Source organism: Magnolia sinica, chromosome 14, assembly GCF_029962835.1.
Source record: "Magnolia sinica isolate HGM2019 chromosome 14, MsV1, whole genome shotgun sequence".
NCBI classification, from domain to species: Eukaryota; Viridiplantae; Streptophyta; class Magnoliopsida; order Magnoliales; family Magnoliaceae; genus Magnolia; species Magnolia sinica.
The window spans coordinates 78,227,886-78,299,974 of record NC_080586.1 but is presented as its reverse complement, the minus strand read 5'-3'; the positions used below and the strand labels follow the sequence as shown (position 1 = coordinate 78,299,974).

General features: G+C 39.1%; 1 protein-coding gene across 1 annotated transcript; it reads left to right on the top strand.

Annotated features, from left to right (window-relative positions):
* Nucleotides 1–41,380: 41,380 nt before the first annotated feature.
* On the top strand, nt 41,381–47,513 carry LOC131226323 (corytuberine synthase-like). The gene is made up of 2 exons (XM_058222140.1): nt 41,381–42,246; nt 46,608–47,513. The coding sequence occupies exons 1-2, from the start codon at nt 41,413–41,415 to the stop codon at nt 47,211–47,213; spliced, it is 1,440 nt and encodes a 479-aa protein (XP_058078123.1). The 5' UTR covers nt 41,381–41,412; the 3' UTR covers nt 47,214–47,513.
* Nucleotides 47,514–72,089: the final 24,576 nt, after the last annotated feature.

Sequence of the window (72,089 nt, the reverse complement as noted above, 5' to 3'; positions counted from 1 at the left end):
TGGTTTGGGAAATGGACGGTCCATATTGAATATACTAGAGAGTTTTAAGAATTAATGCGGACTTTTAATCATGTGAGGCCCCTATCAAATAACTTTGATAGGATGATCCTAAACATTAGATAGGTGGTTTGGGACAAGGATGGTCTCATGTTAAGTATGCTAGAAAGGTCTAAGGATGGATATGGACCGTCCATCATGCTGGGGCCGTTTCTGAACGTCATCAATCTCAAAGAACTTTGTAGGATGATCCTAACCATCAGATTAGTGACTTCAGATGTGGATATGGTACAGATCGGGGTATAATAGGGAGTTAGATCATTGATGTGGACTCTCCGTCATGTGGGCCCACCTTTGATTGTCCATCCCTCTCAAATAAGTTTGATTGGGTGATCCTAACCATCAGATTAATGACTTCAGAAATCGACAATAGATATTGAATAAGAGAAGTCCAACATTGATAATGACCGTCCATTTGAAGCCCACATTAAATTGCGGATCCCTCTCAAATCATTTTGATCAATGATCTTAACCTTGAGAAATGAACTGTCTATATCAAGTAATAATAGAAAGGTATAAGAATTGATGCTGGCATGTATTAGGTTAGGCCTACCTTCAATTAACCGTCCTTTCGAATCACTTGGATAAAACGATCTGACCATCTAATTAGTGATTTAGGAAATGAATGGTTCACACTAATGTTGTAAAACCTCATGGGGCAATTTATATAGGAAAGTAGGGAGATGTGAAAATTCTTTGGTCATTCAAAGCGAAGAAAAGGTCAGGGATAAACTTGATGAGGTCAGTCTTCTTAAGTATTCCTGCTCCGGGTTCATGGAGCTTATTTGGATTCCTTGTAGAGATTTCTCAAAAAAAAAGCAAGGAAAATAGAAAATAAATTCTATAAAATTCGTAATTTAATTGATGAATGAAATATATGAATTCACAACCCTTTAAATATGGATATTAAGCTATGAGAGAAGTTTCAGAATTAAACTACAACTAAAACTCCTAAAAATGGCAACTTACTATAAATAATATACTTATCATTTATAGACGGCCGTACGTATGTCTACGCATAGTTTTTGGCCAAAAATAGTAAGTGTTCTATTTGACCGAACTATGATGTTCTCCTAATTATCGTATGAACTTTTCATGTAGGGCGCAACTCCTAAAGCCCAAGGGATGAAGAGTTGTAGTCAAACTCAAATTTACTATAAATAGTAAAAACAAAAATAAAATGGGATTTTGACCATTGATCTGATGGTATTCCACAAATTTGGCGTGGCAACCCGCTGTAGCAGGGTTGGGGGGCTAAAGTAGCTCATCCTACCCCAAAATCATATATGGTATGTCCGATGGCTCATTCCGGTTTGCAAAATACGCTTGTTTCAAGTTCTGATGGTCTAAATCACTTTCACTTTTGATCGGACCTTTTATGATCCATCTTGGCCAAGAAACTGTCCGCGACCCGCAAGATAAGTCCAAAAACATATACAAATGAGAAATCAACCTAAACAAATATACCCAAATTCAAAAGAAGGTGAGTTGCATTGATAACTATACGGTAAAAACACTGCATTATTTCCTATCTGCCTTTAGAGTTTGAATTTCAAGTACAGAGGAGTGTTCTTTGAAATTTCAAGAGAAAATGTTTTGGAGTAAATATTCATAAACAAAACAGAATTTTAAGAATATTTTAAATTAGGTATATCTGGATGTTATTTCTCCTAAGAATTTGTACTCAGTGTGAGGCTTTGATTAAGTTTGGTAATGCGTATCAAGAATCTATGGAAAACAAATGTGAAAGTGACCATTTTTATTCAATGGTCTCTACTCATGGCTTAGTGGTCGACTCAGAAGAGTTTCAACACTAAGGTCTTAGGTTCGACTACCCATCGTAGTGTGTAAAAAAAAAGGTTCAAAAAAAATAAAAAATAAAAAATCTTGAGAAATGTTTATGTTTGAATATATTGGAATCTAAGGAAATCAACATTAAAATTTTCTCATTTAAATATAATCACATTTTCTAAAGAACCAACAACAAAGTTTTATCTATTGAAAAGTAAGTATTCCACTATATTCTCAAACAAATACTATTATGGAAGAGCAATTGTATTAACAATTATTCTCTAATTACTAATGATCTGTTTAGAAGCTTGCATTTGGAATGCATTGGAATCCAAATCACAAATGAAAGTGATTCCAAATCCCGAGTTGTGTTTGGTAGCTTGTATATAAATGGACTGGAATTCTGTAATACATTTATTGGAAGTTAAATTTAATTACTTGTTAGTGTATATATTGATAGTTTTACAGACCACCGTGGGATTTATATACCTTCTTAAAAAAATCTTTTATCATCTTTTTTATTTTTGTATATATTGGTTTTCATACCATATATGTACAATAATATTCATTTTAAATTAACAGAACAAGGAAATGAATAAGTATTCCCAAGAATTCATTCCAAGTCCAATTACATGGTATTTGGGACTGATTTGTCCTTTGATCTTAGCAATTTGTCACACCTTAAACCCCAAAGGGTGCACAAATTCTTGGTAGTGAATCCAACATTGAGGATGTTTATGGTTATATTTGTAGTGAGACAAATCGAAGAGCATCGATTTTAGCTCCCACCAATGAAAGGCCTGTATTTATTAAAGTCACCTAATATACATTATTATATCATCCTTTAGCAGCTCAAGCTTTTAGAAAAAGTGGTTGTTTGACATAGTATCGGAGCGAATTCTAAGAGCAGCAAATATACCCGGCCTCGCAATATTTTCTTAGTTCATTAACTAATCTGGCATTTACTTTAAGGCTTGAATTTTCTCCGACAGAAGATCACGCTGACATTCATGCTCCTGCTTGAGGGGGAGTGTCAGTGTATATATCGGTACCCTGCACCATAGGTTTATATACATTTTTTTTTTTTTTTGGGTATCTTTTACCATCTTTTATATTTTTTCCTTATATACTGGTTTTCATGCCATATATACACAATATTAGTTATTATAAATTAACAGAATAGGGGAATAAATGAGTATATTGAGGAGCTCATTCCAGGGCCAATTACGTTACTAAATAAACTTTAACATATTAAATTAGTGTACATATATACGTCATATTTTACAAAATGATAGTAGCTCATTGAAATATATACTTTGACAAAAGAAAAAGAAGAAGAAAATAGATGGAATTACTAGTCTTAGGTGGTCCACTAGCATAAGATCACAAATGAGCAACTTACTAATGTTTTTAAACTGCTGATTTACATGACTAATGTTTGGATTGTTTGGATCATTCTATTCATACAATTTTAGGGTCTGTTTGGTTGGATGTATTCAGATGTATTCTCATGTAATTTCTTTACTTTCAAGAATAAATGCATAAACAGGTGATTCTAAGTCAAAACTTGATGGCCCCACGATGATATATATGTGATGTATCCATGCCGTCCGTTAAATATTTCAGGTCATTTTATCATATTAGCTGAAAAAATGAGGCAGATTCAACGTTCAAGTGAACCACACCACAGAAAATAGCTTGAAATGAACGATAACCATCCAAATATTCTTCTTATGGTGTGGTCCACATCAACTTTAAATATACCTCATTTTTGGGATCATGCCCTAAAATGATCTGAAAAAATGAATGGATGGCATGGATAAAACATATACATCATGGCCGGACTCATATTGTCTTGAATTTTGAACTGAAAAAGTTGTTGCAGGCAACATTTTTTTTTTTCTTTTTACACATGCACGCACACCCCACACACTCACGCCGTAGTGGAATTTCACCACCTATGGTACTCGAACCCTCAACCCGGTGTTGAAACTCCCGAGAGTCTACCACTAGAGTAAGAGTAAGGATCCTTGCAGGCAACATCTTATAGCTTCAAATTTTCATGTTCTTCTTATTGGAAAAATCCCACTGAAAATAGAATATTTTCAAAAGCATTTATTATAAAGAGATTTTATAATATATTTTGAAAATATGCTTTGAGATCAGATATTTATCAAAACATTTCTCTTATTGTACAACCAAAAGTCTAGCTTCCCTTTATATGACAATCATGCAACCCAAACTCAGAAAACTGAAAATGATGTGGGCCCATCACGATGTGTTCTGAATTTATCTCCAACCATCTGTTTGGTGATTCAATTCTAATCTATGGGTCAAAAATATCCCCATTCATGATTCAGGTGGACCCTATGATTGAAAAAAATGTGTACAGGGTTACACCCACCCTCCAAACTATCTTTGGGTTGGTCCACCTGAATCATGAATTGTTTTATTTTTGGGCTTCAAGATTAAATTTTTGTATTTTGTCTAACAATCCCAGGAGATTTCACATAATCATTATGGTGGACCCAGTAAAAAATCAAGGTGGATCTCTCAATTATTTCCAATTGTTTCTTTGATTTGACACATTTGAAACGTGGACTACTTTTCCAATTGTTTCCTTTAATATGACATGTTTGAGGTCAGCTTAAATTTTTTGCCATATGTTTACCTTTGGAGTTCCACATCTAATGGTTGGAGTAGATTTAAGATATAAATTAGGGTGGGCCTACCGCAAATTCGATAGGGTATTGTTATTTAGCTCGGATTTCCAAGCACGAGCACCTACGTTGTAGGCCTCACCATGAAATAGATGTTACTGACACTATTCATCCATTTTGTTAGGTCATTTTAGGGTGTGATAAAAAAAAATGAGGCATCTTTAAATCTCAAGTGGACCACAATACAAGAAACATGGGTGATTAAACACCCACCATTAAAAACCTACTAGGGCCCATTGTAATATTTATTTGCCATCCAACCTTTTGAGTAGGTCACACGAACCTGTTTGAAGGTAAAACACAAAGATCAGCTTGATCCAAAACTTTTGTAGCCCCAAGATGTTTTTAAGGGAGGGTGTTTAATTACTACTATTTTCTATGGTGTGGTTCACTTGATATTCTCATCTGCTTCATTTTTGGGCTCATGCCTTAAGATAATTTGGGAAATTATGGACAACATGGATTGAACATACATCATGGTGGACCCACAAAGCTATTTCAGTACCACATGGTATAAACCTAAGTGTAGATGATACTCATGTAGAGGGGGTTGCAGATACTTTCACGGCAAAGATGGACTAGAGAAGGCTCGATGAGAGGTGGAAACGATCCAGACCATTAGAACCTTAAATCAGTCGTATCTCACAGATCAAGATAAGTTTTTTTGACAAATCATATGTAACTTCAGGATAGGAGGAACTACTTAAGCCAACCAAACCTACTACGCCGAGTTTCCCATGCCAGATTTGCTAAATTCTGTTAGATTGACAGTCAAAAGTCTTGTTTAGTTTCATTTTTACTATAAATAGCAAATTTTAGTTCGAGTATAACTTTTAATCCTTTGAGTCGTAGAAGTCATGCCCAGCATGAAAAGGGCTTAGAAAAGTTAGGAGAATCGTGTTTGGGTCAAATTTAGTAAGAATAGATGTTGTTTATAAATAGTAAGTTTACTATTTATAACAAGTCACCGTGTGTTTTAGTTGAAGTTTATGTTTCAAACTCCATCCTAAGTTCAAGTTCCTTATTTAAAGATCTGTAATTGTGTTTTTTATTTTTATTTTTATTTTTATGATCAATTAAATTATTTTGAATTTATTAAAAATTATTCCTACTTTTATCCCTTGAGGATTTGAGGAAGCTCTACGAGGAGTCCAAAAAACTCTATGGTTTCGGAGTAGTTATCCCTCGAAGTAGACAGTGATCAACCTTATCACGTCCCTCCCTATGTCAGATACACTACCAAATCTAAATTCTCAAGGGAGATTTTTGGCAGGGCAACCCTGATGTGGTCGGATATCAGGAATCCTTTGGAAACAAATGGAAAGGCAATCATTTTCCTTGAATTAGACAAGTATTTAAGTTTAAATATGTTGGAATCCATATTAAAATTTTCACGTTGAGGTGTAATCACTATTTCAGAACATCAAACAGCAAAGGTTTATATGTTGAAAAGTAGATATTGCACTTGATTCTCAGACTAGTATTATGAATTTAAGAGTCCAAACCAAATCATGAATAGTAACTATGCTAACAATCATTGGTTAATTACTAAGTATTGCCTTTACTCACCATGAATTCCAAAATTCATATATCCAAACATGGCCTTAGCTTACAAGGCAATGCACGGTCTAATTCCAACATGTGCATGTGGGCCATCTCCTTCACTCCAAATCACGCACGCCGGTCCAAAACTCAAACAGCCGACACTACGGTAGTTGGAAGGAGACGCCCCACTATTAACAATTTTACTGAATGTGTGGCACACCATGCCATCTAATCTACTGAAAAGATGTGGTCCACTAAGATGAATGGACAGAACAAAACGATCATCAGACCCACTTAAAAACTGAAGTTAGCAACATCACATTACATGATTTTGAAGGTCTTGGCATCACTAAAATAGTCAAGTTTCAAAGGTTTTAGCAATAATTCTACAATGGTGTGGCCCACTTAAGCTTTGATCATTTGGCCTCATTAACAGGTGGGGGCACACGTGAAGGAGGAAATTGGAAGACATCACATCATTTTGGACCCCACATTATAAAGCGCCTAGGTGCATTACTTAGCGACAGTTCTGGTCAGTTGTAGCCATTCATACTTTCTGGGTCCTGAAGAATGGTCCACCGACTGTGCTGAAAGCTGCCACACATCATAGTTAAAAATCTCTAGGAAATTGTGAGCCTTTCAGAATTTTACTTTTTTCTTGTGATATTAAAATCCCACTTAAAATGAAATATATATTTTAAAATATTTATTATAAATTAATGATTAATTTTAAAATTTCAAAAATATTGGTACATAGTGTTTTATTTTAGCAGCTAAATGCATTTTTTTTGTTAAAATCACGACAATTTTGCATATAATTGTGAAAATTAAAAACATTATCTCATTTTATTATAATTTCTTGATAATAGTGTGATATTTATGGTACTTCCTACTTGTGCTTTGGCTCAATGATGAAATAAAAGTGGGCCATTCTCCCAATCATGTGGGCGGCGGTAAGAAGGGTGTCGATAGATCACATGCATCTCGCTTGCATAAATTTTTAGTTAGCCCACTAGAAGTGGGCCATTCCCCCAATCACGTGGGCGGTGGTGAGAAGGGTGTCGATAGATCACGTGCATCTCGCTTGCATAAATTTTCAATTTGCCCACGTGAATTTGGGCCACCTAATTTCAGATTGAGAATGATTGTATGATTCCAATTGCATGGTAATTATCATGCATTTGAGATGCATGGGGCCCATTGTGATGTGTGTGTAGGAAATTGGAAGACATCACATCATTTTGGACCTCACATTATAAACTGCCCAGGTATATTACTTAGCGGCCATTCTGGTCAGTCGTAGCCATTCATACTTTCTGAGTCTTGAAGAATGGTCCACTGACTGTGCTGAAAGCTACCACACACCATGGTGAAAAGTCTCTAGGAAATTGTGAGCCTTCTAGAATTTTACTTTTTTCTTGTGATATTACAATCCCACTTAAAATGAAATATATATTTTAAAATATTTATTATAAATTAACGATTAGTTTTAAAATTTCAAAAATATTGGCATATAGTGTTTTATTTTAGCAGTAAAATGTTTTTTTTTTTTTGTTAAAATCATGACAATTTTGCATATAATTGTGAAAATTAAAAACATTATCTCATTTTATTATAATTTCTTGATAATAGTGTGATATTTATGGTACTTACTACTTGTGCTTTGGCTCAAAGATGAAATAGAAGTGGGCCATTCTCCCAATCACGTGGGTGGCGGTGAGAAGGGCGTCGGTAGATCACGTGCATCTCGCCTGCAAAAATTTCTAGTTGGCCCACCAGAAGTGGGCCATTCCCCCAATCACGTGGGCGGTGGTGAGAAGGGTGTTGATAGATCACGTGCATCTCGCCTGCATAAATTTTCAATTTGCCCACGTGAATTTGGGCCACCTAATTTCAAATTGAGAATGATTATATAATTCCAATTGCATGGTAATTATCATACATTTGAGATGCATGGGGCCCATTGTGATGTGTGTGTAGGAAATTGGAAGACATCATATCATTTTGGACCTCACGTTATGAAGTGCCGAGGTGTATTACTTAGCAACAGTTCTGGTCAGTCGTAGCCATTCATACTTTCTGAGTCTTGATACTTTCTGAGTCTTAAAGAATGGTCCACTGACTGTGCTGAAAGCTAGCTACCACACACCATGGTGAAAAGTCTCTAGGAAATTGTGAGCCTTCTAGAATTTTACTTTTTTCTTGTGATATTACAATCCCACTTAAAATGAAATATATATTTTAAAATATTTATTATAAATTAACGATTAATTTTAAAATTTCAAAAATATTGGCATATAGTGTTTTATTTTAGCAGTAAAATGCTTTTTCTTTTTTCTTTTTTGTTAAAATCATGACAATTTTGCATATAATTGTGAAAATTAAAAACATTATCTCATTTTATTATAATTTCTTGATAATAGTGTGATATTTATGGTACTTCCTACTTGTGCTTTGGCTCAATGATGAAATAAAAGTGGGCCATTCGCCCAATCATTTGGGCGGCAGTAAGAAGTGTGTCGATAGATCACATGCATCTCGCCTGCATAAATTTTTAGTTGGCCCACTAGAAGTGGGCCATTCCCCCAATCACGTGGGCGGTGGTGAGAAGGGTGTCGATAGATCACGTGCATCTCGCTTGCATAAATTTTCAATTTGCCCACGTGAATTTGGGCCACCTACTTTCAGATTGAGAATGATTGTATGATTCCAGTTGCATGGTAATTATCATGCATTTGAGATGCATGGGGCCCATTGTGATATGTGTGTAGGAAATTGGAAGACATCACATCATTTTGGACCTCACATTATAAACTGCCCAGGTATATTACTTAGCGACCATTCTGGTCAGTCGTAGCCATTCATACTTTCTGAGTCTCGAAGAATGGCCCACTGACTGTGCTTAAAGCTACCACACACCATGGTGAAAAGTCTCTAGGAAATTGTGAGCCTTCTAGAATTTTACTTTTTTCTTGTGATATTACAATCCCACTTAAAATGAAATATATATTTTAAAATATTTATTATAAATTAACGATTAATTTTAAAATTTCAAAAATATTGGCATATAGTGTTTTATTTTAGCAGTAAAATGCTTTTTTTTTTTTTGGTTAAAATCATGACAATTTTGCATATAATTGTGAAAATTAAAAACATTATCTCATTTTATTATAATTTCTTGATAATAGTGTGATATTTATGGTACTTCCTACTTGTGCTTTGGCTCAATGATGAAATAGAAGTGGGCCATTCTCCCAATCACGTGGGCGGCGGTGAGAAGGGCGTCGATAGATCACGTGCATCTCGCCTGCATAAATTTTCAGCTGGCCCACCAGAAGTGGGCCATTCTCCCATTCACGTGGGCGGCGGTGAGAAGGGTGTCAATAGATCACGTGCATCTCGTCGGCATAAATTTTCAGTTGGCCCACCTGAATTAGGGCCCACCTAATTTCAGATTGAGAATGATTGTATGATTCAAATTGCATGGTAATTATCATACGTTTGAGATGCATGGGGCCCATTGTGATGTGTGAGTGTCATCCAACTCGTCCATTAGATGCAGCACCCAATGTTAAACCCAGATCCTGAAGTTATGATCCATAACTTAGGTGGGCCACACCAAAGGGGCACTGAAGAGTAAAAATTTAGTAATGGAATGTGAGGTTGATTATCATGTCTACGTGTCATCCAACTCAGTGATCATGTGCGACCCTCTAGGATTAACGGACAAATAAATACTTAAAATATTTTCAAATTCATATGGGCCTAAACAAGTGAAGTAAAGTTGAGACATTCAATCAGGAGTTTTAAAGATTCAATGACGGCTAGGATCTTCAATTTAAGATTATTCACCTAGGCAAGGAAACGGATGGGCTGCTCACCCCGCCACAAGCCAATGGGTAGTGGTCGGTGCTCTGTGGGACCCACCATAATGTGTGTGTTTCATCCACGCCGTCAACCCATTCTTTCATATCATTTTATTATATAAGCCCAAAAATGAGGTTGATCCAAATCTCAATTGGACCGCACAGTGTTGATTGAACGCCCACCATTAAAAACTTCTTAGGGCCACAAAAGTTTTGGATCAAGCTGATATATAAAATTTCCCTTCATCCAAGTCTGTATGACCTAATCAACAGGTTAAATGTCAAATAACCATTACAGTGGGCCCTAGGAGATTTTTAATGGTGGGGTTCAATCACAACTGTTTTCCCATGGTGTGGTCCACCTGAGATTTAGATCTACCTCATTTTTAGGATAAAGCCCTAAAATTATCTTTCAGGCATAGATAAAACACATACATCATGGAGTACTGGCCAAAATACCAAAAGTAGGAAATATTCTTTATCCAAGTGCTCTAGACAAACTGATGGAGACCTCCCGTTGATTATCCCGCATCTCACATGCCCTACAGTGGGCCCCACTCTGTTGCCATTCTACATTTCACATACCTCACCTCCCAACCCTAGCGTGGAGATGCACCTACATTGTAGGGTTTGCCGTAATAACGGCTCAGCCGTTCCATGCAGTCCATCTAGGAGGGGCAATGCTTGTGTTTGGACCTAGTCATGGTGCAGGCTAAGAATTCTATCTCAAAAGCTGAACCACAACCCAGTACCCTTTAACTAGACCCTGCCCACTTAAAACTTTGTCAAGCTAGACCCAACCTGACCTAACCCATTTAATTGTAAATGGGTGAGACTCTAGATCCAACATAAGCTGCCGCTACCCAACTTGGGAATATGACACTAGGGCTATGTGCAACCTAGCCTAAACTGTGGAAATGTGCATACATAAGAATGTCATCTATAATTTATTATTATTTATTTTATTTATTTATTTATTTTTGTTGTGTTTTAGGTTGGGTCAAGTTGGGTTGCTTGGCTCAACCAGTTGATAACCTATGTGGGCTGGTTGGGTTCTAGCTAATCCTGACCCATTTCTTAAATGGGTCACATCTCTAGGTAGGCCTGACCCACTACCCATTTAGCTGGTCCATTACCCACCTCAAAAGTGTGTCAGGTCACCCGACCCAATGAAAGAATGAAAGAATCATTGGACTAGAAGACTGAAAATCCTTGATTAATGAAACTTTTAAAGGTCACTGATCATCTCCTTTTCAAGGATGCTCTCTCTCTCTCTCTCTCTCTCTCTCTCTCTCTCTCTCAGATCTTACTAATGTTGAAATGGTCTAAATTTGATTTGAGAGAGATGTATGGTAGGTAATTACATATTTTAGTTGATATGACAAACAAATAAGATCATATGATTTTATCCGGCATGATTTTATCTATTTCTTTGATATAATTGTGAATTTCTTCTTATATATAGGTGTGGATTTTCTTCTTAGGGCCTGTTTGGTCCGTGGAATTGAATGGTATTGAATTATATTAGATAAGATTAAAATCATTTTTGCACGATGATTGCATGTTTGGAAATACCAAAGTATTGTAGCCATTCAATTCCATGTTTGGGATAAAACTTTTGCTATGTGAAAACATCGAATTAAGCAAAATCATGTTTGGTGGACCATGGAATTGTAATCAACAGACCAAATTTACAATGGGGATGCCATTGACCTGTACACATATATAAACAGAATGTCACATGTAAACAGTGTATATTGATGAATAACATGGATAAATGCATGCATCAATGTGGGGCATACATGTAGTGGATTTCAAAATCCACGGAAATCTTGCATAGGACCAAATGCAATTCCATGAGACTAAATGTAATTCCATCTCACTTAATCTCAACCTTTCCCATCTTTCAAAATCTACGGAAATCTTGCATACGACCAAATGCAATTCCATGGGACTAAATGCAATTCCATCCCCCTTAATCTCAACATTTCCCATCTTTCAAAATCCACGGAAATCTTACATAGGACCAATATATCTTTCTGATTTTCACAGGCCTGTAATACCGTGGTCTTTCAAAACAGATGGACCGAGTAGATTTGTCATGGACATCTCTGTGAACCCACGCTATTACAGTACAGGTCTAAAATGAAGAAAAAGTCTGATGGGATGGTGCAAGTGCTTAAAAAATCGTTAGAAATTGCACGTGGGTCATACAAATAGTTAGATCAAACCGTCCAAATTATAGGACCATCGAAGATGTATCATTAGAGTGAAAGGTTGTTTGACATTTAATCAACGGTTGAAAATGAAAAGTATTTGACAATTCTATTTCAACAAACGCGTCTATGAATCAGAGGATAGGATTATACAACCAATATTATCTTGATATTGTGACTTGTCTACGTCGAGTACTTCGCAATCTAGTCGGTTTATTCAAGATAATTATGCCACGTGTATTATTTTTAAGGGGGCAGATCTCTTACTGTGGGGCCCACCTTGATGTATGTTCCTTACATCCACGCCTTCCATCTGTTTTGACATATCATTTTAGGATACCTGATCTAACAAATGAAGCAGATCAAAATTCAGTTGGACCACATTACAAAAAGCAGTAGTTATTGCATATCCACCATTAAAAAAAATTCTTGGGGATAACTGGAATGTTTATTTGCCATCTAACCTGTTGATAAGTAAACCGTTGAAACATTTGTGAAACCATAGATCTAATATTTTTATTTTTTCAGTTCACCCCAGTAGAAATGATTTTATAAATGGTATGGATGCCATGTAAGTATCATGGTCCAAAACTCTAAGCATGGTCTTGCAAAACGGATGGTTGGGAGGATTTCCCACAAACATAACATTATTAGGGGTTGTTTGGCACCGTAGATTTAGGGGATTTGAGGGAATTTTAAATCCCCCGAGGGCCTGTTTGGCCAGGTGAATTGAACGAGATTAGGAGGGACGGGATCAAAATTTAGGTAATCATGGTGATGTCAGTGGATTGTTGTAAAATCCATGGTATTGCCTGATCCCGGGACATGTTCCCCGCACATGTTTGGCACGTCAGGCATATCCCATAGGACGTCTGGCATATCCCAGGATCACGGAAGTTCGTCCCGTTTGGTTGTGGTGTGGAAATGCATGAATCCCTTGCTTCCAATACATCCACCCGTTTGGATGAGTGAAGACATCCAGGATTTTGATTCGGATTGGCTATTCCCCCTGCTTCCAGCCAATGGTTGTTGGTTGATGCTTTGTGGGCCACATCATGAAATGTGTTTCATCCATGCCGTCCCTCTATTTTTCTAGATCCTTTTATGGTATGAGACTAGAACCGAGGTACATTCCAATCTCAAGTGGACCACATTACGGGAATTAGTGTTGAATGAACTTCGATCAATTTTTTTTTTTTTTGGGGGGCGATAAAAGTTTTTGGATCAAGCTGATCTTTGTTTTTTCCCTTCATCTGGGTCTGAATTACCTAACATATTGGATGCCAAATAAATAGTACAATGGGCCGTAGGAGGATTTCAACGGTGGATATCCAATCACTATTGCTTTCCTGTGGTTTCGTCCAACTGAGATTTATATTCGGAGGTTTGGATGAGATTCATTGGTAAAAGGATCTGTAAAAATGGATGAACGGAATGGATGAAGAAAATACATCATGGTGGGCCCACAGAGCACCGATAGCCATCCACGGGGGGTGGGGGCAGGGGGAGTAGCCAATCCGTTCCCCCAGTATTTGTAGTTGTCTTGGAGAGAACTCCAACCAGCGCGCAGTCTATTCTGTACTTGGGTCCACCTACTGAAAATGGGGTCTGTAATGGACCACACCATCTGAAAGAGTATCATCCAAGCCGTCCAATATATTAGATGCAAGGAGAACTTGACGTCTTACAAGTAAATGAATGTGGTCCAAATATCTAGTGGACCACACCATTCTTAATATGGGCCATTCCAATCACATGCAAGTGTAGCATGTCCAACAAAAGAGTCACACACCACGTGAAGATTGCCTAATCTAGACCATCCAATCTAAGTGCCTAGTGCAAATCCAAGGAAGAGTTAGGCAAAAAACATGTGTTGTCCAAATATTTAGTGGGCCACACTAAATGATTCCGCCTCCAATAACAAAAACCCCATCATCTACATATCAGGTCCACATATCCAATGGGCCACAACAATTGACAGTGGTTGGAGACAAAATAATCTACAATGTTAAGCAGTCGATAATATATAGGTGACCAAGGCAATTGTCAGTGGCCGATGGTCCCCGAATCAGCAAAACCATACAATCACTGTTCAAAAAAATAATATTCATTCAGTTACACAACCTCATATTGCTAGAATTTAAAAATAATAAGTTGCGCAAAGAAAAGAACGATGATGGCAATTAGAAGTGCACAAAATCTCTCCCTAAATGATGGGGCAGGATCATTAGTCGCCGTGGCCCTAGAAACCGTGGCCCGGGTTGTCTGTTGGATAGATGAAGTTGACGAATGATGGATGCTAACCTCGTTTGAATATATGGTGACATGAATCACATGAGATTCTGTGGCAGGTCTAGACTATGCACTGGTCCCACCGAAGTGATCGTCCCAGCATGTAACAACTTCCCTCCAATCTAGAAAGCCCAGTGTCTCCCTTCGCTGAATCCCTCGACCTCCAACCTAGCATCGTCCCACGTCAGATAAATACCTGGTCGACGGCCCACAAGTACAACATAGTACGTCTCTTTTGCCATCTGCAGTGATATGTCCATTATTGGCATGAGATTCGTGTATTGGAATAGGATCGCGCTTAAAAAATATGCAAAATTGTCCCACGACAAATAAAAATACAATGAAAGGAACTGAATTTCAAAATTTGTTAGTACGTACCCTTTGTTCAAACCATGTGTGTGGCTCTATCTGTCTTAATGTGTACACAACAAGCATGTGAAACCACAAATATTAAATATATTAAACCACAAAACGTCCAGTATTGCCACGCCATTCAAATTGGTATACACTGTATACCAATTATATCAATCCAAAAAAGAAAAAAACCATCATCGATGAATAAAAAAGTTATTACATGCCCACAAAGAAACAGATCAATAGAACGAGGGACCAGTCCCTGTCAGACTGACCAAACACCTGCATCACCAAAGTTATTGCGGAGTGTTTTCTTCAACCACTCGACGCGTCACTCAGGTCGAAGACTGACAAATAATGATGCTAGCTTCTCGTCCCCACTCAACAGCTGACCAACTTCGATAAACTCTGAGTTGGTCAATCCTTGCATCTCTTCTAGAACATTAAGTACCTTACTAGTATGATTGACCTCTTTGCTTAGGCCAAAATCATGTATAGCCTCTGCAACGGTCTTAAGAGAGATGCCGAGTACATCACAGGGATGAGAAGGCCGCATATGTTTCGTTGATGCGGTCCCACCTCGGCTACCATCAGAATCGAAAGTTCGAGTAGGAATGCCACGAGATGCGCGTTTTTCCATTGAAGGAGTCTCCGAGGAAAAATGATTGGTCCCTTTCGAGTCCGATACGTTGTCTTCTGAGAGGTCAATGGTATCGTCAAGATCATCTTCGAGGTCTCTCCAAGCCTCATTGAGATCTTGCTGAATCCGAGAGGATGATGTGGCCATACTTGTACTTCCTTACACATATCATCTCATGGCCTGATCGGATCCGACGATAATCGAAAGTCGTCCATTCTATCGATTCTTTTCCTGCGAAGTCTTTCAACACGTGGGTGAGAATGTAGCCGTAAAAGATAGTTGTAAGTTAGTAAAAAGTACATGTGATTTAAGGGTTTGTGAATGTGTTTTGTAAACTGTACTTTTATAATCATACTTTAAGGTATTCCTCCTAGACCTCATCAGGGACCGCCCGCTTGTCATCTCCGTGTCGTGTTGGTTGTTTGAACATGTATATGCGACAATATTCCCTAACTGCTGCTATGCAAGCTACCATCGCTTGCATGACAACAGCTCGTTCCATCTCTTCTTCCTCATCATATCCATTCCAAGCCAACCATGTACCTACACGTGTATTTATGATTGCGTTTTAAATATAAATCCTAAATCCACAGCTTAATCTAGTTCCCAATTTGAATATCTTACCGTAGGGAGTATATGATAAATATAATTTAAGCGTGAATTTTACATATACCTACATCATGTTATTTATACAAAGATCAATTCCATGCAGTAGATAAAGAATGGAGCCCCAACTACTTTCGATAAATTGGACATGAGCAGGTATATGTGCGTCATATATCCAGACCCGTCACTTCATCGTATATTGAATTACGGTTATATGAGAAGGTGATAGTTTTGAATAGTAACAGGAGAAGAATTCAAATAATAGTGGAAACAAAAAAAACATGGTACATACCTGAATTTCAGCTGAAAATAGTTGTGTGCGATTAATTCCTGAGAAATAGAGTACTAAATCCCGTAACCTGAACTTGTGGAAATATAATCGTTTATTAGGAAGAAATCGATTACAGATGACTGGTAAACAACAGCTTTTGACAAAGGCAAACATATGTCTAACATCAGAATCGCTATAAAAGAAAGGCCTGATTTGTGAGTAGCTACTGCCAGTAACATGAAACGCAACAACAAGATCAGATGTTGTTGCTGCACAATCTGATGTTGGGTTATACTAATAAAATTGCATACGTTACATGCAATAGATAACACTAAAGCTGAAACATCTATCTGCAGGAATTGGAACTATTGTCTGCAGTGAAGTGAAGATGAGACAGTTCCAGTACAGCTGAAACTACTGTTTGTAGGAACTGGAACAGCAGGTATACCAAATGAGGGCATGAGCAAATTGCATAGCAACAATACCTTCCCCAGGGATGAAAAGTGCACAGCAGTAATACCATTCAATTGGCATGAGCAGAATATATAGCAGCAATACCATTCCTTGGACATGAGGAAAATGTACAGCAACAATACCATTCACAGCATGGATAAAGAATATAACAATTCCATGGGCCATTCTAATCAGGTCCATGAAATTCATAATGTAAGGAAATGTAACAGTGTAGCAGTAACAGTAACAGTAGCAGAGTGCAATCTATGTGCTACATTGTAAGGTATAAACTTGAAATTATTTAGTTTTTTCACCTTTCAGCTTCCTCTATTAATATCCAACAAAAATATTTCCTGTGCTAATATGGGATATCATATGTCATACATCTGCTAATTGGTAGATAAATCCCTTTCAGTTCTTCTCAAGTGAGAAATTTCTCATCCTAAGATATGGATTCATTCGGTAACTTTCAGAAGATTACTGTTTGCTTTTGCTCCATGAACTTGCATTGCCACAGGACTCGTAGGTATTACAGATTCAACTTTTTGAAAGTGCAACATGAATCCCTTCTAGTCCTGGCTCAACTGCAGCCATTGCATTTCAATTGCATGAACTATTTGACATAAGCATGTGGACAGCCTGATAATTCTCACCAGATTATTGGGCCCATAAAATTATGAACTTCACTTTTCAACTTCATATGTTTTTAGTTGTAACGAAAGTATCAAAATGAGAAAGCTAGGTAATTTTAATGCATAATTAAGAAATCACATTGGAACGACAATTAAGCTTTATATAACATCTAATTGAAATCCACCACTTTTATCACTATGAAAATAGAGCTAAAAAATAAAAGAAAATCATATTCTCAACAATAGTGCATAGACAAACATTATAATTTCCAAGACACTATGTCACGCCCCAAACTCGAAAACCGGGCTCATAAAATTCCTGATCGCCGAATCCGGCGCCGACAGCCTCCGTAGTACCCCATTCTCGTCTCCTGGCACCTATATATCAGGTTTCGATCCTAGGATCCTATAAGGAGGATTTTCAATATAAATTTGTTTCAGCATAACCACAAGTATAACCGATGAACAATAACCAGAAATCATATCACATAAATGCGAGATGCATGAAACATACTATCCAGTCATGCATCAATCCTGTGTGTACTACGCGCTCATGTGGGGCAACTCTGCCTATCAGGGAGTCCCATAAATAATCTGTCCAAGGGCATATGCTATGATCAATCACTTCTCATATCAAGCACACATATGATGCGCATGGGTATGAATCATGGAGCTATACTAAGCATACTCATATGATGATGATGTACTCTCCTTATATCAAGGTTGGGCCTAGGTAGCCTATCTATATTTGTAAAGATCCGAAACGGGCTTCATTCTCCATATTATCATATAGCCTGCTAGATTCCCCAAGGGGCCCAAATAAGTCATAGATGGACTCCAAGATTAAAATAATCCTACTAGCAACCAATGGGGGTCCAACATCTTAGGTTAGCCTAATAAGGATAGATGGATCATGTAATATCAATGGGGCCCAATGATTTTGGTTGACCCACTTAGAGAATGATGAGAATATACCTAACAAGGCCTAAGGGAAGGTCACAATGAGGACATTTAACCATCATTGCCCATAAATATAGACATTTAACCAACATTGCTCCCAAGGAGTGGCCCGCATAGAGCCAAACACATAGTGGGCCCATGGCCTCACACAAGAGCCTCATATACTTCACAATGGGCCTTACCAAATGGGCCACAAACACATCGCAATGGGCCTCAACATATGGGCCTCATATACATCACATCGGGCCTCATCATATGGGCCTTATATACATTATGTTGGGTCCCACCAAATGGGCCATAAACACATCATACTGGGCGTCACCAAATGGGCCACAAATACATCATACTGGGCCTCACTAAATGGGCCACAAATATGTCACAATGGGCCTCATATACATCACATTGAGCCTCACACATGGGCCACAAATACATCATAATGGGCCTCACCAAATGGGCCACAAACACATCACATTGGGCCATAAATACTTCACATTAAGGTGGGCCCTGCACATTCTAAATGGGCCCCACCAGGTGGACAACTAGGATAAAATACATAAGGGTGGGTCCCACTTGAAATTTAGATCTATCTCATTCTTTTGCAATGCCATAAAACGATTTCTACAATGATTGGATGGCATGGATACAACACATACATCATGCTGGTCCCACCATCCAGTAGGATGGACGGTGTGGAATAAAATATATAAATCATGGTCGGGTCCACGAACGGACGGTGTAGATAAAACCCATCTATACATCATGGTCAGACCTACAGAACTTGCTGACATCAATACAACAATAATAAACCCATACATCGTGGTGCGTCCCACACAGATGGATGGTTGGGATAAAACCCATACATCAAGGTGCGTCCCACACAGATGGACGATTTGGATAAAACCCACACATTATGTGGGGTCCACATGGATGGACGGCATGGAGAAACACATACATCACGGCTGGGCTCCATACATCACCGTTTAGCGATGGATGGTGTGGATACAAAATACATATGTCAAGGTGGGCCCCACCTGCTCACATGTACAACTCGTGTGGGGTGGGCCCCACCTGCTGCCCGGTGGACGGACGGTTTGGAATATAGCACATACCTCATGATCAGCCACAAAACTTGTTGACGTCCATACACATGGACGGTGTGTATACAACACATACTGCAAGGTGGGTTCCCACGTTTAGGCTACTGGACGGTGTGGATAAAACCTCATGGTGGGTCCCATGTCCAGATTTCTGGATGGTGTGGACACGTCACACACATCAAGGTGGGGTCCACGTACACGTGGACCACCAGCCTACAATCTAGTTGATATTAGTGTTTTCTTCATCACCAACACCTACTGCTGGACAACAGCAGGTCCAGCTAGGTGTGGCTCGCCTGATCCACATCTGGATGATCAGGAGGAGGGGTGGATAGTACAGGTAAAACCCATACATCATAGTGGGGTTATGTGGGGTCCACACGACCAGTGATGAAGCCGATATACGTGTTTTCCCATCATCCAAATGGCCGGCTTGATGGACAGTCCAGCAGGGTGGACAGTAAGGTGGACAGCAATGGTGTCCCATTGTTGGATAGTCTGGATCATCAAATAATAAAACAGGTGGGCCACACACACCATCATCAAATAATAATACAGGTGGGCCACACACACCATCACAAGAGAGAGAGAGAGAGAGAGAGAGAGAGAGAGAGAGAGAGAGACGGTGTGTGTGTGTGAGGGAGGAGCTCCGCCACTATGAGCTCCTCTCGGTTTACAATACATACATCAAAATGGGTCCCACTACAAGTGGGCCCTCACATAGAAATCAAGGGTGAAAATCCTAATATCACCCACCGATTGCACTCCTTCTAGGCTTATTGGAATCCCTAGCTCCTAAGCTTCTCCTTTGATGGAAGATGATGAAAGTTGAAGGGTTGAGATAAGAGATTGGGTGGTAGGGAGTGGACCTTCTCTTTTCTCTCTTTAGGATTTTGTCTCTTGTTGCTTGGGATGGTTGCGAATGGAACGTGATGGAGAGAGAAGGTGATGGGATGAAAGGGATGGGATGGATGGGAGAGAGGGATGGTGTGGTGTAAGAAAGGGATGGGTGGAGAGAGAGAGTCGACTTTGGGGGCGGGTTGTGTAAGAGGGGGATGGACTAGGTATGGGTTGAGTACTTTCTTGTACTTGATTGATTGATGTGATAGATTAGGTAGAGATTCTCTCGGGATTCACAACGTGCTGCATTTTTCTCAAAATAAAAATGGACCCACAACTCCTGGCTTGGGTATCGCATCAGCGCGCGAGATGTGACATTAGAATCACGGTGACGATGTGGTCGCTAAGGTACAAGTCTCGGGTCGATTTGACTCAGATATATGGGATGCGACTTAGGGTCACGCGCAAATGCCAATTACAGGTCGCGGGTCACCGAAATTCGACGGGGAGGATCGCAGAAGTCGAAGGAACGGTACGGACTAGGATACAAGCCTTACACACTACATGTTCCATGTGATCAAGAAGTGCCCCCTAAAATAACTATTTTCAATGTCTCGGATCGATCATACATGGGAGCAGAGAGGTTGAGAAGGATGTCGTCATAGAATTCGAGCCAGGTGGAAGAAGTGGATATGTAAATCAAATGGGGCTGAAACCTATAAACGACATTACTCTGGCATCCAAACATAGAATGTAAGCCATTTACCTGTAAATCATATCCCCATTTATAGGCATCCAAACGATCACAACCTTAAGATTTTTCTCTTCCCATAATTTAAAGAAGAATTTAAGAACTTCTCTACAGTAATTTCATTAGTAGTCAGAATTTACAAATAAAAAATGAAAATTAAATAGCATAGAGAATAAAATAGAGACAGAGATTGAGAGAAAGAGAGTGCTTGCTTGCTTTCCTGCCTGCGGTTATGTGCGAGAAGGCAGGAGAATCTACTTCTGATTTTCAGTTCAGAGTTAAAACTGAAAGTCATTGAAATCTTATAAGGACCACACCATAAGAAACAGTGGTGACTTATTGATTTAACAGAAATATTATGACAAAAAACAATTACAATGTAATCTATGTTCTGCCCACCTCAATCATGGTATAATATGTACTTTACACAGCACTTAGGAAGTGTAGCAGTAATAGAGTCACTCCTAAAAAATAAACAGTTAAGAAAGACTAAAATACAATGAACCATTCCAAGCCAACCATTTCTTGAATAGATGCAGAATGAAAGAAATGGAGTTTAACAAATACTGTATACAAGGGCTAATGTAGATAACTAACTGAACACAAACCACATTTGACTGGGTAACTAATCGCCTTTCTTTTAGTGGTCATGATAGATAAGCTCATTTTGATGCATGTTAATGGTTTAAGTGGTCATTTGCAACCAGACCTGTTTGGTTGTAAGTTATAGATGATTTACAGGTAAAGGATTCTCTAGGTTTGGATGGCCTGTAAATTGTTTTAAGTCTTGTAAATGGAGAACCAATCTTTCCATTTATAGCTGTTAAGTTGTAAATTTCAAGCCTGTAAAATCAAATGGGGCTGAAACCTGTATACGTCATTATTCTAGCATCCAAATGCAGAATGTAAACCGTTTACCTTGAAAAGGGTGTGCTCTCAGTCCTTGGGGGGGGGGGGGGTTGAATAGGACTATTCCAAACAAAAAATAATTGCGGAATAGAAATACGATAGCTGAATCAAATAACAATCTCAAATGCAATAGTATTGAGAAGTTGATTTAAACGTTGTTCAAAGGACAACTTTACACCAAAAACCAAGGTTTATGGTAGGACAACCTGATTTCTTGAATTCGGTAAGAATAAAAAACCTAAACTAAAACAAGAGGCAAATAAAGAAATCTATCTATTACAACATTCATCACATGTACATGAAAGAGATACAATCATTCATCATACATTCATCACATACATCATCATCCACCAAACACTAGAAATTATAGTGGTTTGGTGTATACACCAACTGTTCTTAAATAGCCACACCTACTCCACTCCCAATAATCACAACCCACGTGATATTGGCGTTCACTATGAAATAAGGTTTTCCAAAGTTCACCTTATAACCTATATAGTTGTGTTTTCAATAGGCTATCACAATTAAAAATCCTGCGCTAAGATTTTTTGGCTTTCTCAGTCAAAACTAATACAGAGATTTTTTGGCTATCTCAAAAACCAAAAGTAATTAATCAAAATACTTATCTTGTAGATTCCTGTCGATGTAACATAGTAGAACCGCTTCACTTGAAGATGTATATGTTTAATATCCAACACACATATAGAAGGGTGCTAGGTTCTAAATGAATTTTAAATTAACTTAGACCTGGGCTACTTTGATTGAATTTCTTGGATCTCAAAAGGGTAGAGAAGAACTCCCTCTTATAAAATTAGATTAAAGCAAGGAGATCAAGAAATTACAAAATCAAATAAGCTATAAATGAATCTAAATTTACCGGACAATAGCTTGATAACGACGGGGGCTTTTCTCTTAAAGTGGAGGCTTGATTTGGCTTTTAATGAATGAATAAAGCTGAGAAAAGACCTTTATTTTTAGGCTGAAAAACGGTTCCTTCGATTGGTCTTGGAATCAACCAAATTTTAAAAATTCTGGTGCGATTGGATAAAACCGACTTTCGACTAGTCGAGTGGGTCCCAAAAACCTTGCTGGAGTTCGAGTCAAGATCCACTCGACTAGTCGCGCCTGTCTCCACGACCGGTCGAGTAGGGTGCTCGACCGACTGGTCAAGGACCTACCAGAAAATTCTAAAAATTTGAAACAAATCCTGGACTGGTAGAGCCAGAGCCTGGACTAGTCGAACATAGACTAGGATTAGTCGAATTAAGCCTATAACAAGTACAGCAACCCATAGATAATGTGCAATTTAAATGACCTAAGGCTAAGGTCTTTCTAGGGTCATTTATACTTGAAACATTGAACATTGAACTTGTAGCTTCAGTGGTTTCGATAGATCTTCTAATTGATATACGTGTACTTGAAGCATGATCTTGATCTTGACTATGAAGTGCACTTGAACTTGATCTTGCAGTTGAACTAGAAGTTGAACTTGAACTTGAGCTTGCACTTGAAAGAATAATCGAAGAAAATCTTCATATGAAGGTGAACTTTCCATCATTGAACAAGTCAACCTCTAAAGTGTGAACAAGTCAAACTCTAAAGTGGTTTGTCTCAATGAAATTTGACAACAAAGGGTGCTTAATATACAACACAGTACTTACAATCTCCCCCTTTGTCAAATTCGTGACAAAACCAACTTAGCAGAGTATAATATATCACAAGTTCACAAACTTCACGAACTTCACAGCTTCACTTCACAACATAACACTCTTTCACAGCATTTACTCCCCCTCAATCTGAGCTTGGTGACTTGTGTAGTAGAGTACCTGTATGAACAAATATATTTCTAAAAAAAAAGCACCACTCTACACACCACTCTACAACACACAATCAAACTCATAAACATAACCACAAATCTCTCCCCCTTTTTGTCACAACTTGACAAAGGAAGATATCCATATAGAGATAGAGCATAATAGTGATTATGAGAATAGCAAAAAGAGAAAGATAGCATTAACATGATAAACAACTAAAGAGTGTCATCGAAAATATAGTTACACAGACCTAGTGAAAAGTGAAAGTTATGGTTAAAGATATACATGCCCAGAATAAAAACTAATCCGAACTAGAGGAAGAAGGAGGTGGAATGGATTGGTTAATCTGATAGAGTCCTCTATTTATGCGATGAAAATACTTACGCATATATTTCATGTAAGATTTGTGACTCACATGCAAATTTTCCTGAGAAATTTTCAACTCATCCACCTTCTCCTCCAAAGTGTGAAGGCGCTCATCAAACTGAGGTGGCTGATAATCAGGGTCAGCCTCATCATCTTTAGATTCAAGTTCATAAAAAATGTCATGCATCATTGTGTCCGTTGGCAAAGCATCTTCTTCTTCAACTTACACGTCTTCCTCATCTCTTTGGCCAGGGTTGAACTTCAGGTTCATCTTGTTAATATTAGAATTATAGAAAAGAAGAACCGTAATAGGTGCCTCATCAGGTGGCATGAGCACATTACAATGTAAAGCCAAAGTGGTCCTCAAATAGGCAAATGTAATATATCCATGGCCCGGATGAAGACGGAATTGAATAATAATGTAACAGATTAAAGATGGAAGATAAATATGAATACCCGACATAACCGAATGTAGAATGTGAACCATGAAAGAAGTTAATTCGACTTTGTTGCCAAAATGAGGATATACATTAGCAATGAAGATGCGATGTAGAACCCTGTACTTGGGTCAACATCTGATTGGCCTTAAGCGCATTACTCGCACTCCATTCAGTGTCAATGCGACATAATATATGGGTTAGCGTACGCCGTTTCGATTCATTCATTCTTTCGGCTAAAGTTGGTATCAGAATACCTTCATCGTTCATATTTACATCTAGTAAACCCAAAATTAAATATCGATCAACCTGAAATGTACCTTCTCTAATGCTAATAGAGAAAGTTAAATCTTTTAGGGACACATCATTAATGGAGGCAAACATCCCTTGTACAACGGAGCGGTGTGCCGGTTCGCCCCAATTTAAAATGTTTTCCCAACCTATAGAGGAAAGGATGAGAAGGTGCTAAAATTGAGCTAAATGATTTGCATTAACCGGACACTTAACAATAATTTCACGATTTCGAAGATCCCGTACATACTCCGAGTCTTCCTGGGGAGGTTGTACGGTTCTCACCCTAAGAGGAGTGGTTCGAGAAGAGGAAGCATGAGTTGCTTTCTTCTTAGAACGACCTTCCATTGTAAGATAAAAATGAAGAAACACAACAATGGAAAGAAGGGTTTATAAGAAAATAGATTTTGAGCTAAAAATCTTTAAAAATCAAAAGAAAAACCCAAATCGACTTCATAAACTAGCAATGTAAGCATACAAGAACCCAAATATGGAAGGAAAATAGAAATAAAGCACTTACAATGATCCAATGGAAGATGGGTTCGACAAGTCGAAAGGGGGCCGGATGAGGAAGAAGAGAAGTATGAAGAAAAAGTGTTTTTCTCTCTCTAAAAAGCACTCACACGCGCAACTCGACTGGTCGAGTACATGCTCGACCCGTCGAGCCACGACTGGTCGAAGATATGCTCGACTGGTCGAGAAATACGAAAAATTCAAAATTTATTTAAGATTATCAAAAATATTTGCACAAAAAAATATAAAAATCAAAACATGCAAATATAACATAATCCACTTAATTAGAATTACATATACCAATATCAAGTTTCAACTTGGAAATTCTATTTATGTCAAGAGGTTTAGTAAAGATGTCAGCAGGCTGATTTTTCATCTGAATGTATTCTAAAGAATGCTTTTATTTCCCGAATGTAGTGATAATGAATGTCAATATGCTTCGTATGGGAATGCTGGATGAGATTTTTAGAGATATTAATTGTACTAGAGTTATTGCAATATAATATCATTGTATCTTGCGCAATTCCATAATCATTAAGCATTCTTTTCATCCAAAATAACTGGGTACAAGCATTTCTGGCTGCAATGTATTTAGGCTTAGCCGTATATAATGATACCGAACTCTGTTTCTTACTTTGCTAGGAAACTAAACAATTCCTAACATAAAAACATCCACCACTGGTAGATTTTCTACCATCAATGTTTCTTGCCCAGTTAGTATCCGTATATCTAGCTAATTGAACATTTTGTATCATGCGGATACCAGAGGCCTAGATTAGTCGTACTTATGATATATCTAATAATGTGTTTGACAATAATAAGATGAGATTCCTTAGGATCTGATTGATATCTAGCACAAATACCTACACTGAATGCAATATCTGGTCGACTCGCAATTAAGTATAGCAGACTACCAATCATACTACGATATAACCGAGAGTCTATACTTTTACCTATTTTATCCTTTGAAATCTTGAGAGTCGTACTCATAGGAGTATCGAATTTCTTACCATTTTCAAATCCAAATTTCTTAACCAGGTTTAAGGTATATTTGGTTTGAGAAATGAAGATACCGTCTTTTAGTTGTTTAACCTATAGGCCTAGAAAGTAGTTCAATTCTCCTATCATACTCATCTTGAACTTGGATTTCATAAGCTCTGCAAACTTAATGGACAGCTTAGAGTAAGTAGAACCATACATAATATCATAAACATATATCTATACTATTAGTATGTGTTCATTATATTTTTTAACAAATAAGGTTTTGTCAACACTTCCCATAACAAAATTGTGACTGAGTAAGAACTTATTCAATTTCTCATACTATGCCCTGGGAGCTATTTTAAACTATAAAGTGTCTTTTTAAGGCAATACACATGATTAGGGTCCTTAAAACCCTTAGGTTGTTCAACATCAACCTCTTCATCTAGATCACCATTTAAGAGCGCGCTTTTAACATCTATTTGATAAATCTTAAATTTTTTTAAAACATGCAATGGATATGAATAATCTGATGGATTCAAGACGAGCTACTGGGGCAAAGGTTTTATCATAATTGACTCCTTCTATTTGAGTGTACCCTTGTACAACTAGTCTAGCCTTATTTTTTATTATATTTCCTAATTAACCAGATTTATTTTTAAAAATCCACTTAGTTCCAATTATATGTTTAGCAAATGGTCTTGGAACTAAATACCAAACATCATTCCTAACAAACTGATTCAATTCATCTTGCATGGCAACAATCCAATTTTCATCAGTAAGTGCCTTTTTTACGTTGGTTGGTTCGATTTGAGAAGTAAAACACACGTAATTGTAAATATTTTTCATTTGTTTTCTAGTACGAACACTAATGAGAGGATTGCCTAGAATTAGATCAGTAGGATGATCTTAAACTGATCTTACTTCAGTATTGATAGGACAAGATGAGGAGTCAGGTTTTTCAATTATGTTGACTTCATCATCTTCTGAACTAAATGATAGTGTGTTCAGGTGGTCATCAATATAACATTTATAGATTTCTGAATGATACCTATTCTCTTGTTAAGAACACGATATACTCAACTATTCAGAGCATAACCTATGAATATCCTTTCATCACTTTTAGCTTCAAACTTTCTTAAATTTTCATGGTCACGTAAGATGAAGCACTTCTAAAAATTTGAAAGTATTTAACTGTAGGTTTCTTATTAAACTACAACTCATAAGTCGTTTCATCTTTAGATTTTTTAATGTATACATGGTTTATAATATAAAATGTAGTATTAACAACTTTAGCCCATAAATTTTTGAATAACTTCATGCTATTTAACATAACATTGGCCATCTCTTGTAACACTCTATTTTTCCTTTCAACTACCCCATTTTGTTGAGGTGTTTTAGGAGCTAAAAACTTATGCGATATGCCATGATTGTTATAGAACTTTTCAAAATTGTTATTTTCAAATTCGACCCATGATCACTTCTGATCTTAACAATATTCATTTTTTTCGGTCTGAATACGCTTAAATATCCTTTTAACTTCATCGAGAGTCTCAGATTTTTTTTTCATGAATGCTACTAATATAAATCTAGTAAAGTCATCCACCATTACCAAGAAATACTTCTTACCACCTCTACTCTCCGTTCTGCTTGGTCCAACAAGATCTATGTAGAGAAGTTCAGGAGGTTTGAATGTGGCAAAGGAGTTCACTTTCTTGTAACTACTCCTTGTTTGTTTGCCAATTTGACATGCACCATATATTTTATCTATTTTCTTTAATTTGGGTAGACCTCTAATAAGATCGGCTTTACTTAGTCTATACAGATTTCGGTAGTTAATATGTCCAAGGCGTTTGTGCTATAATTTGGTTTCATCGGTTTGGACCATATAACAAGATAAATTAGATGAGCAAGACTCATTAACGATATAACAATTTTCAGATGTTTACGGCCATTTAATATCACACAACCTTTTCATTTGAGATTTCGCATCCTTGATTTGTAAATTTAACACTATGCTTATTATCGCAGATTCGAGATATACTCAAAAGATTGTGCTTAAGATCTTCTATAAATAAAACATTTTCAAAAGGAAGGTTAGAAATTTGTACTGTACCTTAGCCAATAATCTTGTAGTTGCTTCCATCACCAAAAGTAACTGAGCTATCAATCATTTCTTTGAAGTTGGTGAACAAATATTTGTCACCTATCGTGTTTCTTGAGCAACCACTGTCTAGGTACCACTTTGACTGACTAGAAGCCTTGAAGGCGGTGTGGGCAATAAGACAAGCAACTTTAGGAACCCATTTCATTATTGTTCTCGGTTTTGGAGCACTATTGGTTTTCCTTCGCTTGAAATTGTTTTGTCTATCAACTCTAATATTAGAGTTATATTTGAGAAGCTCTTTAAGTAAGTCTATAATTTTTTCAGCTAAAGGGTTGTAACTTTGTTTTCTAAAGCTGATGTTATTTGAATTGACTTTAGAAGCTTGAAAAGATTTTACATTTTTAAAGTTGTTTTGATTATTATTTTTTAAGCTCTTTCCTTTTGAGTTTGAGGATTCTCCTTTGACAAATGTAGGAGATACACTCTTATTTTTTAGAGGCGTGTCCTTGACATAGCCCAAACCCGATCTATCTCCACATTTTCTAGATGCAGTTAGTACTTTTTCAAGTTTATCTCCATGAGCATACCTCCAAGTATCCTTAGAACTCAATAGGGAAGAAACTTCAAGTTTTAGTTTCTCATTTTCTGTTCTTAATTTTTCAAGTTCAAAAGTTTTGAAACTTAAATCGCATTTTGCTTTTTCAAAACAATCAGAAAGATGAGATTTTTCTAAAACAAAATTTTCAAGTTCTACTTTTAATTTAAGAGATTTTTCTAAAATAGAATTTTCAAGTTCTACTTTTAATTTAAGAGATTTTTCTAAAATAGAATTTTCAAGTTCTACTTTTAATTTAAGAAAATTTTCTTTTTGAAGTTTTAACTTGATAGCAATCTTACAACTTTCCCTATATAGGGCATTATAGGCATCTTGAAAATCATCTTCATTCTCATTTTCAGGGTCACTCCTTAGCTTTTCATATTTAGATGAATCGCAACTATCTGTGGAGATGACTTTGGCTAAAGTTATTAGAGCCTTTACTTCATTTGAAGTTTCTGGTTCTGATTCATACAACTTAGAAGAAGCTTTATAGCTTGATGATTCATCCCAAGTGGCTAATATGCCTTTTCTCTTTGTCTTGTCCCTTGTTGGACACTTATTTGCCAAATGCCCATATTCACGGCAGTTGAAACACTGACTGTCTTTTAGAGATTTTCAATTTTTAGATTTTCCCTTTTTCTTCTTAGAGGATTTTTGAAAATCTAATATTTTCTTACTTTTGAAAATCGTATAAAACTTTTTAGTAGTAAAGTCATATCATCCTTTGAGTTTTCAAAATCAGAATTAACATCACTATTTTTTGAAATTGATTTGAATGATTTAAGAGCTATGGACTTACCTTTGGGAGCTTTGAAATTTAACTCATAAGTTTGAAGTGAACCAACTAGTTCCTCAACCTTCATTTGGTCTGTGTCTCTGAGTTCCTGAATAGCAATCACCTTGGAATTAAATCTCTTAGGAGGAGATCGTAGTATTTTAGCACACACTTTGCTTTCTTGGATACCATCTCTTAGACCCCACATAGAGTTGACTATGTCATTTAGTTTCGTATAGAAGTCCATGAAAGACGCATATTCTTCCATACGAATTTCCTCAAACCTAGTGGTGATGATATGAACTTTAAACTTTTTGACTATAGTCGTTTCCTCGTGTGTCATTTCAAAAATGTCCCAGGCTTGTTTAGCCGTATCACATGAAATGATTCTTTTGAATTCATCAAGTGATAGAGCACAAGTGATTGCATTTAAAGGCTTAGCATTAGCACTGCTTTCATTTTTCTGAGGTATAGTCCACAAATAGAAAGAAGTTTATTTAAGGGACTTGGTTCCATCACTGCCTATAACCTTAGACACTGGTGGTTTCCATTTAGTCATCGTGGCTTGCCACATGCTTTCATCAATAGATTTCAGAAAAATCCTCATTCTGGCTTTCCAATAAGCATAATTTGAGCCATCAAAGGGTGGTGGCCTAGTAATAGATAGCATATCGAAATTTGATATAATGAAATCTCTAAATAGATAAGCTCAAGGAAATAAATCCAAATGAATGAGCAACTTATCTTTGATACCACTTGAAAATGGCGAGCTCTCAATTTTAGAGGGGATGGGGGGGGGAGGGGGTGAATTGGACTATGCCAAACAAAAAATAATTACAGAATAGAAATAACGATAGCTAAATCAAATACTAATCTCAATTGTAATAGTATTGAGAAGTTGATTCAAACGTTATTCAAAGGACAACCTTACACTAAAAACCAAAGTTTATGGTAGGACAACTTGATTTCTTGAATTCGGTAAGGATAAAAAACCAAAACTAAAACAAGAGGCAAAGAAAGAAATCTATCTATTATAACATTCATCACATATACATGAAAGAGATATAATCATTCACCACACATTCATCACATACATTGTCACGCCTCAAACCCGGGGACGGACAGCTTCCGTGATGCCCCGAATTCGGTACTCGACTTCCATACACCAAGTCTCGAGTTCGGCGCACCACAAGGAAGATTTTTAACTGAATTTTTTTTATATACATAGTAATACCTAAGCATGAAGATCCATGATCAAACTACCAAGTAACACTCTCCATCATAAGTCCCGATAGTTATAAGTATAATGCTTTGCAAAAGATACGTAACGTCAACATTGTCAAATCGAAGAATAGATACAATGCATCGAGAAAGCTAAGTCTTCCAAGCTACTCCAACCCTGAAAAAAATAAGAAATAGGAGGCTTAGGCAAAAAAAGCCTAGTGAGTACACACGTGTATGCAGTGTGTCCTACAAGCAGGCAAGATAAATATACTACAAGGAAATCATACCACGGCCATAACCATATTACATGCATCCGTAATCACGTCATCATCATCATATTGTCATGCCATAATTATACAATATCGGAAATACTGACAAGTCCATGAGTCATACAATATCAGAGTATGCAATATAAATCAGCATGTAAATGATGAGTTATAAAAAGCCAAATATCAGATGTCGAGGATGCAATGCAATATGTGGTGTGAATGAAATGACTATGCTGGAGTGAAGTCGGGATGGTAGTACGTAGTATCGCAGACTATGGGGTCTATCACAAGGGACTTCTATCCAAAATAGTCCCATACCTAATTTGGATAGTCAGACTCAATGTGGTAAACTCCTGATCTCAGGTTAGTCGCGCGCCCCAACCGAAATCCTGGCCATTGCGAAGGTACACACAACAAATAGCTGCGCACCACCAGCCCGAGTGAATAGTGAATGAATGAATGAATGAGTATGCAACTCCTGCTTAATAAGTCCACATATCAGTACAGTTCATCCCTGGGATCATCACCGGGGTTTAATACACTCCAAATGACACTGTCTCTCTCCTAGCAGCACAGTCCAAGTGAGCGTAAGAAACCTCACTATCTGCCTTGCCAATAGTCTGCCAATACCTATTCGGCACGTCGATAGCGGACCCATTCACGAGCTGGTCAAACTCAGCCTAGTAATGCCCCCTACCCTCGGGCGGGTAAGGCCACACCCCCTCCCAACCGACCACGACACAGTGGGAGACGCGGCCTCCTAGTATTCGGCACTCGGGCGCTCATGTATCCACTCGGTCTCGACATTGGGGCGTCTCCTGGCCTCGGAGGTTTAGGAATTTTCACCCAGGGACATCTATGGCGCCCGTATGCTAGAACCAAATATTTCCGGTGTCCCATCTGGCCATCCACGATATGTCTGTGGAGGCTACGGCCCTAATGTCGCTAGGGCACACAATGCAAGATGCATGAGTCATACAATACAGTCATGTATCAATCTTGCGCATACCGTGCACTCATGTGAGATAACCTCCGCCTATCAAGGAGTCTCATAACAATCTGTCCAACGACATATGTAATGGTCAACCACATCTCATAACAAACATACAGATGATGCGTATGGGCATGTATGATAATGCTGTGCTGTCACATACTCATAAGCAGTATCAATAACCGGCCTCAACAATCGGCTTCGACAATGTGGACATTTAACCAACATTGTCCCCAAGGAATGACCCACATAAATATCAATACATACATCATGGTGAAATCACACCACATCGGTCCTCAGATACATCGCTTCGGGTCTTACACAAGGGCCGTACATTCATCGCATTGGGCCTCACTCATGGGCCGCATATACATCACATTGGGCCGTATCATATGTGCACTACACATCGCAATGGGCATTGGCTTATGGGCCATGAATACACCACATCAGGCTTCACGACCCATGAGCTTCAAATACACAATAGGTGGGCCCTACACATGGGCCTCAAATACATCACAATGAGCCTCATCATATGGGCCAGAAATATATCTCAATGGGCCTTGCCCATAGGCCACAAATACATGGCTACACCAATTATGATAAGTCTCATATTACAACCACTTCACACGTCACATAGTTAATGGCTCATATTTGGTGCTGCATAGTTAAGGGCCAAGAGCCACGTTTCATCGTACCATTTACGGTTTAGCGATCACAGCGTATAGAATCCAGGACCTTAATAGAATTAGCTTGGGTAATATAACTCTACATCACATTCGGTTAGTGTACAACTTAGTTATATGTGATTCAAGTGGCGGTATCTATATCGATAAGCACAAACCTACGTCATTGAATGACCATCAATGCCACTTGATTTCATACGGTTAGGTGGCCTTGTACGTATTTCACATTCATACAATTAGATGACTACGTATACTACATGTACTCCACCATTGCCTATGATTAGGTGGCTATACATACATCAAATACCCACATGATAAATGGGCCAAACAGGTAATATCACACCCTCACACCACTAGAGTTTATATATTTGTTATAATTAAACATGTTTTTAAGAGTTTAAACACAAGTATCATGATCCTATTACTTGGGGCCGCACTCTAACCAAAGTGCTAAGTGATCAAGGGATGTCCACAATCAGCCTATTTAAAGGATTAATCATCATTACTTCAAAAATTACAATACCAGTTCATCATATATTCCACATATGGAATTTACAAACTCTTATCAAAGATGCCCAATGGTTGGCCCAAACAAGGCTATCACTGATAGGCCCACATGGCGTTCACTCAAAATGGGCCTTAACATTCTTGGGCTCACATATCAATGGAATTCATAATGGGTCCTATGCAGTTGAGTCCATGGGGATTTCCCATGAGGTTGAGTTGTGTGTGACCCACCTACGACTTAGGTCTGCTTTGATTATTTTAGTCCAAGTCCTAAAATGATATGAGGAAGTGGATGGTCTGCATGGATTAAATAGATACACCATGGTGGCCTTAGGTTGGATTCAATAGTTAAGTACTTATCCTCACAGCCTTGTATTGTATGGTCCAATTCAGGTTGGATTGACTGTTCTGTGGGATAATGGCCTAAAGGAAACCCGGTATATGGGTCGATATCTAATACATCGTCAGGATGGCCCATAATGAATTTTCAATGATGAGAGTTTAATTTGCATTATTTCAAAACGTACGACTATCTAATCATTGGATGGGCCTAAGTCTTGGTAACATATCGTCAAAATAGTTGATAAAATAGATAAACGATGAGGATCTTAAATATAAATCATGTCATAACCATGGTGGATTAAGTGGCATAACACCTACATCAAAGTGGGTCATACCACACACAAGTTGAGAGGTTTACCCTCCTTTAAATATTCATAATTATTTGTTGGGCCCACAGAGGTGTGGTTCATAAATCCAGCCCATCCCTTATGTGTGTCCCACTTGGTTGAGTGGTCAGACCAAATTTCAGATACATCCAAATTTCAGGTGGACCTATCAGGTGATTTACATACTCGAGCTTCGAGTTGTACAGACAGTTAAGGAGATCAAAGTTACATGGGTGCAGAGAAATGTATTTATTGCATATACACAGTTCATCTATTTTTATTTTTTTTATTTTTTTTATTTCTTCTTTTCTTTTTTTTTGAGATCATTTTATAGCACCATCCAAAAATGAATCATATCAGAAGATTATCTGGACCTCACCACAAACAGTAGTGGAGATAATGATTTCACCGTTAAACAATTCACAGGGCCCACCATATCGTTTATTTTCCATCCAATCTGTTCATAAGGTCACAAAGACCTGAATTAAGGGGAAAAACAAATTTCATACTGCTCCAAAATTTCTAACCCAAAAAGGGTTCCAATGGTTTACGTTCAATCCCTGCCACTTTTGTAGTGTGGCCCACTTGATAGTTAGATCTATCTTATTTTTTTCTTCTCAAGCCTTAAGACAAACTTGCCAAATGGATGGACGGTTTGGATATAACACATACCTCATGATCAGATTGATCCAAATCTCTTTTTTTTTTTTTGTAATTATTATTTATTATTAATATACATATATATATATATATATTTTATGGTGTGGGCCACCTGAGTTCTGTGTACGACTGAAATTTGGGGGTGACCCATTTTTAAATGGGACACATCAAATGCAGGGTGCTGATGTTCGACATACATCAAGGTGGGGCCTATGGTGGGGCCCACCTCCTTCCAACGTAAGTGGAGACGCTGGCAGCAACAGAGTCACCGCTGTTGAGTGTTTTTTTTTATAATTTAATATGGGGCCCACAACAGGACGATCCAGTCCATCTGTTATGTGTGTCCCACTTGATGGAGGGGACAATCCAAGTTTCAGATGCATTCAAAATTCAGGTGGGGCCCAGCAAGTGCTTTTACATGTTTTAGCCATGTCTGCACATTATTTTAGACGGTGTGGGCCACCTAAGTTCTTTGTATGGTTGATTTTTGGCATGACCCCTTTTTAAGAGGGGACCCATCAAATTCACGGTGCTGATGTTTGACATACATCAAGGTAGGGCCTGTGGTGGGGCTCACTTCTTTCCAGCGTCAACTGATACACTGCTTGCTGCAGCAACAGCGTCATTGCTATTTGCAACTTTTTTTTTTGTTGATTTTCATATTTAAGACCCATAACAGGACGATCTAGTCCGTCTATTACGTGTGTCCCACTATGTTAAGGGGTCATTCCAAGTTTCAAATACATCAAAATTTCAGGTGGGCCCCCCAGAAAGTACTTTTATATGTTTTAGCATGTTTTCACATGAGTTTTGATGGTGTGGCCTACCAGAGAAATATATTGGCTTCATTTTTTAGCTCAACGCCTAAAATTATCTGAAAAATTAAATGGACGGCATGGATTTAATATATACATCATGGATGGGGCCCGTTGGGGACCCATAGCCCCTGCCCCTTTAAATCAAATTAATGGGACACTGCTACCAGCAAGTAGCGTCTCTCTCTCTCTTCTTCTTTTTTATTTTATTTTATTTTATTTTATACGTGTAGGTGTGTGTGAGTTTGGCTAGCCCAATGGGCCAATGGTTGGATGACTTGGATGCCATACAAACATTTTGGTGGGTCCTACTATCAGTGGGTCCCACATGAACTCTATAATAAATTGATTTTTATATGTTTTCTCCTATGCATCCATACCATTAATAGCATCATCATCATTATTGCAATTATCTTCACCATCAATCATACTATCTTCACCATCCACACCATTAATCACATCATTATTAACATCATCTCCACCATACATAAACACAACAAAAATAAAATAAGAATGAGTAGGGTGGGTGTACTCACCTTGATGAATTAGATGGATGGTTGAGATGTATGGAAGGGATGGAATTGATGGTTGAGATGGATGAAAGGTATGGGATTGATGGAGTTGATGGCCCACCAAGATCACTCCTCTCTCTCTCTCTCTCTCTCTCTCTCTTTCTTATGGAAAAATGGTGAAATGCTAAGGGATGGAGGGATATTTATAAAGAAATGGATAAAATTTTAGTTAAGTTAAGCTAATGTGATTAATATTAGCTTAGGATAGGATTATGGTACTTAATTCATGCTTTGCAATTAATGGTGGATTAAAGGAGCATGGGATGACATGGTGTGGTGATGTCATGCATAATGTATGGCATGGAGAAAGGTTGACTTTTATGCACATGAGAGAGAAGAGGTATGGGTATGTGACATCACACACATGGGTAGAGATTCTCTCACCCATGTGTGGCATGTACATGTGTGCTTGACATGTGTTGTGCACATGTGTGAAATGAAATACATGGTGCCATGCGCACATGATTCACTTATTATTCTTCACGGCGTATCTCACTAACGGAGTATCATACCGACGCACGGGTGGTACCTCCACAATCGCGGCGATGGGGCTGTCGATATGAGATAGGTTTCAAGGTCTTGGGATTCCGGTCAGTTGGGTGTGTACTATGAATGATCAATCCATGTCTAGCTAAGGACTTCAATCATCATAAGCATGGAAAATAGTACCGAATGGACCAGGTGTTACATACATCCTCATCCACCAAACACCAGAAATTATAATGGTTCAGTATGTACACCAATTGTTCTTAAACAGCCACCTACTCCACTCTCAATAATTACAACCCACGTGATATTGACATTCACTATATATGAAATAAGGTTTCCAAAGGTTCACCTTAAAACCTGTACAGTTGTGTTTTTAATGAGCTATCACAATTAAAAACCCTGTGTTGAGATTTTCTGGCTATCTCAGTCAAAACCAATACAGAGATTTTCCGGCTATCTCAAAAACCAAAAGCAATTAATCAAAATACTTATCTCGTAGATTCTGCTCGATGTAGCCCGGTAGAACCGCTTCACTTGAAGATGTAGATATTCAATATCCAATACACATATAGAAGGGTTTTAGGTTCTAAATGAAATTTAAATTAACTCAGACCCGGGCTACTTTGATTGAATTTCTTGGATCTCAAAAGGGTAGAAAAGAACTCCCTTTTATAAAATCAGATTGAAGCAAAGAGATCAAGAAATTACATAATCAAATAAGCTAGAAATGAATCTAAATTTACTGGACAATAGCTTGATAACGACGGGGGCTTTTTTCTCAAAGTGGAGGTTTGATTCGGCTTTTAATGAATGAATAAAGTTGAGAAAAGACCTCTATTTATAGGCTGAAAAATGGTTCTTTCGACTTGTTTTAGAATCAACCAAATTTCAAAAATTCTGGCGCGATTGGATAAAACCGACCTTCGATTGGTTGAGCACAGCACTCGACTGGTTGAGTGGGTCCCAAAAACCTTGCTAGAGTTCGAGTTGAACGCCACTCGACTGGTCGAGCCAGTCTCCACGACCGGTTGAGCAGGGTGCTCAACTGGTCGAGGACCTATCAGAAAATTTTGAAAATTTGAAACAAATCCTGAACTAGTCGAGGAAAACCCTGGACTGGTTGAGCCAGAGCTTAGATTAGTCGAACATAGACTAGGACTAGTCGAATTAAAGCCTATAACAAGTAAAACAACTCATAGATAATGTGCAATTAAAATGACCTAAGCCTAAGGTCTTTCTAGGGTCATTTATACCTGAAACATTGAACATTGAACTTGTAGTTTCAGTGGCTTCGGTAGATCTTCTACTTGATATACCTGTACTTGAAGCTTGATCTTGATCTTGACTATGAAGTGCACTTGAACTTTATCTTGCACTTGAACTTGAACTTGAACTTGAACTTGCACTTGAAAGAATAATTGAAGCAAATCTTCATATGAAGGTGAACTTTCCATCATTGAACAAGTCAACCTCTAAAGTGTGAACAAGTGAAACTCTAAAGTGGTTTGTCTCAACGAAATTTGACAACAAAGAATGCTTAATACAACACATCACTTACATACCTGTAAATCATATCCCCATTTACAGGCATCCAAACGATCACAACCTCAAGATTTTTCTCTTCCCATAATCTAAAGAAGAATTTAAGAACTTCTCTACAACAGTTTCACCAGTAGCCAGGAATTAAAAATAAAAAATGAAAATCAAATAGCATAGAGAATAAAAATGGATATAATATGTACTTTACAGCAGTAACAGACTCACTCCTAAAAAAATGAAAAGTGTACAAAAGTAAAAATGATAATAAGAAACAATCTAAACTAGAATAATTATGATGGCCAGATCCATTTCACAAAAAGGCATCACGGCTCACATAGCCGAGGACATGGGCATGAAGGAGATAAACCAATCTCTATATGTCTGGAAACATTCTCTGACTTGTTGAATATATGTCAAGGCAACCAGTTCCTGTCTCAGGAGGAGTAAAAGACATGGAGTTGGGAATGAACCATTTTAATTGGGCTAATTTAACAGATATAATGTAACCTGTTACTTTGCCATAAACGAGAGCAATGCCATTACTTGCATGGGCAAAATGAAGCATTCGTGAAGGCAATGCCATTCCAAGCCAACCATTACTTGACCCAGGATGAATAGAGGACATGTAGCTGCAAATGTACCCTTTGTAGGGGTGAATTACTGATGTAAACTACATATGGGCCACAAAAACATCACGAATAGCATAAGGAAATGTCACCACTCCAAATACATCACAAATAACATAAGAAACAGTGGTGAATTATTGATGTAAACTACATATGGGCCACAAATACATCACTAATAGCAGAAGGAAACATAACCACTCCAAATACATCCCCAATAGCATAAGAAACAGTGGCGAATTACTGATGTAAACTACATATGGGCCACAAATACATCACTCATAGCATAAGGAAACGTAACCACTCCAAATAGAACTCCAATAGCATAAGAAACAGTGATGAATTACTGATGTAAACTACATATGGGCCATCTGAATTTCAAAAAATTGAAATGGAAAAAGTAGTGTGCAATATATGTTCTTCCCCATTGAGACTGGCCACTAATATTATAAACTCCCAGAACATAGGAACTGTAACATTAACTAAGACACATCCATGGACACATTAGGAAAACCTCCCTAAAAAAACATCCATTCGAGATTGAAACCAAAGGAACAACACATCACAGCATGCCCTAAACCATGTCAGGTACCATGCACGGTCCGTAGATAGCAAACCCCCAAACATTTTCCAAAAAATCCTTCATGTTTGACATTGAAATCAAAGAAGCACGCATCACAGCATGCAGAAAACCAGCTCAGGTACCATGTGTAGTCTGTAGACAGCAAAACCCCAAAAATCCCCCCTTAAAAAATCAGTTCAACATTCAAATCAAAGGTCCCACAAATCAGAATATGTAGGGCCCCATCTCAGGTACCATGCACAGTCCATAGACAACAAACCCCCAAAAATTTCTAAAAAAAAAAAAAAAAACTCCATGTGACATTGTAATGAAAGGAACAAGGGATCATAACATGTAGGAAGTAAAACCCCCAATTTCTATTGTAAATCCGTAGTTGGACCAACATACAGGAAGCAAAACCCCAATTAGAAAAGCATCAACAGTGAAATCAAACTACGAAATCGAACCATAGAAATTCACGGATCAATACAATGATGCTTCAATTCAGACGGAGAAGGAGACTTACCTTGGACGAATTAGTTCAAATGTTCTGCTCTCCTGAAATCGATGTCATAGGGAGGAAGATGACCACCATCTCACAAATTAACAGGTATTTGTAAACATACTTGTTCGCGCCAAGATTTTCACTCTTGCCAACTCCAGCGGCCATGTTCGCCTGAAAATAACCATCCCGTCGTTCCGTATGATTAGATGGGAGAAATCTCCATGGGATGGGCTTGAGGATGGCAGTGAGGGATGGTGGCGAATCCAAGAGGGCTTTCGCAATCCCTCAACTTGAAGACCAAGATGCTCGAAATATCAGTCATCTCGTGAGATATATGCATGCCCAAATAGACGAGCAGATTGAGCGGATGGGATATTACGATCCCATCCCTCCTAATCCCGCTCAATCCGCCCGGCCAAACAGGCCTGAGTGTTTGGCAGCATAAAGTAAATGGGGGTTTCAAATCCCTCAAAAAGGGGTTTGAAATCCACGGTGAGTGCTTGGATTACACCTAAAATCCATTCAATAGTTGCATGTGTAACATGTGTGTCACCATACTATTGTTCTATTCGGCATGTGACCCACTAACGATATCCAAAAACAATTAGATTATCAATTACATCACTATAACTACTTTAATATGATGATCAACACCGTCCAAATTTCATCCATGTAAATCAATGGCTGAAAATTGTTGGTTAGTCACTCGGACATGATATTGTGCTTGTGGCCCATCCAGACTTGGAATTTCATCATTTTAAGGCAAAGCATATATTTCAGCGGTCTTATTACAGCCATTGTGTTAAACATTACGAACGTCACTAATTAGAGATATTAAAGTTGATTTAGTAATTAAATTCAAACCCCCTGATCATATATCATGCATAGCTACTTTTGGATTAAAGTTGATTCCCAATTCATGGTGCTAAATATAACAGGAGGATTTCAAATCCTGAGGGGTTCTCAATCCAGGGGGTTCCAAATCCACGCTCCCAAACAGGCCCTTATGGATTCACCTAGCTTCCCATCTGATAGCTGTGAATTTTTCAAGGAAGCCTCTAGAGAGTTCAATGGACCTAATGGACGGTCCAGATGAGACTACGTTCATGGAAAGGTTCCATACACTTAAATCATTGCCTTAAAAGATGTGACAAACGCACACAATAGTCTAGTTTGTATTATAAATGAGTCCGGATCCTCTGTTATCAGGTCAACAGAGAATTCCTGATACCCTAATTCCCATTGGTCCACGTCACCACTCACTAAAAAAATAAAAAAAATAAAAAACAGCTTCGGACGCCAAACCATTAGGGTAACAGGAATTCTCTGTTGACCTGATAACAGAGGATCCCGACTCATTATAAATACATGCACTAGCTCGTTGTGTAAGCATACCCATCCTCCATTTGAATTCTCTCGTATCATGGCTTTGATATGGCTTCTCATGCCTCTCATTCTCATATTCCTTTTCAAGCCATCATCAACTAAGAACCTGCCACCTGGCCCACGCCCATGGCCCATCATCGGCAACATGATGTCCATGTTGAGTGGGGCCCTCCATATCAAGCTCATGAAGTTAGCTCGAGTCCATGGCCCACTAATGCTACTAAAGTTCGGCAGTAAGCCTGTGATCATCGTCTCAACACAAGAATCAGCAATGGAGGTTCTTCGGACCCATGATCGGGCCTTCTCGGGTCGGTCCGTCCCGCATAGTCTACGGATAGTAGAACATATCAAACACTCGCTTGTGTGGAGCGATTGCACCGATGAGTGGAAGAATCTACGGCGGATCGCAAAGACAGAGCTGTTCTCAACGAAGATGTTGGACATGCATGCACGTGTTCGACAAGAGAAGGTGAGTGAGATGGTGGATTACATACGTGAGAATGAAGGTGGGCCGATCATGATAACGGGGGTTGTGTTCGGGACTCTATTGAATATACTGGGGCATGGAATCTTCTCGAAGGATGTGTTTCAGTTTGGTGGGAAGGGTGATGAGTTTAGGATGCAGAAGGTGATTAGGAAGATGATAGGATTAGTGGTGGAGCCGAATTTAGCGGATTTTTATCCCATATTGGGTGGGCTAGATTTGCAAGGGTTGCTTAGGGAGTGTAAGACGTGTTTTGATGAAGTGATTGAGGTGTGGAAGGATACGGTTAAGGAAAGGAGAGCGAATAGGGACTCTTCAAAGCATGATGTCTTGGAAGTTTTACTTGACAACGAGTTCAGTGATGCTCAAATCAACGCCTTTTTCTTGGTTTGCTTTCTCTATCTCTCACTTACCTGTGTTGGTCATCTTTTTCACGATACTGGACAAACAGAAATGATTCCTTTTTCATTAATGTCACTTTCGTAAGCCATGTATGCAAATACTTGTGCTCACCATCAAGCTCAAACTAGTCTATGTGGGCCCACCATATCTCTCTCTCTCTCACACACACCTACCACTAGCTACGTGCTTACCTATCATTATAGGTGGGCATCGAGTCGAGTCATACTGGATTTGGTATGACTCGATTCGATTCAATTTTTGAAAGTACCTAATCTGAACTCAATTCGATTTGGGATTGAGTCTAGCAGAACTAACTCGACCCAAACTGATTTCTTGCTGCCCTGATCCGAATAGTGTCTGACTCGATCAGGGAAACCGAGTAGGATCGAGTTGAGTCTGTTCGATCGATTTGGATCGGGCTGAGTCAAGCCAAGCCAGAGACTTTGGTGCTATGAAAAAAACAATAGGAAAATCGAGAGAGAAAGAGGGAGAGAAAGAAAGGAGGAGAGAAAGAAAGAGTGAAGGAGAGGAAGTCGGCTCCGTTAGAGTTAGGGTTCGGGTAGAAGAAGGGTAAAGGTAAAAAAGAAGAAGAAGTAAAATCTAACTTTATATTATCCATTCCGGTTCAGATCGGATCGGACCGGATCCGACCTGATCGGATTGAGTTGCTACATGACCCGAACTCGACTCGATTTAACATCGGATCCAAGTGGGTCTACTCAATCTGACCCGACCCTGGCTTTCGGTTTGGGTCGGATCGGATCCGACCAATTCGGTGTCGGATCCGACAAGTTAGGTCGGATCCTACCCACCTCTACCTATCATTCAGGCCCGACTTTCCCACCGATGTATCATTTCCAAGAAGATCGGATGGCACAAAAATATTGGACACTGTGGGGCCCACTATTTCTCTCTTTGACCTGTACCTACTGCAAGCTAAATGCTAACTTATACATTCCAATCTTTCTCATCAATGTGCCACTTCTGTGAGAAATTCCAACCAGTTCAAATAGTGGGTCCCACTGTGAAGATCACGTGGTGCGAAAAGTTAAACTTTCTGCGGGGCTTACATGATGTTTGCGTTATATCCAATCTATCCGTCCATTCCACCAGCTCATTTTAGGACTTGTCCTGAAAATATGAGAGATCCAAAAGTCAAGTGGGCCACGCCACATAAAACAATGGGGCGGGAAACTACAACCGTTGAAACCTCCCTGATGTTTATATGCGGTCCAACCTGTTCATATTCCCACCTGGATGAATGGAAAACAGACATACGGGCTTGATCCAAAATTTTGGTGGCCCCCAAGAAATTTTAAGTGGTAAGCATTTGATCCCCACCGTTTCTCTTGGTGTGGCCCACTCGAGTTTTCGATCTCTCTCATTTTTGGGGTAGCCTCCTGTAAAGATCTGGTGAAGCTTGTTAAAGGGGATTCCGGTAACCCGTCACCCAGCGAACCAAACAATCAGATGAGTCCGAATTTCAGTAAGGTCCCACCGAAAATTAATACTCTGGCAGTGTATGATGGATAATACGCATGCCCTTATAAATTACGCTGAAATTGTACACATAGTATACAATTAGTCAAATTAAACAGTATAGAGATGTACCATGAACCAAAAATTAAACTCATTTGATTATATGCCATCAGATTGTTGGAAATTTCTTAGATGGTTGAAATTAAAAATATCCCACGTACGTTCCTATTTTGGACAAACAAATGTCCACGAATCAGAGGTTAGGATTGTTCAACCAATCTAAATCATGGGATTGTGACTTGATAACAGTAGGCTGCATAACCTAGACGGTTTAAGTTCAGTTGACATAGGTAAGGTCTACAATTTCTGAGTGCCTGCGTATTAAAAGTTAGGCTTGCCCGAGTATCTGCCACGTTTGAATCTAAAACACGTCTGCCACGTTTCAACAGGAAGCGGATTGCGTACTGAGTAAACTCTGTGGGTCCACTGGGATTTACATATTTTATCTACTCCGTCCATCCATTTTAACAGATAATTTGATGGCTTGATCTCAAAAATGAAATAAATCCAAATCTCAAGTGGACCTCACCACGGGAAACAGTGTGAATTGAAATTCTACCGTTAAAAGTTTCTCGGAGCCCACAGAATTTTTGGATGAAGCTTATATTTGTATTTTCCCTTCATCCATGTCTGTGTGATCTTATGAATATGTTGGATGGCAAATAAATATCACTGTGGGCCCTAGCAAGGTTTCAATGGTGGAAGTCATTATTCCCACCGCTTCCTTTGGTGTGGTCCACTTGAGATTTGGGCATACTTGTATTTTGGACTCAACCACTAAAATGATTTGGAAAACGGATGGACGGCGTGGATGACCCACATACATTCATAGGAGGCCCAACTGAGTTTACTCAGTACGGTAAAAGCGTACTGTGTAACTCAGTACGCAATCCTATTTCGTTTGAACATGTGCTGGATGCATATTACGTGCCGTGGTGATCCCAACAATGCTTAGCTACGGGAGCAGATTAGGTGAGACCCTGGATCCACCGAGGTGGGTGGGGCCACTGACTGTGAGGCTCACATTGATGTATGTGCCTTAAATCCACACCGTCCAACCATTTTGAAAGTTCATTAAAGGCATGATCCCAAAATGAAGCTGACTCAAATATTAGGTGGATCACACCACAGTAAATAGTATTGATTGAATCTTCACCATTAAAAACTTCCACCGGAATGTTTATTTATCATCCAACCTGTTGATAAGGTCAAAAAGGACCTTGGTGAAGAGACCACACAAATATCATCTTGATCCAAATCTTTTGTGGCCCACACGAAGTTTTTAATGGTCAACCACCACTGTTTCCTGTACCAGGATCCATCTTAGATTTGAATATTTTATTTATTTATTTATTTTTTCGTAATCATCACCTAAACTAAGCTTTCAATACGGATGAATGGCGTGGATGTAGTCACATGCATCACAGTGGACCCGACAGTCAGTGGTCCCATCCACCTAGGTGGATCCGGGGTCTCACCTAATCCGCTTCCCTTAGCTACGTAGTGTAGGACTGTGCGTCCACCATTATGTATGAGTGAAGTTTATTTGTCATTCAATCTGATGATAAAGCTAGACAGACCCTGATGAAGGGAAAACAAAAATATCATCCTGATCCAACACTTCTGTGGCTCCAGGAAGTTTTCAACGGTCGGTATTCAATCCCTACTGTTTCCTATGGTGTGGTCCAATTGAGATTTGATATGTCTCGATTTCTATTGAATGCTTTTAAATGATATGAAAAAACGGATGGACGGAGTGGATAAAATACATACATCACCATGTGGCCCATGGAGTCTTGACACAAAGTGGCTACGTTGTGTTTGGGTCACCACCCACTCCGCGTCCGATTTTCACTTGAGGTCGGATACAAGACAATCGTCTCTAGGATAAGTTGAACGTGCAAATCAACGCGTAGGGCCCACCACTAAGTTTTAAAGAAATCCAGTCCGTCCATCATGTGCATCCCTAATGTTATCCATTTGAACCCTATAAATATTGCCGATCCAAAACTCAGATGGAGGACAATAAACTAATGCCAAAACCTCTAATATCACGTGCAGTGGTACAGGAATGTCCTGATATTACACGTGACCATTCATCCTGGATTGATTCGTCTTATGAATGGGTTAGATGTCATATACAGAACATGATGTTCTCCATTCAATCTATAAGGTTTTTAACGGTGGGAGTTTCCATGCCAACTGTTCCTTACGGCGTGGACCACTTAAGTCTTGGATTTAATAGAATTGAAGAATCCAAGGAGAAAATTATAGTTCACACATTATAGATGGATGGGATTTGATTAAAAAAATACTGTGGGTCCCATAGGTTGGTTTGTACGTTAATCTTACCCACCACCCTAGGTAACTTAACTCCCGGCTAGTACCCACCGGAGGTACTTTCGTGAACGAAGATCCACGTGGGTAAAACTTTTATGAGATCTACCCCGTCCATCAGGTACACTGATTTTAACCGTAGAACTCAAAAAGTCATGGTCATTTCAAACTCAAGTAGGCCATATAATAAGAAACAGTTGGTATGGTACACCGACCATTCATCTGATGTGCCTCATCAGGATGAAACGACTACCCAAAAAATCACATCATTCCAAAATTCTGGTGGGCCGTACCACTTGAATTTTATAGGTTTTCTGTATAATTTCATGGGTGAATCACATAAGTATCGAATCAGCTGAATCTAAACCAAACAACCTGTGGTTTAACTGATGAATGGTGTGGATTTTATATATGTTAAGTCGTTTACCTAATGATAACACACAATTTCTTGGTTCTTTTGGGTCCACCAGGAATCCTTCGGCCCAGGTTCGGAGAGCAGCAGCACAGCCGTCGAATGGGCCATGGCCGAACTCCTAAAACACCCAGATAAGATGACCAAACTCCGCGATGAACTGAACCGCGAAGTGGGCCCCACCAACCTGACCGAGGCCCACCTTCCCAGCCTACGATACCTCCAGGCGTGCATCAAGGAGACCCTGCGATTGCATCCGGTCCTACCATTTCTCCTCCCTCATCGTACGGTCGAGACTTGCCAAGTGATGGGCTACACAATTCCAAAAAACTATGAGACGGTGATCAATGCTTATGCGATCGGGCGGGACCCGAATGCATGGACGGATCCGGATACCTTCTGGCCCGAAAGGTTCCTGGACACCGATGTGGATTACTCGGGAAACCACTACCAATTGATACCGTTCGGTGCTGGAAGGAGGATCTGCCCTGGGATACCGTTGTCTAATCGGGCCATCCCATTGTTAATCGGATCTTTGATCCACACCTTCGATTGGTCCCTTCCTAATGGAATGAAAGCCGACGATCTAGATATGACGGAGAAGATGAGCCTTACACTTGTCATTAATCCGTCCCTCGTAGCAGTCCCTAAAGTAAGAGTGTGATCAGATGGGAATGCTCCATCTGAGAGTGTGTTTCAGTTTTTAATTAGTAGAATTGTCAGTTTGCAGAAGTGGGACCCATGGTTTAATATTCTGAGCCGTTGATAATATGGGCCACCACCGTGTGGTGCCCCGTGCACAACATCTTTTGGATTTCTTTAATCTTAGTGGGTCCCATATGTGGGTCTTAGGAGTTGTTTTGCTTTTCCTTCGTGTTGTGTTAGTTTGTTGTTGTATTCTAGGAGTAATGGTAATTATCAATGCATAGAGAAGGCCTGGATAATAAATAAATTTCCTTTAAATGAGGAGATGATTTTCTCTTTTGTTTCTTTTCCCTTATGTTGGTCTCTAATTCGGCCATGTGAAGCACATGTATGGATTGAGGGTGTATCAGAACTGATTAAGTCCAATTCAAATTGTGACCACTAACCTCTGGCATCGAGATAGAGTGAGCTTCGGTCATTTGTTTGATTGTTAGTCTATTTAGCCAACTATTGCGTGCTTGTTACTCAGTATATTGGCAAAGGTTGGGGCTCCTCCTCCTACTAGCTCTTTTTTGCATTGAAAATTTATGGACTTTGAAAGGTGCAATAATCGTATGGTCAAAATGAAAAAGATTAGAGAGAGATGAATGTGAAGAAAGACATGTAACTTACCACTATAATGGGATTACTGGCTTGGCTGAGTATAACACCCCGGATTTCGGCGAGCCGAGTAAGTACTTGGCTCTAGATATCCTGGGCATTAATCTTGCTTTTTGAAGCCAGAAGTTTATCCGTATGTTCATTATATAGTATCTGAACACCTGCGTAATCAAACCAAATAGTTCCAAAATAATTGCAATAAAAGTGGGGGAAATTGGACTAAACATCTACAGCATATCAAGTTGGTGCACGGGCCTACCTTTGGGCCCAATGTACATTTTAAGATTCTAAAATGATAACAAAATGACCAACAGATCCAAAACACCTAACAGTCTCAATCACGTGACACGCCGCCTAGGTCGGCCCATCAGAAAGCTGGAAGAATAAGTATTCCTCCTCCTGGTCCATGTACGTGTCTTCGAGTGCATCCGCCTCAGCGGTACTTGCATCTATGAATGTGTCTGGTTAGTGTTTTAAAACACCGTCCCAAAATGGGAGTGAGTGATCAATTCAGTGGTTCCATTAACTATAAGTTACACATGTTATCAACCAAATCAGTATAGGTAAGTACATTCAGAGAAAATTAACATTTTCTAATAACTCTTATTAAATACGAAGAATGAAGGTATGACATGATGCATGCTCTTTCTAAACAACACTCCCTCTCAGCGACTCCAACACCCATTTCGCGTATGCTAATACTTCCTCACAGACGTCCCAATGCCAAATCGCAACTCTTAGCTAGTGTAATGCGATGAATGTAAAATGTTAGCTGAGTGTTTATTTAGTCATATTCATCCAGCAGTTTGGGAAAACTAAGATACCCTCGCCTTATCATGATCTCAACTAGCTCGAGAGGCTTGGAGCGGCCGAAGTGACCCCTTACCTGCGTCCCATAATCGAATATTTGGTTCATCACTCGTGCGACAATTCTCCCATCGATAAGAGGCTAACACCGGCCCGACCAATCACTAAGGATTCGGATGACGCATTCCAGACACATAGGGTTAGGCAGCCCGTCGACAAGCGAGGGCGCTCACAGTTTACATAAGAGTCGTCACTCATATGTAAACGTGAGACGGTCACGGTGTCATTGTGGTTTGGAATGTCAGGCTCACAGCCTTCTTGATTGCTCATTGGTCATTACGGGAAGGCTCATCACCCCAGCATAGGCTGACAGCTCGGATACGGTGTCCTATACCACTATGCCCTGCTCATGAGTCTTATAAATTTTACCGTTTATAATTTGAATTAGACTCATTCGGTAGTAACATAAGTACTCTAGGTTTTATTCAGTGTTATTGCGATTCAAAGTTTCCAAGCAACTTGTCGACTTTCAAACTAATTCGGTCGACCTGGGGCACTTCGACTCAACCGACATTGGTACAAATGTCTCACGTAGTCCAGCTATTGTCGATCGTCCGAGTTCAACCCGAGTCGGTCGGACAAGCCAAATGCAGCCGGCTTGGATCGGGTCGCTCCTTAGTCCAAGTGGTTAGTTGACGTTCCCGAGGTGGGAAGTAATCATACATCTCTACGACTTAGCAATTTCCATGTTACTCTAGCATAATATTATTGTCACATCCACACAAGCATTTTATCGAACACATGAGTACTAGTAGGTCTGCACTTTTATGTAACTATCACCATTAACACATGTGTAACATTTATTATCACAGCTCTACTTAGGCATTTCATCGAATATGCAATCAACAATAAAAGCTAAGTTAAGAACATTAAGCATTTCATCGAACATGTGGACTTCAATAGATTATTTTAACAAATGATTTGCAATTCATCTAAAGGTAGAACCACATAACTAATTAATGAAAATAGCTCACCACACACGATCATTAACTGGACCCTAAGGGGTTGATAAATGACAACCTAAGGTTAATGGTCCGCACCTTTGTGGTGAGTCTCCCTTAGCGTTTTCAGGGATAGGGTTTGGCAGAGAGCATCAAAACTTATCCAATACACGAAATTTATAAGGGAATTGGGAAAAGAAATCCTGATCGGTTTAGGGTTTGTGTCAATGGTCGAATTTCATCTTCTGTGACTCAAGAGAATCTAGGAAAGCTCCTGGTTGCGGCACAAAGTCCTTCCGAAGGAGAGGAAAACAACTCCTCTTGGTTGGCCCCTCTCTTGCACCACTTTGTCCTCTTGTTTCTTTGCTTCTCTCTCTCAAAATTTCTTAGGTCAAAAATAATTTCGTATAAAGGGAGAGGGGTGTGGAAAATGGGGTATTTATAGTACCAGTTTGGGTGCAAATAGCCCTAATGGCACTTGATCTTTCTTACTAACCTTATGGGAGCTAGTTTAGGGTAGTAGGGTTCCAAAGGGAGGTATGCAGGTAATCCGCACCTTAGGATAGGTGTCCCGGCAGTGGATAAGCCACAAAATGTTGCGGCTCAATGATCAGGCGCATAGATGGACCTAGAGGGCCCCATCTTCGATTAACGGCGTCCAATCGCTAATAAGATCCCAATTTGTATATATTTGGTCAAGACAATAACCCTAATAGGTGTCTCCAATTTGACCGAGATCCAACGATTCGAACACCTCGATTCCACAGTCAAACGAGGGTGCTGACTCTTTCTTAAAATTCAGGTTATTTGTGTTCGTTATGCACTTAGCCTACGGGCCTAAGTTGAGTGGCTTCTGGGCACCGCCCTAACTCAACACTTGCGATAGGCGTTACGCCCACCAAGGCGGATGCCTTCTCATAAGTTGCCCAATGGACCGTTAATACTCGATCCATAATCGAAACAGCGAATTGAGCCACTCTCAAGAGGATTTGGTCCTTGGGGCCAACTCTAGGTCCTGGTTGGAATTCGGGAGTAGCCATGCTTGTGGCCTTGCATGCCTACGATTTGGGCGGAGGCGGTCATTAGGCCCTAGGTGTCCTAAGCTTGTTAATCCCAATAGGCCGGTTAATCTACTTTGACCAGACGAAAATTTCTTGGATGTTACATTGAGAGAGTGTGGTGCTTTTCAGAGCAGTGTATTGATAAGCGATGTAAAGACAGTGTCGAAGATTACAACTATGATCGACCCATCATATGAACGTAGGCAGACAAATTTCTAAGCTAATATATTCCTTCAAATTCAGCACGTAGGCACAGATGGAAGGGAATTACAATTACTGGCTATAGCTAAGAGTCAGTCCGGCGTGTGCATAACTGAAACTAAATCTACCATAAGGTTTTGTTGTTGCTGAGAGAACTTAACCTACATGCAGAGCGTTGCGTTGGATTTGTAGTTTGATTTTTTTGGGTTCAGAGAGGGGTCCTTTGCTCTAGATTTGCTTATGCTATTTATAGCTTTTCGAGAGAGATAAGCAATTACATTTATCGACCATGATTTTATCTTCATTGGATGCTTAGAACATGCTATAAAGCTGACATGATTGGAACAATTACTTACTCTTATTTAAAGATAACCTGAATATCAAAAATAATCTTGAAGAGATGACATGTCCTTCAAATCTCTAGTGTGTGCTTCTCAAATATCTTCTATGCCACGTGGCTCAATCTGCACCGCTTATCTGGTACGAACAATTTTTAATACAAACGCTGCCCCATCTCATTTTTTGTTATTTGACAAAGAAAAGTTAGAAATGTTTTTACACATTAATGAGATGGTCATGCGACGCTGTTTACTTCTTCGATAACAAACAACATCTATCTTTTTATTCTTTCTACTATACATTTACCATATGTCATACAGAAAATATATTTCATTATCTCTAATGTATCTTTTGTTTTTGAATTCGTTCAGATCATCATGCGGTAATTAATGTTGTGCATGTGGTGGCTTCATATACCCTATCTCGCCTCTTTTGCTCACTATTTCTTTGTTTTTCTTTCAAAACCATACTCTTTATCTGCTACTTATCGCCATGGCTCCGAAGAAATCGAAGCTTTCCTACCTCCTAGCGTCTTCAACCTCTTCTTTTAATACTTTGTTGGAGTCGCTTTTCCCTCTCGTTTCAAAAAAGGTAATTTTTCTCATCATGTGGCAAAATAGAAGTGGAAAGCATAATGGCTGAGTGCCTTTCACGTTGGGCGAATTTAGGACTTAATTTCTTTTAATGTATTACAACTTTTTGTACAAACTTTCCTTTAATGTATAAAGCTGTTTTTTATCCTTTGTGAACTTTATCTTTTGCATTTTTCACCTTAACGAATTCGATAGAGTATTAAAAACCGAACCCAAAAGGCTAAATCAGTAGACTTTTTTTTTAACATACACCACCACACACACACACACACACTCACGTCATAGTGGGATTTCACCACCTATGGATACTCGAACCCTTGACCAGTATAACTTCTTAGCCCTTTGGTTTAACTTATCTCTTTAACTTACCTGACCACTCCCTTCTTCTTTTTGAAATTTTACAATCAATGGTTGTAAAGGGAGATCAATTTATTAACAAGCCGTAGAGATGGCTTCAGTCCCTAGCTCCTTGGCCAACCTAGAATTACTCAACATACTCTGGGACATTTCTAAAAAAATTCAGTTCATATGTTCAACCACACTATTCTGCTCTGTTTGATTTTCAACCATTACCTATCAGGTCTTGAAAGTGGAGAAAACATCAGATTTATGCTTCGGAAAGTAAACCTAAACCTTCCTAAAGAAGTCGTCAATGAATGTAAAAAAGTAAGACGATCTTCCTCCAAAAACAACAGGCGACGACTCCCACACATCAAAATGCACATAGTCCAGCTAACCTTTACTTGTATACTTTCCGATTTTGAAGTGTAACTTTGATTGTTTCCCATATATGTAATGCTCACATATATCTAAATCAAAACTTTTAAAACTATGAATTAAATGATGATCGAGAAATACCTTTATACATCACTCGTTCATGTGCCTAGGTGTGCATGTCACAAATGTGCCAACGTAGACTCCGCTATATGTACTATAGCTCTACCCCATAAGTATTTTTGATAAACTTGAAAGGTTTTTACTTCTCTATTCGTTCATAATTACGAGTGCCCATTTTGAAATCATTAAGACACGTTTATAACCAACGAACTTGCACCCAAGTGCATCTAAATCTCCTAGAGAGATCATATTCTTCTTCAAATTTGAAATGTACTTCACATTGGTCAGAATACTCTCTACCTTACCAAATATACTGATGCGAACCGAACCAATTCTAACTATCTTATAGGCATGATCATTACCCATAAGAATCAAGCCATCATCATACTCGCTATATGTGGAGAACTAACTCCGATGAGGACACATATGATACAATGCCCCCTTATCCAAAATTCACTCATGATAGAGGTAACTAATCTTAGATACTAACAACACATCACAATCATCCAATCCTTCACCAAATTTCACTAAATTAGCTTCATTCGGCGAATCATCTGATATCTGTTCTTTCTGAGTTTTGAGATATTGATAGTCCTTTATATGTCTTATTCTCTAACAATTTCATCACTTCAACTTCATTTACTTTTCGACTTGGATCTAGATTGCGACTTCCCCTTCTCTCACTTAAACAGTCTTCCCCGAGTGATAGTAGTTTAATATTGCATGAATAACTTCAATTTCACATCCCTTTTCCTGCATATGAATGATAAATTGACCTTATTAGATAAGTTTAAACATGTAAAAGATTAATATAAGTTTGAAATGATTTAAGCTATTTATAAAGAATATAAGCCCAAAAGAGATGAAGATAAGAAGTTTGAAGTGCCGAAGAAGTAAAGTTTTGAATATTAAGAGAATCAGATACTTTTCATAAGAAAACATAAAGAATTTGATTCAATTGATAGGATGTTCGATTCGATTGATAGTCCTTCGATTGATGTTGATTAAATCAATTGGATCAAGATAATTTCAGAAAATTCAAATTGGTCGTTGAACATTTTTTAGCACATTCGATTCAAACAAGGATGACCTTTGATTCGATCGATGGCCATTGATTGTCGTCAATTCGATCAAAAGTTTAATCGACCGTTTGCGCGATTTTGTATAAGTGCGAGATTTGTTTAAATCAGTGAAAAAACTCTATTTAAAGGATGTTCTAAAGCGTGATTAAGGTATATAACAAACAAAGAGAGAGAGAGAGAGAGTGAGAAGAAAAGAATCTTCATCTGCTTCTAGTTTTCTTCTTTCTCTTCTTTTCTAGTTTTAATTTTTTATATTTTTCTTCTTTGGGATTAGTTCTAATTAGCTATGGTTAGTTGATCTCTTAGCTAAGGTTAAGGGGTGAACCTTTTAATGAATTCTTATTTTTTAATTATTTTTTAAAATTCAATATTGATGGTTTGATTGATTTAATTGAATTCTTAGTTTGGTGAAAATATTGATCTGTAAAATCCCTTGATCTATTATTAACACTCGGTAAAATAGTTGCTTCGAATTCCTTACGATCATATTACTTAGTTTTTCAAGTTTAGATTGATAAATTGAGATTCATATATTTGTTGAGAATTATTATTTGTTTTAACTATTTCATCTTTCAATTGGAACAAATCCTTATTTGATTCCAATTGAGTTATAAGGTTATATTTATAAATTAGAATTAATGATTAATTAGAAGCAGATCCCTAGTGCGCGCATTAGTTTTCTTATTACTTGTTTCTACGCAATTTCAAAATTTTCCTAACGGGAAAATCCATATTCTTCTAGTTCTAGTAGTATTTTTACCCACTTGTCCCTGTGAATCGACCTTGGACTCATTGAGTACTTTACTACTTCACTACCTACACTTGGGTATGCAATCTTAGAATTGTTACACCGAGCAAACAATGCAACTATAGAAGTACATTCGCATCTTCTCTTCCTTCTCAACTGCTTCAACGAAGGGCTGAGATAATGGTCTTGACATCTAAGGTATCCCTACCATAGCAAAGAGTATCAACCAGATACTTTTCTTCGATCTTCACTTCCACTACAAACTAGCTTATTAAAGATGTTAATGTGCTCAGAGAGATCCGACCCTTTCGCCATCTTCAGAGTATAAAATTGTTTCTTCAGATATAGACGATTGGTGAGCAACTTCATCATGTAGATTCTCTCTAACGTCGCCTATAAGCTTGCAGTAGTCGTCTCATCGATGACATTGTAAATGACTTCATGGGCCAAACACATTCGGCTTGTGCTAATCACCCACTGATTAAGTTCATCCCAATCTTCTTCCTTCATAGATTCTAGATGATGCACTTTACTAAGAAATGCATGCTCATGTCCTTGCTGAATCAAGACGACTTTCATCTTCAACCCTTAAAGTTTAAAGTTATTTTTACCTGTATACTTCTCTTTCTAGGATTTTACATTCGCCCCTCGATGCCATGTTTCTAAATTCAAACTAATACCTCATCATACACTCTGATACCACTTGTTGAGAGCAGAAGCAACCTAATATCAAAATCAAACAAGCGATAGAGAATAAAAAAAAATACAAGCAACTATGGAGAATATGAGTTTTAATGTGAAAAATCCTTGTAAAAAAAAAACACAATACGAAGCAACGATCAATCCACTATAATTGGAAGATGGTTATAAGAGATGGAACAAGTTAAAGTAGAAATTCTAACTTTCCCTCCAAAATCCTTGAATATTTGTTCTATGCTCTCACCTTTAACCCTATTGCAATTAAGAGACAAAATTAGAAAACAAAACCTACACTTTCTCAAACTTATGCGTTATGTTGGTGTGAGCGTTGGAAAATCGGTGCCCACGCTGGTTTGTTATGTTTTTTTATTTTTATGGTTGTGGGGGTGTTTTTAACTGATTTGGATTAATGATGCAGTGTAGATTTGGAGTCGCCACTAGCCACTTAATCTCAAAATCCCGCAGTCGGCTAGAACTTGCCGAATATGTAAAGTTAGAGAATCTGAGGACTCTCTTGCTTTAAGTTGACTCCTTGTCTACGATCCAGGATTTTGAGTAAGGGACCTCAGTTATAAAGAGGGAAGGTGTGAGACACTCTCTTTGCCTGTACAAGTGTAAGGTCTCTACTCCATGTAATAAAGTAATCTTGAGGGACAAATGATATGGTCGAAGTGGGACTAGGCACATTCAGATTTCTGATGTAGCAAGATCCGGGATTCCAACAAACTATAAAGCATACGTCCGAGGGATGTCTAGAAAATGGATGTAATGATGCTAATGTAATAAAAAAAAAAAGTGGACTAGATCACCATGAGTTTCTGATGTGACAAGATATGATATACGGTAAGTCATAGAGCATACATTCGATAGTGATCTCGAGTAGCAAGGGGGTTGAGCAGGGAAAAGATGATATGATAAATGTTTTGGTGGAAGATGATATGATCTTTGGCTTGCTCTTGAGATAGCTAGGGCATGGAGTACACCATGACCAACTCGGATAGGATTGTAGGATTGAGGATGGCTTGGAGGAGGCTAAGGGAAAACTAAAAGATTGGGGCTTGAAGGCTTGGAGCTTCCTTTCACTCTCACTCTCTTCCTCTCTCTCTTACTCTCCCCTTATTAAATTTGGGAAATGGAATTGTTGCGTGAAATGAGGAGAGTTGAAGACTATTTATAGCCTTTTGTGATGACATTTTGATAATTGTTGGGTTTATGGAGGGTAAAAGCTGACATGGCGGCTTGTGATTGGTTGAGGAGAGAGAAATGCCATGTGGCATGCTCTTATAAGCTCTTAGGATTTGGTAAAAGGGTAAATAGGGTGAACTTCGGGGGTAATTTCATATGAAAGTTGACTTTGGAAGGGGGGACAACTATGTGCTCAGAGGGGACACCTATCGGATAAGGAACGACACTCTCGTAGTTAGAGCTGAGCATTTCATACCCAAACCGGTAGATCCGACCCGATTCGAACAGAATCCATGGTCAAGATCGGGTAGCGTAATCCAGATCCGAATTATTTTCGGGTCGAATTTAGGTAAGCCTTGTTCTGAACTGACCCGATCTGGAACCCAATCCGATTGGATCTGATTCGAACCGACCCGATTCGGACCATATATATATATATATATATATATATATATATATATATATATATATATATATATATATACAACTTTTACCGCCTAGACTTTAGGTTCGACGCCAAAAAATCCCGCCCAATGTGCTCTCTATCTCTCTCTATCTCTCTATATCTGTGATTCTCTCTTTGTATGTCTCTCTATTTCTGTTAAAGAAGAAGGTTTTGGAGCTTGGATATCTCTACTGGAGAGAGATATATTGAGAAATGATCTTGTGTATGGAAGAGAGAAAGAGGGAAAGAGAAAGAGAGTTGCAGGTATGTTTTATATCCAAACCGTCCATCCATTTGGCGAGCTCATTTTAAGGCTTTGGATATTCATCAATTTTAGGTTCAACCACTAAAATGATATGGAAAAACGAATGGACGACGTGGATAAATCACATGCATTCAAGGTGGGCCCCAACAGAGTTTACTCAATACAATAAGAGGATTCGCCGATGTACCACGGAAACAGATTGACTACTCCCCCTGACACCACCAGCCAATGGCTGGTGGTCGGTGCTCTGTGGGCCCCATCATGATGTATTTGTTTCATCCATGCCGTCCATATATTTTTAAAGATCATTTTAAGGCCTGAGACTAAAGATGAGGTATATCTCAATCTCATGTGGACCACATTAAAGGAAACAATTTTGAATGAGTATCGACCATTCAAAACATTTTGGGGGCCATAAAAGTTTTAGATCAAGCTGATTTTTGTTTTTTCCCTTTATCTGAACCTGTATGACCTAATCAACAGATTGGATGTCAAATAAACAGTACAGTAGGCCTTAGGAGGATTTTAATGGTGGATATCTAATAACTATTGTTTTCATGTGGTGTGGTCCACCTGAGATTTATATATCTCTCAATTTTGGGATCAAGCACTAAAATGATGTTTAAAAATGGATGGATAGAATGGATGAAACGCATACCTCATGTTGGGGCCCATAGAGCACTGACCACTAGCCACGAGGCTGGTGGCAGGGGGAGTAGCCAATCAGTTTCCATGTACCACACAAGCTAGCTATAGCTAGCTGTAAGTACGTGTCGTGCCAAGACAGATGCGGATTTCCTACGAAAGGAAGTTCTTGCACTGGGAACCCATGTGGGACGCACTGCGATGTTTGTGCGAAATCCTCCTCATCCATACGTTTTGTGAGTTCATTTCAGTACATTAGGCTAAAAATGAATCGTATCCAATTCGCTAGTGGGTCGAAAAAGTGATAATTGAACGTCCACAGTTGAAATATTCGTGGGGCCACAGACGTTTTGAATCATGCTAATATTTATTTTTTTCAGTTCATCCCATTAGGAATGACGTTATTAACGGTATGGATGTCATGTAAACATCACCGTCGAACCCAGGGAGGTTTCAACGGTAGGAATTTACCTAACGACCTTTTCCTTTAATACAGCCCACTTAAGTCTTGGATCCTGCTCACTTTTGATCTCATGTTCTAAAATGATCTCAAAAAATGGATGAACGGAGTGGATTCCTGAAAAACATCACGGTGGGCCCCCTTACGATCCCAACACACGAACTTTATGCGAAACGCTTTCGCAGGAAATCCGTGCCCCTGCTAGCGTGTCGTGCACGTAAATACAGGCCAGCTGTATTCTCGAGCTCCGAGTTGTACAAATGGCTCAAATAAGATCCACGTTACATGGGCCTCACAATAATGTATTTAATATATCCATACCGTTTATCCATTTTTTGTAATCATTTTAAAGCATTTAGAAAAAAAAATGAATCATATTTAAAGCTCAAATGAACCACATCGAAAATAGTAGTGAGGATAATGATTTTCACCATTGAAAAATTCGATCCTTAGCCAATCCGATCCAACTCGGTTTTCTTGACCGAGTCAGAATCGGTTCGGGTCAGGCTAAGCATGTAACGGATCTGTTCGGGTAAGGTGTTCTGGACTCGGTCGCGGATCGGGTTGGGTTCGGATCAGTCCAGGCATCTTTCGGACCGTACCGAGTTAGACCAAATCCGATCCGACTCGGTTCGATGCCCAACTCTACTCATGGTAGTCAGACTATCGCCCAGGCTGGGTTCCCTCTGGGCTTTTGCTAGTGGGCTTGCTTCGGGATCTTGGGTCGGCCCAAAGCTTGTTTTCAGATGTTCGACTCAAAATGGTTGGGTGTGTTTTTGGGAATTGGATTGATTTTCAGTTATACACTGGCTTGGGTGGTGGTTAAGGCTTAGGTTGGGATTTAGGCTAGGGTTAGGGTTTAGGGAATGGTTGGAGTAGGTTAGGGTTAGGATTAGGGAATGGTTGGGGTTTCCGGGCTTCCTTCTGAGGAACGTCCTTGCTTTCTCTAGCCTGGGTGAGATATCTACAGTTGGTCGGACCGATGAGACATTTAGGGCCCGTTTGGCCGGGTGGATTAGGAGGGATTGAATGGTATCAGGGTGGATGGCATGGATTTCTAGGTAATTATGGTGTTGTCGGTGGATTGTCTGGAGATCCATGGGATTCTTTACAGTAGGATTAGAGACACTCGATCGTCATCACCAATGACATTGATCAGACGAACCATTACTTATGAATCCAGGCCATTTTTCTGGCAAGCTCCAGCGTGGATGGCCGTGCTAGAAATCATCATGCTTGCCGATCTAATGGACCTGTGAGCGTAAACATAGAAGCATTCCTTTTCGATTGACGTTTGTTACATCCCCCTGTACCTTTAAACCCATCAGGCAAACGTGGCCCATGTGAGGGACATCTAAGCAACACATCTTCAAACTGGGGCCACGTTATGAAGGGCACCGACGTCCCTATTACATGGCTTACATGATTATGGTTAGGTGAGGTTGTTGTAGTCCATTTCTAAATATACATGAAATTCATCAATGGCTGAGGTCATAACCATCTTGTAGGGATACGGGTGGCAACAGGACGGGCTATGGCGGACGCGGATTTCCTGCAAGTTCCTGCTCTGGTAACCTATATGGGGCCACCATGATGTTTTTAATAAATCCATTACGTCCATCCGTTTTTTGAGCTCATTTTAGGACCAGAGACAAAAAATAAGCCTGATCCAAGACTTAAGTGCGCCTCATTAAAAGACAAGGTCTGTAGGGAAATTTTTACCGTTGAAATCTCCTTGGGTCGACAGTGATGCTTATATGCCATCCATACCGTTCATAACGTCATTCCTACTAGGATGAACTGAAAAAACAAATAATAGTCTGATTAAAAACTTGTATGGCCCACGAATATTTCAACTGTGGACGTTCAATTCTCATCTTGTCGGCACACCTGAGTCCTGGAACAGGCTTATCTTTGGTCTCTTGTGCTAAAATGAGCTCAAAAAGCGGATGTACGTGGTGGATTTATCAAAAACATCATGTGGGCCCCACATAAGTTCCCAGTGCCTGCAAAAGCCTGTTGCAGGAAATCCTCGTCAGGCTATGGCTGGCGGACGTGGACTAGCTACTGAACCCGACAGTAGCCAGTCTGGCTACTGAGGTGACGTCACCACATGCTTTGGTCCCACCTTGATGTATGTGTTGTATCCACACCATTCATCCACTTGGAGAGATCATTTTAGGTCATGAGACAAAGGATGAGGCAGATCCAAAGGTCATGTGGACCCCACCACAAAAAAACCATGGGGACAGTGACGCCTACCCACCGTTGAAACCTTCCTGGGACCCACCATGATGTTTATTTGAGATCTAATCTGTTTAAAAGTTAACACAGACATTGAATACGGGAAAACACAAGTATCAGCTTGATCGAAATCTTCCATGGCCCAAAGAAGTTTTTAATGGTAGGTGTTCAATCCCCACTTTTTTCTGTGGTGGGGTCCACTGAGCTTTGGATCTGTCTCATTCTTTGCATCATACACTAAAATGATCTCTCCAAATGGATGGACGGTTTGGATACAACACATACATCATGGTGGGGCTCACAGAACGTGGTGACGTCACTTCAGTAGCGAGTTCAGCAGCTAATCCACGTCCAGGGCTGGGCAGGGGTGGACCAAGCCCGGCCCTAGCCCCTAACCGTTTGGTAACCCTGGTCCAGCCCAGACTGGAAGGGCTCAGCCCATATTCAGCCCTATTCTCTCCCTGCGTGATCTCAAAAGAGAGATTCTCAGGCAATAAGAGGAAGAGTGATTGAAGTAGTAATAATGGCATACTTGCCAATGTGGCATGACTGGGAAAGATCCTAGTCATTCATAAGGTGGGCCACCGCGAGCAGGTTCACGCTCATCTACCTCATGCAAATTATCTTAGCTTGCATTTCTCATCTCATAAGGATTCAAATACATAGATGGGTGGAGGATAAAAAGAAGTTCAATGCATAGGAAGAGGATAAAAGATTCGAAATCCACGGATATGGCGTTGCTTGGGAAATGGCTTTAAAGGTTTGGGTGACACTTTAGAAGGGAGTTATATGAGGAAAATTACGTGTGCTTAAAAATAAGTTGGTGTGGACGACTGTAATCTTCTAGTTATTGAATGTCTATGGCAATATGGGAGGAGTCCGTTTCTCCTCAGGGAAAAATAAAAAATAAAAATAAATCCAATTTTGGGATAATGGTTGGGTGGGGAACTCCCCTTTCAAATTTAATTTCCCTTGAATCTACCGTCTCATCTTGGATTCTCGTGGTTGTGGCAGGCCTCCTTTTTTATTATTGGGAATGAGGTGATTGCTGTTGAGTATTGAGCTCTGCAATAGCTGCTTCTTTGAATGATTTTTTAGGGGTAGAGGTAATGGAGAGAGCTGGGAATTGAATTGGTGACTGTGGTGTAGTAATGTTCTTTAGGCATGTAGGCGATTGTGGTGGAGTAATGTTTAAACCCCATGTAGGCGATTCCTTTCAGATAAAGAGGTTGGTGAATAATTTGTGGAGCTTTTGGACGGTATCTATCTTTGTCGGATAGATGGTTTGGAGAGTTGATAAGTCTAGCTCCTTAGTTCCGTCTTTTTATTCCCTCTAAAGATAGTGGCTTTGGGGTGGTTAGTGGAAAGAAAGATGGTCTTAACTATCAACAATCTTCCGAAAAGATCAATGATTATTTCAAATATATGCCTATGTTGCATGAACAATGAGAAATCAGTTGGTCATTTATTTGTCCATTGCCAATATACAAGGTCTATTTGGCCAGATTTCCTGACCTGTTTTAAAGTCTCTTAATCTTTTCTAAAGTTGATGGATGATCTTTAGCTTGCTTGGTATGGTGTAAGCCTCGGAAGGGTTATGACATTGCTGTGGAGAATGGCTTTGCATGCAGTTTAGTTAGTAGTTTGAGAAGAAAGAAATGTGGGACATTTCATGAATGAAAGTAAGTCAGCGGAGTCGTCTTTCCAAAGGGCTAGGTTACTTGCAGACGAATGGGCCTCTTGTGTTTCTAAACTCAAGGGTTGTAATTTTGATTTTCTTAGGATGTAATCGGGTCGTCATCTTGTCGTCTTTGTATTGTAGTTGCTGTTTTTTAATAAAAATTTGGTTCTCTCAAAAAAATAAAAATAAAAATAAAAGAAAAGGAAATGGGTGAATGAATATGCACTATCTCGGTTAAGGAATTACATTCACACAGCGTTCTTTTATAGGGGCTGTGATGGGCTCGGTTAGCCTCTTAGTGCCTGGGGCTAGGCTCAACGCAAATTGATTTTTTCATGTAACAAGATGCTAAATCGACCTATTTAATATAGAATTTACATTCCAATACCTTTTTCAAAAATTAAAGTTCTTAATAAGCTATCTTATTAATTTATGCAATCATCATTGGAGTATTTTCAATTTGATTTTTTAACCGAAGTTAGGGTCGGCATGTGAGGAAAGGGGACAATGGCTCAGTGGGCCCCACCGTGATATTTATGTCAAATCCACCCTAACCACAAGATGCCTTACTCCATGTTAGGCAGGGCACAAAAATCAGCCTCATACACGATTTAGGCAGACCAAACAATAGTAAAATATGTACAAGGCAACCCTCTAAAAATAAGTCATTTTATGAGTTAATTTTCAGTTTAAAGTCAAGAATTTACTATTTTTAGTAAGCTATTGTTTTTTGCTATTTTTAGTATAATATAAGATTTGGAGAATTTTATAATAGCTTAAAGTTATTGTTTGAGTTATGAGAAAGAGTTTTAGTTAATTTAGAAGTTGTCTACTACTTTTAGTAATTATTATTTTAGAAAAAAATTACCATTTTGAAAAAATTATTAATTTAGGGTTTATGACTTGCATAAGTTACATGAGAAGGCTTTGTAAATAGACTCTGTAATATTTTTTTTAATTTCTTCTTTTTTTAGAGATTTCTCTTTACTTGCAGATTTAAGGGCTACTTTTTAAAACCAAATGCGATGGACTCTTCTCTTTATCCATGCACTCGCAGCATTAAGTTCTCTCCCATGTATCCAGTGATGGGAACACGTCTCTCTCTCTCTCCCTCTTCTTTCACAAAGAGAAGTAAAATTTCAATTTTAAAAAATCAATCAACTATCAAATTACAATATAATAAAAGTATAATAATGCACAAACTTAATATAGATGCTTCATTCCGCATCATAACTTTTAGTCATAATAATTTATTTCAAAAAATTATTAAAATAACAAAATTATCTTTTATTCTTGTTACGGTGTTAAAATTGCATTATCTTGGCCTTATTGGAAAGCTAACTCAATAAGATTTTAAAGACGACTAATTTCAAGTTGTTTCAACACTATTTAGCCATCAAACTGTTCACTCATTTTAATAGTTTAATATAAGTAAACAAGTGAACTATTAATGGAAATCATTAACTCCACTACCATACAAACACTTACAATCACAACTATGCATTTGCTTAGTTTTGCTGTTTTACCGTACTGAACCATCTATAAGAGTGTCTATAGACGGATGCTAGCATCCAATTAGTTGGACCATAATTTACTGTCTACCCAGCAAATAACTTGCACCATGGCATGTATACGCAACATCCAACCCGTCCAATATGTGGCTCATCATTAGGATTACCTTGCATAAAAATCAGCACCATCCACCTCGACAGATGGGCCACACAAACAGGTTGTTGTTTATCAGTAACCATACATTATTTTCAACAGTGTAGCTCATTGATGAATGGCTTGGATGACTTTTACAGAAGGTGATCTCCGTGGTCGGGCCAAACAATTAGACGAGGTGGATGTCCGATAAACACAATAGGTTGGAAATTATCCATTGGGTGTATGGAAACTTATTGTTGAAATAGTTATATGTTAATATTTCTAATGTTATACACACACATTAATTTAATAATTAAAATTTGATTTTATTCAAGTTGAAGTTTTTATAAGAAAAATCCCCAAAAGATGTGAGAACATGGAATTTGATGATATGGGTCTATTTAAGAGTTGAATATCGGCAGACCAGGATTGATTAGTTGACACTTATTTCTTTAGGATAAGTATTGGATAATGATAATAATAAGATGATTCTCTAAGTTGTTGAAAGAGTGATAGAGAGAGTACGTATAATGTGTGAGAGTGATCCAAGGATCAATTCATCCCGGCCGCACCTTTGATGTTTATGTTCATAAGGTCATATAGATATGGATGAAGGGAAAGCACTAGATATCAGTTTGATCCAAAATTTCTGCGGCTCACAAGAAGTTTCAACACCTGGTTGAGGGTTTGAGTACCCATAGGTGGTGAAATCCCACCATGGCGTGAGTGTATGGTGGTGTGTGTGCGTGTTTTTTTTTTTTTTTTTTTTTTAAGATATCAGTTTGATCCAAAATTTCTGTGGCTCACAAGAAGCTTTCAATGGTGTGAGTTCAATCCCTACTGTGTGGTCCACTTGAGCCTTGGATCTACCTAGCTAGTTTTTGGGTTTATACCTTTTAAGTAGTCTGAAAAAATAGATGGACGTCATGGAAAAAAACCATACATCACGGTGGGCTCCAAGGAGCCCTGAGTGGACGGATTCTGGTCTTGGGGCAGTACGCACTCTGCTTCCATAGACCTTAGTAGAGAAGGTCTTTAACACAACAAGTTACAGTCCACCCAGCCAATAACTTCCAACCTTTTATGCTTGTGTGACATCCAAGTCACTCTAATATGTTGGAATTATCACGGAGATCACCTTATAAAAAAAATAGAAAATAAATACTCATCCAGTGAACTATATTTCTTTTTTACTATTATCAGTAACCATACATTATTTTCTATAGTGTAGTTCATTGATGAATGGCTTGGATGAATTTTGCAGAAGGTGATCTCCACGGTAGGGCCAAACTATTGGACAAGGTGGATGTGGGATAAAAACGTTAGGTTAGAAATTATTCATTGGGTGTATGGAAACTTATTGTTAAAATAGTTATATGTTAATATTTCAAATTTTATAGACACACATTAATTTAATAATATTTTTAAAGATCATTTTAAGGCCTGAGACTAAAGATGAGGTATATCTCAATCTCAAGTGGACCACATTAAAGGAAACAGTTTTGAATGAGCATCGACCATTTAAAACATTTTGGGGGCCATAAAAGTTTTGGATCAAGCTAATTTTTATTTTTTCCCTTTATCTAAGCCTGTATGACCTAATCAACAAATTGGATGTCAAATAAACAATACAGTAGGCCTTAGGAGGATTTTAATGGTGGATATCCAATAACTATTGTTTTCATGTGGTGTGGTCCACCTGAGATTTATATATCTCTCAATTTTGGGATCAAGCACTAAAATGATCTTTAAAAATGGATGAACGGAATGGATGAAACACATACATCATGTTGGGGCCCACAGAGCACCGACCACTAGCCACGGGGCTGGTGGCAGGGGGAGTAGCCAATCCGTTTCCGTGTACCACACAAGCTAGCTATAGCTAGCTGTAGGTACGTGTCGTGCCAAGACGGATGCGGATTTCCTGCGAAAAGAAGTTCCTACGCTGGGAACCCATGTGGGACCCATTACGATGTTTGTGCGAAATCCTCCCCGTCCATACGTTTTGTGAGTTCATTTCAGTACATTAGGCTAAAAATGAATCGTATCCAATGCTCAAGTGGGGCGAAAAAGTGATAATTGAACGTCCACAGTTGAAATATTCGTGGGGCCACAGACTTTTTGAATCATGCTAATATTTATTTTTTCAGTTCATCCTAGTAGGAATGACGTTATTAACGGTATGGATGTCATGTAAACATCACCGTCGAACCCAGGGAGGTTTCAACGGTAGGAATTTACCTAACCACCTTTTCCTTTAATACAGCCAACTTAAGTCTTGGATCCTGCTCACTTTTGGTCTTATGTTCTAAAATGATCTCAAAAAATGGATGAACGGAGTGGATTCCTGAAAAACATCACGGTGGGCCCCACCTACGATCCCAACACACGAACTTTATGCGAAACGCTTTCACAAGAAATCCGCACCCCTGCTAGCATGCCGTGCATGTCAATACAGGCCAGCTGTATTCTCGAGCTCCGAGTTGTACGAACGGCTCAAATAAGATCCACGTTACATGGGCCCCACAACGATGTATTTAATATATCCATACCGTTTATCCATTTTTTGTGATCATTTTAAAGCATTTAGAAAAAAAATGAATCATATTTAAAGCTCAAATAGACCACACCGAAAATAGTAGTGAGGATAATGATTTTCACCATTGAAAAATTCGATCCTTAGCCAATCCGATCCAACTCGATTTCCTTGACCGAGTCGGAATCGGTTCGGGTCAGGCCAAGCATGTAATGGATCTGTTCGAGTAAGGTGTTCTGGACTCGGTCGCGGATCGGGTCGGGTTCGGATCAGTCCAGGCATCTTTCGGACCGTACCGAGTTGGACCAAATCCGATCCGACTCGGTTCGATGCCCAGCTCTACTCGTGGTAGTCAGACTATCGCCCGGGCTAGGTTCCCTCTGGGCTTTTGCTAGTGGGCTTGCTTCGGGATCTTGGGTCGGCCCAAAGCTTGTTTTCGGATGTTCGACTCAAAATGGTTGGGTGTGTTTTTGGGAATTGGATCGATTTTCAGTTATACACTGGCTTGGGTGGTGGTTAGGGCTTAGGTTGGGATTTAGGCTAGGGTGAGGGTTTAGGGAATGGTTAGAGTAGGTTAGGGTTAGGATTAGGGAATAGTTGGGGTTTCCCCAACCGGACTTCCTTCTGAGGAACGTCCTTGCTTTCTCTAGCCTGGGTGAGATATCTACAGTTGGTCGGACCGATGAGACATTTAGTTGAACCGAAGGAACCAACTCACATCCACCGATCGAACTAAAAATGTGTAAAAGATTACGTCATGCAATCTGAGAAATCATCTATAAATTTAGTTGAACCGATGGTGACACCGGTCTTCTTTACAGTAGGATTAAAGACACTCGATCGTCATTAGAGGTGGGCATCGGTCCGAGTCGGATCGGATTAGGGCTAACCCGAGCCTGTCCGAAATTTAACTGAGCTGACCCGAATCCGTTCCGATCCGGGACCGAGTCCAGAACATAGGACTCAATCCGACCCGACACACGGTTGGTCTGACCCGAACCGTATTCGACTCGTTCAGAAAAACCGAGTCGGGTTAGGTGCGATTCGAATGGTTAAAAATGATGAAAATCATTATCCCATTACTATGTTTGGTGTGGTCATTTTAGTTTTAAATATTTTTTTTTTTCAAATGATTTAAAATAATCCTGCAAAATGGATGAACGGCATGGATATAATAAATACATCATTGTGGGGCCCATATGAGATTGATACCAGTGAGCCGTTCGTACGTCTCGGAGCACGAGGCTCTGCGGCAGGCGAACGTGCTTTGCACGGTAGCTACGGAAACTTGTTGCCCACGAATAGATATATTTAGTTATGTAGGTCTGATCATGAAATATGTGTTATATCCAAACCGTCCATCCATTTGGCGAGCTAGTGTTAAGGCTTAAGACAAAAAATAAGATAGATCCGACTATCAAGTGGACCACACTGGAAAAAGTAGTGGGACCACACTGAAAATCATTATCTGTTGCTATTTATGGTGTGGTCCAGATGATCTTTGGATATGATCCATTTTTTTGGATAATGCTCTAAAATGATCTCTAAAAATGTATCAGCGGTGTAGATATAATAAATACATCACTGTAGGGCCATATAACTTTGATCACCTTTGAACCGTTCGTACAACTCGCAGCTCGAGGAGCGCCAACGTGCTGAAGACGGGACGGATGGGCTACTCCCCCTGACACCGGCACCGTGGCCAGTGGTCGGTGATCTGTGGGGCCCATCATGATGTATGTATCTCATCCCTTCCGTTCATCCTTTTTTAAAGATAATTTTAGTGCTTTAACTAAATTATCATAGGAGATAAATCTCAGGTGGACGACACCACAGGGAAACAACAGTAATTGGATATCCATCATTTAAATCATACTAAGGCCCACTTTACTGTTTATTTGACATCCAATCTGTTGATTAGGTCATAAAGATCCAGATGAAGGGAAAAACCAAAGATCAGCTTGATCCAATACTTTTATGGGCCCCAAATTTTTTTTAATGGTTGACATACATTCAACACTGTTTCCTATAATGTGGTCCACTTGAGATTGGGATATACCTCATTTTTTGTGTAATAACATATAAGTATCTAGAGATATAATTGAACGGCATTGATGAAACAAATACATCATAGTGGGCCCACAGAGCATCGATCGCCGACCATTAGCTGGTGGCAGGGGAGTCGTTTTCACTTTCCAAGTTCCAACCACTCGCCTTGGTAAGAGAAAATGACCACTGTAGATATAACCTTTTACCCAGCGGTTTTTATGAAGGAATACAAACTTAAGTTACCAACTTAGACTAGCACGTGCGGACAGTAAGTTTGAGGACGAAACTGCCCCTCCTTTTTACTGCCGTTGCTTTTCCTCTCCCTACCCTTCCCTCGCTCCATTTTCGAAAAACAGGAGGACGAAAACTACTGCACTACATCTGCTGCTTGGATCGCACCACGCTTTAGCTGGATCCCACCGTCCCTATTCAGCAGCGTTATCTCGTTTTGCTGAAAATGGTCCCTCCACGGAAGAAAGTACGCACTACAGGTATTATGGAGTACATTTACCTAAACGGTGTAAATTTTTTGTGGGCCATTGAACTGTTGGATGAAGCTCGAATCTTAGTTTTCGGTACATCCATGCAAAAATCATCATATGAATATGATGCATTACAAGTAAAACATCATTGTGGGGCATAACAAGGTTTCTACGGTGGAACCACTGTTTCTTGTGCTGTGATTCACTTGATATTTCGATATGCCAACATTTTGGGCTAAAACCCTTACTTTAGATGGAAAAACGGATGAACGTCGTGGATAGTCCACATACATTCAAGGCGGGCCCAACTCAGTTTATATAATTTTTTTAAAAAATATTTATTATTAATTTTTATTTTATTTTATTTTATTGGGTTAGCTTGTTAGTACACACCCATGTCAGTACACACACTCCATGTTAGCCACCCCTGCTAGGGATCAATACCAAGACTTCAAGTGTTTGACATGAGGTATCTCCACTCAGTCTGCCAATTGAGCTATGGACCTGGGTGTGCCCAACTCAGTTAACTCAGCACTATAAGTGCGTACTGAGCAAACTATAAATCCAAATTGTGAGAGGTTTTGGTCCATTTGACCTACTTCTCGGGTCACGATTGGTGAAATTCCCCGAGCAATTCATAAATTTGACGGAGATATCATAAAAATATGATGAGAAACTTCCACGGATTCACGTAATGTAATGAAAGATTTTATGAACCACTCGGTCAATTTCATTAATTGCTCGGTCAAATTCACCGAAGAGAATTTCATGTAAATCTCGGTCAATTTCATTAACTACTTGGTCAAATTCACCAAAGAGAAAATTGTTAGGTTAGGTCAATTAAATTTAAAGTTCATTCCAATTCATGTTAGCCTCACCCAATTTCAAGCTTGCCTCGCTCAAATTCATGATTCCCTTGCTCAATTTGTCGGTTGCCTCGTTGAATTTTTACGTTGCCTTGCTCAATTCCTAGGTTCCCTTACTCAATTTGTAGCTTCCCTCGCTGAATTCAGAAGACTTTTTTTACTGCATAAATGTTATCTTCCAGAACCCCAACTGAGGAATGAGGATAATCTCATTTGGCAGCTCAATCCTCACGGTCATAATTATGCTAATTCTGCCTACAAATCTATTCAGGTGATCAAGAGGGCCCCCTTTTTCAGTAGATGAAATTAGGATGAAATGTATTATCTCAACACTTCTTTTCTCTGTCTTGCTCTTAAAAATCGTTGAATCCTAAGCCCTCAAAAAAGAGAGATCTCTCCTGATAAAAAATGAGACGGATCTCTCTTCTATATTATATCTATGAGAAAAGATATAAAGATCTTCTTTGTTTTATCTATTCCTTTATCTATGAGAGGATAGATAGTCTCTCAAAATAAAGTCATTCTCATCTTTGTTGATGATTTAACTAGCACTCAATCTATTAGTTGCCTTGCTAAATTTATACGTTGCATCGCTGAATTTATAGGTTCCTTCGCTCAATTTCTAGCTTCCCTCGCTCAATTCTTAGGTTGCCTCGCTGAATTTTCACGTTCCTTCGCTCAATTTTTAGGTTACTTCGCTCAATTTTTAGGTTGCCTCGCTCAATTTCTAGCTTCCCTCGCTTAATTCCTAGGTTGCCTTATTCAATTTATAGGTTCCCTCTCTCAATTTCTAGCTTCTTCTAGCTTCCCTAGCTCAATTCCTAGGTTTCTTCGCTAAATTTTCTTGTTGCCTCGCTCAATTCCTAGGTTGCCTCACTCAATTTCTAGCCTCCCTCTCTCAATTTCTAGCCTCCTTCGCTTAATTTCTATCTTCCTCTAACTGCCCTAGCTCAATTCTTAGGTTTCCTCGCTGAATTCTCACGTTGCGTAGCTCAATTCCTAAGTTGCCTCGCTCAATTTATAGGTTGCCTCGCTGAATTTCTAGGTTCCCTCACTCAAATTCTAGCTTCTCTTGCTCAATTTCTAATTTCCCTCACTGAATTCCTAGGTTGCCTCGATCAAATCCTAGGTTTCCTCGCTGAATTTCTAGGTTCCGTCGCTCAATTTCTAGGTTCCTTCGCTCAATTCCTAGGTTGCCTCGCTCCAATTTTTACATTGCCTCGCTCAATTCCTAGGTTGCCTCGCTTAATTTCTAGGTTCCCTTGCTTAATTTGTAGCTTTCCTCATCAATTCCTAAGTTCCCTCGGTTGCCTTGCTCAAATCCTACATTGCCTCGCTGAATTCCTACGTTGCCTTGCTCAATTCGTAGGATTCTTCGTTGAATTTCTACGTTGCCTCGCTCAATTCCTAGTTTCCCTCGCTCAATCCCTACGTTCCATCGCTCAATTTCTAGGTTGTCTCGCTCAAATCCTAGGTTCCCTCGCCCAATTTCTAGCTTCCCTCGCTCAATTCCTAGGATTCCTAGCTGAATTTCTACATTGCCTCACTCAATTTGTAGGTTCCCTCGCTCAATCCCTATGTTGCCTCGCTCAATTCCTAGGTTACCTCGTTCAAATCCTAGGTTGCCTCGCTCAATTTCTAGGTTCCCTCGCTCAATTTGTAGCTTCCCTCGCTCAAATCCTAGGTTGTCTCGCTGAATTTCTAGGTTCCCTCACTAAATTTCTACGTTACCTCACTCAATTCCTAGGTTCCCTCGCTAAATTCCTAGGTTGCCTCGCTCAATTTCTAGTTTCCCTCGCTCAATTTCTAGCTTTCCTCGCTCAAATCCTAGGTTGCCTCGCTCAATTCCTACGTTGCCTCGCTCAATTTTTAGGTTCCCTCGCTCAATTCCTAGGTTACCTCGCTGAATTCCTACGTTGATTCGCTCAATTCCTACGTTGCCTCGCTCAATTACTATGTTCCCTTGTTTAATTTCTAGCTTCCCTCGCTCAATTCCTAGCTTCCCTCTCTCAATTGATAAGTTGTCTCGCTCATTTTCTAGCTTCCCTTGCTCAATTTCTAACTTCCCTCGCTCAATTCCTAGGTTACTTCACTGAATTCCTTCGTTGCCTCGCTCAATTCCTACCTTGCCTCGGTCAATTCCTAGGTTCCCTCGCTCAATTTCTACCTTCCTTCACTCAATTCCTAGGTTACCTCGCTGGATTCCTATATTGCCTCGCTCAATTCCTACATTGCCTTGCTCAATTTCTACCTTTCCTCGCTCAATTTCTACCTTCCCTCGCTCAAATGCTAGGTTGCCTCGCTCAACTCTTAGGTTGCCTCGCTCAATTTCTAGCTTCCCTCGCTCAATTTCTACCTTCCC

Bases quoted from the DNA above. Each gene is read 5' to 3' on its own strand.
- LOC131226323 (XM_058222140.1), top strand. From the start codon at position 41,413: ATGGCTTTGATATGGCTTCTCATGCCTCTCATTCTCATATTCCTTTTC. The intron at 42,247-46,607 runs GTTTGCTTTCTC...TGGGTCCACCAG, and splicing joins AAATCAACGCCTTTTTCTTG to GAATCCTTCGGCCCAGGTTC.